The 72089-nt window shown below is 44.0% G+C and overlaps 1 protein-coding gene across 1 annotated transcript; it reads left to right on the plus strand.

Moving 5' to 3' along the window:
• The first annotated feature begins 20777 nt into the window (after nucleotides 1-20777).
• Nucleotides 20778-55280, plus strand: RNF125 (ring finger protein 125). The gene is given in 8 exon segments (XM_073679207.1): nucleotides 20778-20852; nucleotides 20854-20922; nucleotides 20924-21045; nucleotides 36277-36430; nucleotides 36593-36687; nucleotides 38196-38295; nucleotides 41578-41682; nucleotides 51520-55280. Coding segments are annotated over 8 exon segments (792 nt in total). The 5' UTR covers nucleotides 20778-20792; the 3' UTR covers nucleotides 51607-55280.
• Nucleotides 55281-72089: the final 16809 nt, after the last annotated feature.

Raw genomic sequence — 72089 nt, forward strand, 5'->3', positions numbered from 1 at the left:
CTGCCAGTTACCCGTGGTGTCTGCCAGTCCGTCTTCCCGGATCACCCGTCAGCCTGCCTGCTGTGCTCATCTGCTGAACCGGTCAGTCCCTGCCTTCTGACCCGAGGGAGTCACCTGCTCTCATACAAGGACTGGTCCAGAGTAGCACATGGTCCCTCTGCTCGGTCCTTCCCTGGTTCACGGAGTCGATTGAGCCGCCGTGCGATCTTGGTCAGTCCGAGTTGATACCTAGTTACGCCCCTCTGGTTCCTCCTTGCACCGCAGCACAGAGGTTCCACCACCCGGATCCGTAACATTATATGAGGCATTTGGGTTTATTATTCTGTATGGAGCATTATATAGGGCCCATTATTTTGTATGGATCATTATATGGGGCCCATTCTGTATGGAGCATTATATGGGGCCTATTATTCAGCACTGAGCATTATATGGGGCCCATTATTCTATATGGAGCATTATATGGGGCCCATTATTCTGTATGGAGCATTATATGGGGCACATTATTTTGTATGGAGCATTATATGGAGCTTATTATTCTGTATGGAGCAATATACGGGGTCCATTATTCTGTATGGAGCATTATATGGAGTTCATTATTTTGTATGAAGCATAATACGGGGTCCATTATTCTGTATGGAGCATTATATGGGACCCATTACTCTGTATGGAGCAATATATGGGGCCCATTATACTGTATGGAGGACTATATTGTCCGGTCTAAAATGAAAATGGTTGACCCCCACAGGGCATGCACTCTGCACTGTGAGGATTTGCCGGTTTCTGAGCTATTGTAGAATTTACAATAGATATCACTCATGTAATGGAAGAAGTAAGTGAAATCTTTGGCATTGCACTATACTTATATTTCTTATCTGTGCATCATGAATTGTGGTATGTATTAAAGGGGCCCACTGAGACTCTTTCGCCTGGAACACCTGGAGCCGACCCTGGTGCCTTTATTGCCGCACATGCTGTTTATTTTGTTTCTTCTTTGAAATTGCAACATGGAAGTTGAAAAACAATGTTTTATTGTTATATTACTTTGGGCCGCTAATTAAAAAATCCTGAGGATATAATTTTGGTACATTTCCATTTATTTCTGAAGATATTGTACAATCTATGAAAAAATGAAGTGGTGCCAATGGTGAGCAGCACAGTATGTCATGTTTCAAACAAAGGTTCTTTGCTTTTAAGGCTACATTCCCATAATGAGCTTTTGGTGCGTTTTTGACGCTGCAGAATTTCTGCACCTATTATTTAAATTACGTTACCATACTTGCATTTTTCCATGGTGTTTTTGTGTGCAGTTTTTTTTTACATGCGTTTTTGTTGCTTGTCTCTTCTTGGTGTGTCATGTTTTTAAAAAAACTGCTTTGTTTTCGATGCTTCCTGTTGTTTTTCTGCTTTGACAAAACGTTATTGATATACTTAAGTGCAGATTATATGCGTTTTTGATTCTTTTCCGTTGCAGAAAAGGACTAGAAAGCATTTGTATTTTTTACGTGTGGATTTACAGCAGCAAATGCAAGTCTGTGGGGTAAATCCACACGGAAAATTCAGTGTGCCCGCAAGAGAAATTGACATGTTGCGGATTTGAAACACGCACTGCAGGTCAGTTTACGCCAGCCCAGCGCACCACAACAATGATGTTTAATTTAATGGAGAGCCTGGTCTTCTGGCAGATATGGTGTCATAAAGATCACAGGCTCATGGTCTGGTGCCCACGACTATGGTCTTGCTAATCTTTTTGACCAACTCTATTCAGCACCATAGTTAAACGGGTTGTCCAGTGAATACAGGTTATCACCTAGGCATAGAATAGGTGATACCATACTGGACAGTGTATGTCTTACCAATTAGACCCGCAATGATTGGCAGAACAGGGGGACTTTTACCCCTGACAACCGCTTCCTTCATTCTCTATGGGGCTGCTGGAAAAAGTCAAGATAATGAATGGAGCAGTGGTCCAGCATGCTCATTGCCATTTCATTCTTACGGAGATGAAAGTTCCTTGTTCTGCCAATCAGTGCAGATCCCAGTGGGTGGTTCCCCACCAATGTTCAAGTTATCACCTATACTCTGTATTGTAAATAAATCCAAACTTGTCTCAGTGTCCTGTCAGAAGGCTAAGAAGCCTTTTGGCCACAAGACAGAGATTAACATCTGGATCTTCTTCCTGCACCCTTACACATTAGTTTGTTCTGTATAGAAAAGTTTCTACCATGACAAGCAAGTTGTGCCAACTTTATTATATCATGTGTGAGGAATTAAGGCACAATTCAACATTTTTGCATATTTTTACATTCATACATCTTCCAACACTATGCATAAATCTCTCAGATCATCTGAATCTAAGGATGAGTGTGAACTTGCGTAGTAGTGCTTGTCATCTCTGCTCCACCCTAGTTTTCCAGCACAGGGTTAAAGACGCATCGACTCCATATTTGGCTTCATGGTTTGGTCTTAGATGTTGGATCCTAATTTCCCAGAATATCCCACCAACTCAAGATTGTGAAAGAAACGCACAAAACACTTATATTGGATGTTAAATAGACCAAATTTTATTACAAATCACATTATTATTTCATTCAGTGTCTGAAATTTAGAATCAGCCAATTGCTATGAAAAAGACACTGAAAATGGCAAACCTCCGACTCACGAAGAATCATCCTTCAGCACTCAGGAGAGGAAAACCCCCTGTGGAGGAAACCTCTAGAGAACCATGGCTGGAGGGCTGCCCTTCCCTTGGGCTTAGAAGGTTAATGCCAACATGTAAAAGCAAATTGTATCAGAATTTGTACATTGTATCATAGTTACAGTGAAACATAATATGCATCCACTATAAATATGATGGCAGTGACATCACATAGTCACACAGGTTACACATTACATCAGCAGAAAACAGACAATAATGGAGAAGGTCAAAGCAGGTGCCCTGTGCAAGCGCCATATGGATAAGCCTAATGCGGCATCTCTAGGCCGTACACATAAATGTGAAGGCGGCTAGTACCAGACGTGAGGGAGATCTGGCTGCAACATCTGTCACCCCATTGATCGCTAGGGTTAGTTTGATCTGGCTGGCTAGGTGGTATGGCTGATCTGGCTAGCTGGGCGATATGGCTGATCTGGCTGGCTAGGCGGTATGGCTGATCTGGCTGGCTAGTCAGATGTCCCCTTCCTCCCTCATAGATTGTGCAGTGATGAAGCTCCAGGTCTCCAGACACATCAAGTATGGCGCCTCATACGGCCGTCTGCTTATATGTTCCGGAATCTGTTTTTATATCATAGATGTATATGTTTATGACATCAGCATGGTTTCCGTAGTTACCACAGTTGTTTACTTCTGATGCTTCATTGGCTAGAGAGTCCCTCTCAATGTTCCAAAGTATTAACCCTTGAATGACTAGCATTGTGACTGTCTACAGGAGCTGGTAAAATAAACTTGTCTCTTGTTGGACCAGTATCATTTTTTTCATTTTAAAGATGCCCTAAAGATGCCTAAAGTCCACACTATCTAGCTAGTACAGTAATGAAGTGCCTTGATAGTATGGGCTCTTAGAAAGTCCTCCTTACAAACAATACAACTTCTTCAATTGTAAAAAAGAAAATTGACTGCTGCCTAGTGCAACCTTGTCTGTTTTTTTACTATAAGATAATGTGCGCACGATCAGGATTTGCTTGCAGAAATTTCTGCAGCGTTTCTGCAAGGTTTTGCGCCTCTTGGCAGCAAAAACACTATGGAAATTCTGCAGCGTTTTTGATCCATTTTCATGCGTTTTTGATGCATTTTGTCTGCTGATTTGCCATACATTTTTTCCAATGCATTGTATAGAAAAAACACAGGCAAAAACACACAAAGAATGGACATGCTGCTTCTTTTAACGCACATGACATTCTGTAAGGAAAAATCCTGATCATGTGCACAAGTCTTGCAAAATCTCATAGAAAATGCTGGGATAATGTTTGCAATGTATTTTTTGGGGCCAATTCCGCGTGGATATAACGCATCAAAAACGCATAAAAAAGCCCCGTGTGCACATACCCTAAGGCCACTGCCCCACTACCAGTATTTGGTCAGTATTCGGTCAGTATTTTTTTCGGTCAGTGGGGCCAAAACCAGGGGAGGAACAATCAGAGAAAAGGTATAATAAAAATATGATGACTGCAATATTTTAAGAGAATAAAAATGTTGATGGGACTGCTTCTTTAATCACTTAACAACCACCGATATGCATTAAAATGGCGGCCGCTAAGGGGCCTTATTCCCACATTGCCGTTTTAAAACAGCGATCTGGAATAAGAGTATAGCGCCCCTCAGAGTCGAAAAATCCACCGGGGGTACATGGGCGTACTCAGGATCAAAACTAGGGGGGGGCAAGCCATGGTCACAGATACCGAAGAGAAATATATATATAGTACAATGCAAAGATTTCACTTCTTACATTACATGAGATATATCTATTGTAAATTCCACAATAGCTCCGAAACCGGCGAATCGCTCCACACAGTATACTGGCCCCCATAAAATGCTCCAAACAGGATACTGGTCCCCATATAACGCTCCATACAGGATACTGACCCCCATATAACGCTCCATACAGAATACTGGCCCCCATATAACGCTCCATACAGAATACTGGCTCCCATATAACGCTCCATACAGGATACTGGTCCCCATATAATGCTCCATACAGAATACTGGCCCCCATATAACGCTCCATACAGGATACTGGCCCCCATATAATGCTCCATACAGAATACTGGCCCCCATAAAACGCTCCATACAGAATACTGGCCCCCATATAACGCTCCATACGGAATACTGGCCCCCATATAACACTGAATACAGGATACTGGCCCCCATATAACACTCCATACAGGATACTGGCCCCCATATAACGCTCCATACAGAATACTGGCCCCCATATAACACTCCATACAGGATACTGGCCCCCATATAACGCTCCATACACAATACTGGCCCCCATATAACGCTCCATGCAGGATACTGGCCCCCATATAACGCTCCATGCAGGATACTGGCCCCCACATAATGCCCCACGCAGGCTGTTCCCCCACATAATGCCCCACGCAGGCTGTTCCCCCCCACATAATGCCCCACGCAGGCTGTTCCCCCACATAATGCCCCACGCAGGCTTTTCCCCCCACATAATGCCCCATGCAGGCTGTTCCCCCCATATAATGCCCCATGTAGGATGTCACCCCCCTTATAATGCCCCATGCAGGATGACACCCCCCCCATTCCTTATAATGTCCCATGCAGGATGTCACACACCCCCTCCCTTATAATACCCCATGCAGGATGTCACCCCCCCTCCCTTATAATGCCCCATGCAGGATGTTTCCCCCCCCTCCCTTATAATGCCCTATGCAGGATGTCACCCCCCCTCCCTTATAATGCCCCTGCAGGATGTCACCCCCCCCGCCTTATAATGCCCCATGCAGGATGTCGCCCCCCTTATAATGCCCCATGCAGGATGTCACGCCCCCTTATAATGCCCCATGTAGGATGTCACACACCCCCACCTCACCCCCCTCCCTTATACTGACACAGGCCTCCATAAAAAAAATAAAATACTCACCTCACCTGCTGCCGCTGCTCCGGACTCCAGCGTCCCCGGCCTCATCCCGCTCTGCGCTGTGACTGCTCAGGAGAGAGCACGGTGTAAAGACGTAACCGCGCCCTCTGACCTGAGACGCCACAGTGCAGCAGCCGAGGAGGATGCAGGAGCTGCTGCGGAGGCACGGGGAGGGGTAAGTATTGTGCCGGGTGCCGGGGCCCTGAGCAAGCGGGGGGGGGGAGCGGGCGCTGACACCGCTGTCCTCCGCTCAAGGGTCCCATAGCGCGCCGGGTGCTGGCGCCGGCCCTGATGTGCGGCATGTGGCCCTGCTTCTAGGGGGGGGCCCCCTGCCCCATGGTGGGTACGCCCATGCGGGGGTAGCTGAGATCCTGGAGAACATGATCAGGGACGGTTTTTTGGGTCACCGATCACGTGATAGCCGTTATTCAATGAATAACAGCGATCACGAAAAAAAAAAGGTGTGACCTGCTATTAAAAATATTTCTCTCTCTTTTGACATGATATAACATGTCAAAGGAGAGATAAATGATGTCTTCAAGCTCCCCCTCGGTACCTCCGTCATCTACCGGCCCTCCGCCTCCTCTTAATGAACAAAAATGGTGGGCGCATGAGCAGTTCTCCCGTCAAGATCTGCCTGCCGTCACCCGGAGACAGCAGGAATTTTTCTTATTGGTTCCTGAGTTTTGATCACTGTGAGACCCTATCACAGTGATGAAAAGCCCAATAATAAGTAAATAATCCCCCACCGTGTCATCCCCTTAGTCAGATTCAATTTTTTTTATTTTATAATTTTTATTTCTTTCATTCTTTGCCATTAGGGTTAGGGTTGGGTTTAGGGTTGTTGTTTTTTTTTTTTCAAAAGTAAAAAAAAAAAATTATGAGGATATGACAACATATTCAATATGATGAACTAATGTTATCAAATTCTGTGTCGTACCTCTGGGTTCAAAATCCTCACTATACCCATGGATAAAATCCTTGAGGGGTGTAGTTTCCAAAATTGGGTTAGCTGTGGGGGGTTTCTGCTGTTTAGATACCTTAGAGACCCTGCAAATGCGACATGGTGCCCGCTATAAACAGGTGTTTCTCAAAAAATTAGAATATCATCAAAAAGTAAATTTATTTCAGTTCTTCAACACAAAAAGTGAAACTCATATATTATATAGAGTCATTACAAACAGAGTGATCTATTTCAAGTGTTTATTTCTGTTAATGTTTGAATTAATTCAAATATTGCTCCTTCTGCTCCGAGCCCGGCCATTTGTCCAAACAGAACTTTTTGACATGTGGGGGTTCGCTGCGCTCGAAAGAAAGTGGGTAACAAACTGTGGGGTCCACTTTTTGGTGTTACCTCTTGCAAAAGTAAAAAAAATTGTCAACATTTTTGAGGTAAAATTTACATTTATTTTTTTCATTCCACTTTGCATTAATTACTGCGTAGCACGTGAAGGGTTAAAAAATTTCCTGAAACAGCTAAGTATTTGAGGGGTGCCGTTTTTAAAATGGCCTCACTTTTAGGGAGTTTCCAATATATAGGCCCCTCAAAGTCCATTTAAACCTGACTGGGTCCTTAACCCCTTAATAACATCTGACGTACTAATACGCGTCTGTGCCCTGGGACTTAAGAGCCAGACCCGTATTAGTACGTCATCGCGATCGCGCGCGCACACAGGCTGTGCGGGCGCGATCGCCGCCGGGTGTCAGCTGATTGTCACAGCTGACACCCGGTACTATGTGCAGGGAGCGGTCACGCACCGCTCCCAGCACATTAACCCCCGCGATGCTGCGATCGAAGTCGATCGAAGTCGATCGCGGCATTGCGGGGGCAAGGGGAGGTGATCGGCGATACTCACCTCCTCTTCCGGCTTCCAGCGCAGTCTGCAAAGGCTTCCCGGGTGTTGCCATGACGACCCGATGTCGTCATGACAACATCCGGGTCACCAGAGAGCAGGAAGATTGCTTGGACATGCGCAGTGCATCTCCAAGCAATCTTCACACTGTGCATTTCTGACAGCCTTCATGGCATAGGGATGGTGCTCCATTCCTGTGCCATGCAGGCGATCAGAAAAAAAAAAGTGAAAGTCCCAGAGTGGGACAAAGTAATAAAGTGGATAAACTGTGTGAAAGTGGAAAAAAAAAAAAAAAAATGTGCAAAAATATTATAAAAAAATAAAAAAAATAATACACCAAAAATAAAAATATAATGTACCCATCAATAAATATTATTATAAAAAAAATAAAAAAAAAACAATAAAAGTACACATATTTGGTATCGCCGCGTCCGGAACAACCTGACCTATAAAACTGTCCCACTAGTTAACCCCTTCAGTGAACACGGTAAAAAAAAAAAAAAAAAAACCAAGCAAAAAACAATGCTTTATCACCATACCGCCAAACAAAAAGTGGAATAACACGCGATTAAAAAGACGCATATAAATAAAAATGATACCGCTGAAAACGTCATCTTGTCCCGCAAAAAACAAGCCGCCATATAGCTCCATCAGCCGAAAAATAAAAAAGTTATAGCTCTCAGAATAAAGCGATACTAAAAAATATTTTTTTCTATAAAATAGCTTTTATTGTGTATAAGCGCCAAAACATAGAAAAATGATACAAATGTGGTACCGCTGTAAACATACTGACCCGAAGAGTAAAGCTGCCTCATCAATTTTACCACACGCGGAACAGAATAAAAAAAAAAAAAAAAAAACAATTCCTGAATTGTTGGTTTTTGTTTATTCTGCCTCCCAAAAATCGGAATAGAAAGCGATCAAAAAATGTCACGTGCCTGAAAATGGCACCAATAACAACGTCAAGTCATCCCGCAAAAAACGAGCCGTCACATGACTGTCTGCCAAAATCTGGAAAAATTATAGCTCTCAAAATATGGCGATGCAAAAACTAGATTTTACAAAAAATGCGTCTTTTAGTGTGTGACAGCTGTCAGTCATAAAAACCCCATATGATTCTGGCATTGCTGTAATCACACCGACCCGAAGAATAAAGTCGTCTAATCACTTATACCGCACAAGGAACGGCGTCAAAAATAAACTCTTGGGTTAGGATTGGGCTAGGGATAGGGCTGGGTTTGGGGCTAGGGTTGTGCTGGGGCTAGGGTTGTGCTGGGGTTAGGGTTGTGCTAGGGTTAGGGCTGGGGTTGGGATTTTTTTCAAAAGTAAGAAAAAAAGATGACGATATGGCGACTAGTGTTGAGAGCAAGTGCTCGCTACTTGAGTTTGCATCGGGTGCTCTGGTATGCATTGAGTATCGTGGGTATTTGAGTGACATGCTTGAGTCTCTGCCCCATATGCTTCGCGGCCAAAAAACTTTACGGGGATTGCCTGCCATGCACGAGCGATCCCCGCATGTTTTTTTTTGGGTGTCTAATAACCGTGAAACATGCGGACCAGGGACTCGAGCATGTCACTCGAGCACACGCTGTACATGGTGCATACCTGAGTACCCGATGCAAACTCAAGTAGCGAGCACTTGCGCTCAAGAATAATGACAACTTATTCAATATGATGACCTAATGTAAACAAATAATGTGCCGTACCTCTGGGTTCAAAATGTTCACTATACACCTTAATAAAATCCTTGAGGGGTATAGTTTCCAAAATGGGGACACTTGTGGGGGAGCTCCACTGTTTAGGCACATCACGGGCTCTCCAAACGCGACATGGTGTCCGCTAACAAATTGAATGGAAAATCGGCTCAAATTGTTAGCGGACGCCATGTTGCGTTTGGAGAGCCCCTGTGTGCCCAAACATTGGAGCTCCCCCACAAGTGACCCCATTTTGGAAACTAGACCCCCCAAGGCACCTATCTAGATGCATAGTGAGCACTTAGAACCCCCAGGTGCTTCACAAATTGATTCGTAAAAATGAAAAAGTGAAAATAAAACACTTTTTCATTTTTATGAATCAATTTGTGAAGCACCTGGGGTTCCAAGTGCTCACTATGCATCTAGATAGGTGCCTTGGGGGGTCTAGTTTCCAAAATGGGGTCACTTGTGGGGGAGCTCCAATGTTTGGGCACACAGGGACTCTCTAAATGCAACATGGTGTCCTCTAACAAATTTAACGGAAAATCGGCTCAAATTGTTAGCGACACCATGTTGCGTTTGGAGAGCCGCTGTGTGCCCAAACATTGGAGCTCCCCCACAAGTGACCCCATTTTGGAAACTAGACCCCCCAAGGCACCTATCTAGATGCATTGTGAGCACTTGGAACCCTCAGGTGCTTCACAAATTGATTCATAAAAATGAAAAAGTGTTTTTTTTTTTTCACTTTTTCATTGTTACGAATCAATTTGTGAAGCACCTGGGGGTTCCAAGTGCTCACTATGCATCTAGAAAGGTGCCTTGGGGGGTCTAGTTTCCAAAATGGGGTCACTTGTGGGGGAGCTCCAAAGTTTGGGCACACATGGGCTCTCCAAACACAACATGGCGTCCGCTAATTATTCAAGCAAATTTTACAATCAAAAAGTCAAATGGCGCTCCTTCCCTTCCGAGCCCTGCCGTGCGCCCAAACAGTATTTTTTCCCCAAATATTGGGTATCTGCGTGCCCAGGGGAAATTGCACAACAAATTTTGGGGTCCATTTTTTCTTGTTACCCCTGTGAAAATAAAAAAAATTGGGTCTAAAGTAACATTTTTGTGAAAAAAGTTAAATGTTCATTTTTTTCTTCCACATTCAAAAAATTCCTGTGAAGCACCTGAAGGGTTAATAAAGTTCTTGAATGTGGTTTTGAGCACCATGAGGGGTGCAGTTTTTAGAATGATGTCACTTTTGGGTATTTTCTGTCATAAAGACCTCTCAAAGTGACTTCAAATGTGATGTGGTCCCTAAAAAAATGGTTTTGTAAATTTTGTTGGAAAAATGAGAAATCGCTCGTCAACTTTTAACCCTTATAGCTCCGTAACAAAAAAAAATTTTGGTTCCAAAATTGTGCTGATGTAAAGTAGACATGTGGGAAATGTTATTTATTAACTCTTTTGTGTGACATATCGCTCTGATTTCAGGGCTTAAAAATTCAAATTTTGAAAATTGCAAAATTTTCAAAATTTTCGCCAAATTTCCATTTTTTTTCACAAATAAACGCAAGTGATATCGAAGAAATTTTTCCTCAATCATGAAGTACAATATGTCACGAAAAAACAATCTCAGAATCAGGGGGATCCCTTGAAGCGTTCCAGAGTAATTACCTCATAAAGTGACAGTGGTCAGAATTGTAAAAATTGGCCCGGTCATTAACGTGCAAACCACCCGCGGGGCTTAAGGGGTTAAAGTAACAGGTTTTGTAAATTTGTTGAAAAAATGAGAAATGACTACTAAACTTTTAACCCCCCTAACATCCTAACAAAATACAATGATGTTTGACAAATGATGCAGATGTAAAGTAGAGATATGGGAAATGCTATTTATTAATTATTTTGTACAGCACGAGTAACTGGTTTAAGGCTATAAAGATTGAAAGTTTGAAAATTGCGATTTTTTTTTCCACAATTTTCTCCAATATTGCGATGTTTTTACAAATAAACGCAAGTCATATCGAACACATTTTACCACTATCATGAAGTACAATGTATCACGAAAAAAACAGTCTCAGAATCAGTGGGATCCGTTGAAGCGTTCCAGAGTTATTACCTCATAAAGTGACAGTGGTCTGAATTGAAAAATTTGGCCTGGTCATTAAAGTCAAAACTAGCTCGGTCACTAAGGGGTTAAATGGTCTGCAGTTGCTCTATCTGACTGTAGACTTGCGAATCCTCACAGCTTGCGCTTTCAGGATTCTCCGGTGCCGGCGATGAGATCAGACTGTCATTTAGCCACAAGTACAGGCTTGGACTGGCCCACAGGAGAACAGGAGAATCCTCCGGTGGGCCACCACCCTCTTATATGTGCAGTACTTGGCACAATATACTTGAATCAATATGTACAGACAAAGGCGGCATCTTATTCATGTAACAATCTACCCAGTTCATTGTTGTTCATACATTTGTGATTGAGGATAATGTCATATTTGCTATAAATTGAAAAGTTGGGCCCTGGAGTTGGTTACTGATGGGCCCTTGGCATCCCAGTCCGACACTGCACAAGTATGTGATGTGCACACTGAGTTTTTTTTTTTTAAGAAGTTGAAAACAGCAAGTTTTCTAGTGGAAGCCGCTTTAGGAAACGCTCCTTCTTTAAGAGAACGTTGTTTTCAGGCAGATTCCGCCTGTAAAAGCACCGGAAAAAAATAAACATAATGCACAGCAATGTAAAAATGACGTTGCTCTGCACATGTTCTATCTTGTCTCTTCTTTTAACCACTTCTGGTTCAAAAACCTTAAAGAAGTTGTCCTCTACTTTTTAAGAGACCTACATTGTATTAACCTACTGATTATAAGACGTTTTGTCCAATTCACTTTGCTGGCATCAGAAAACCCTCAGGTTTTTTACAAATCTGCACTCAGAAAACACAGCATAAACGCAGCGTGTGCACACAGCCTAACAGTTAAAAGAAGTAACACAGGGGTCTCAAACAAGCGGCCCCTCCGGCTGCTTCTTGCGGTCCGCAGGCACAGACCCCGTAACGATCGCGGCTCTCTGCAGCAGCCGCCGACATCAGCGCTGTAATGCAGTGTATTGCCGCGCAGAGACCGGCTCTCTGCACAGCAATACCAGTGTCAGCCGCCGGCCTATCAGAAGCCAGCAGCTGACATCTGCGTCCCAGCGCAGCAGGGTATTACATCACTGACACGTGCACATGTCAGCTGCTGGCTTCTGATAGGCCGGCGGCTGACACTGGTATTGCTGTGCAGAGAGCCGGTCTCTGCGCGGCAATACACTGCATTACAGCGCTGATGTTGGCGGCTGCTGGAGAGAGCCGCGATCGTTACGGGGTCTATGTGCCTGCTGGCCACAGGTGCAGAGAGGACGCCGAGGGAATGGAGGACAGGTGAGAATCTTTTTTTTTAAATACACCACCGAAGACCTGTGTTCTGTATGGTGGGGGCACTGTGCGCAGTATGGGGGACGGGGACCCTGAGCGCAGTATGGGGGAGACGGGGACCCTGAGCACAGTATGGGGGGGACGGGGACCCTGTGTGCAATATTGGGGGGGGGACCCTGTGCGCAGCAGTGGGGGGGGGGGCGGGGACCCTGTGCGCAGCAGTGGGGGGGGGGCGGGGACCCTGTGCGCAGTATTGGGGGGAGGACGGGGACCCTGTGCGCAGTATTGGGGGGGCCCTGTGCGCAGTATTGGGGGGGCCCTGTGCGCAGTATTGGGGGGGGACGGGGACCCTGTGCGCAGTATTGGGGAGACGGGGACCCTGTGCGCAGTATTGGGGGGCGCGGGGACCCTGTGCGCAGTATTGAGGGGGGATGGGAACCCTGTGCACAGTATTGGGGGGGACGGGGACCCTGTGCGCAGTACTGGGGGGGGCGGGGACGCTGTGCGCAGTATTGAGGGGGGACCTGTCTGCAAGATAAGGACCTGGATGGGGGACCATGTCTGCAATATGGGGGACCTGGATGGGAGACCATGTCTGCAATATGGGGGACCATGTCTGCAATATGGGGGACCTGGAGGGGAGACCATGTCTGCAATATGGGGGACCTGGAGGGGAGACCATGTCTGCAAGATGGGGGACCTGGAGGGGAGACCATGTCTGCAAGATGGGGGACCTGGAGGGGAGACCATGTCTGCAAGATGAGGACCAGTTCAAAAGGTGTATAGAAAATAAAATGGTATCACTAAAAATGTCACTTTGTCATGCAAATAATGCGGCCCCCCAAATTAAATGTTTTTCCGTGTGCGGCCTATATGCCCAGCTGACTTTGAGACCCTGAAGTAACATATTCATTCTTTATACTCCTAAGTACAGGGTAAAGACTGCGCCGCAAAAATGACTGAAAAGACGCCGGTGAAGACGATTCAGGAAAATGACCCCCAGCGTTTTCTGAAGCATTTTGACATTGAAAATGGGGGGTCATTGGGGGCTCGGGGGTGTGAACATACCCTAAGGCTATGTTTACACGTTGTGTTGTTGCTGTTTTTTATGCAAATTTTAAGCTGCATTTTACAGTACCAGCAAAAGCTAGGTAATCTCATGTACACGCATTGGGTATTTTCCTGACTCAATTGGAAAATTGCAGCGTGTCACTTCTTTCAGGGTTTTTGCAGATTTTTTTCACCCATAGAAAGCAATGAGTAAGGTCATGTTCACACATCATGGTTTTTCCAGCGTCAGAAAAACCTGATCTCTTGCCAGGAGGTTGTTCAGGATTTCTTTTGCTGTTTTCTTGCTTTTTTTTTTTGGTACGTTTTTTTCATTGTCCTTTTGTCTCTGCTATGCATGTATATAAAGTTCAGTGGAAAAAAAAAATCTCACTCTGGATTTGACACGAAAAACGCTGAAAAACTTGACACATTTTTGGTGCTTTTTCTTCACCGCCCATTACTTCCATTGGGTGAAAAAACGCTGAAAGTGACATGCTCTGTTTTGCAAAAAAAGCACAAAATCCTGAACAAAAAAAAACGAAGTGTGCATGAGATTTCTGGAATCTCATACACTTTGCTGCTACTGTAAAACACAGCTGAAAATTTGTATAAAGAAAACATCAAAAACCTCTGAAAAAAAAACATGATGTGTGAACATAGCCTTAGGGAGTTTTTGCATTCTTGCAGCCTTCTGATTGGACGATGTCTAGTTTGGAGTGAATTTCACAGGGATCTGCTATAGTGAAGTGCCATGACGATGCTGAAGTTGGTTTCTTATTCGTCCAGTTTCTTATTCGGGGCTGAAGTTGGTTTCTTATTTGGGGCTGACGTTGGTTTCTTATTCAGCAATTTATTTTTTTCTGTTTTTTACAGGTTTAATTACAAAAATAAAAAATGACAATAATAAAATACAATGCAGCAATGTGCCCTGATGGGAATAAGCTTAAAAGCAGCTACAAAAGTCATAAAACTAGCACAAAAATGGGCACCAAAGTGGGCACTGAAGGGCGTTATTGAAGGATTAAATGACTTTGGACCACTGATCTCACACTGCAAATACACAGACCAGGATGCCCCACATCTAACTCAAGTCACTCCAGCCTGGCCCAAATGGGTTCTGGGCATCACAAAGGGCATCAAGGTGGGCAGACAGAGGATTTTAATGAGCTGAATAAGTAACTGCTGTTTTTCAGGGATTAAATGGCCACTGATCTCACACCACCATTACATACATAGTGATGGCCCGCATAACATGCAGATCACTCCAGCCTGGCCCAAATGGGTTCTGGGCATCAGAACGGGCATCAAAGCGGACAAATAGCCACTTTTCACAGATTTTAATAAGTAACTGGTGTTTTTCAGGGGTTAAATGACTTTGGGCCACCGATATAATGCCACCATTACATACATAGTCCACATCAAATTCAGGTCACGCCAGCCTGGCCCAAACGGGTTATGGGCATCACAACAGGCATTAAAGTGGGCAGACAATCAATTTGGATGAGCTGAATAAGTAACTGGTGTTTTTCAGAGGTTAAATGACTTTGGGCCAATGACCTCACACCAGCATTACATACACAGTGATGGTGGCATCAAATTCAGGTCACTCCAGCCTGGCCCAAATGGGTTCTGGGCATCAAAGTGGGCAAATAGCCAATTTTCACAGATTTGAATAAGTAACTAGTGTTTTTCAGGGGTTAAATGACTTTGGGCCACTGATCTCACACCAGCACTACATACATAGTGATGGTCCGCATAAAATTGATGTGGGGCATCACTAGATATGACATACCGGTGTGAGATCAGTGGCCCAAAGTCATTTAACCCCTGAAAAACACCAGTTATTCAAATCTGTGAAAAGTGGCTATTTGCCCGATTTGATGCCGGTTCTGATGCCCAGAACCCATTTGGGCCAGGCTGGAGTGACCTGAATTTGATGCGGACTATCACTATGCATAAAATGTTGGTGTGAGATCAGTGGCCCAAAGTCATTTAACCCCTGAAAAACACCACTTATTCAAATCTGTGAAAATTGGCTATTTGCCTGCTTTGATGCTTGTTCTGATACCCAGAACCCTTTTGGGCCAGGCTGTAGTGACCTGAATTTGATGTGGACCATCACTATATATGTATTGGTTGCGTTTTATCAGTGACTCAAAATCATTTAACCTCTGAAAAACACCAGTTACTTATTCAAATTTGTGAAAATTTGCTATTTGCCCACTTTGATGCCCGTTCTGATGCCCAGAGCCTATTTGGGCCAGGCTGCAGTAACTTGAATTTGATGCAGGCCATCACTAAGTATGTAGTCGCAGTGTGAGATCAGAGGCCCAAATTCATTTAACCCCTGAAAAACAACAGTTACTTATTCAAATCTGTGAAAATTGGCTATTAGCCCGCTTTGATGCCTGTTCTGATGCGCAGAACCCATTTGGGCCAGGCTGGAGTGATCTGCATGTTATGCGGGCCATCACCATGTATGTAGTGGCAGTGTGAGATCAGAGGCCCAAAGTCATTTAATCCTGGAAAACAGCAGCTACTTACTCAGCTCATTAAAATCGTCTGCCCAGTTTGGTGCCCAGAACTCATTTGGGCCAGGCTGGAGTGACCTGAGTTAGATGTGGGGCATCCTGGTCTGTGTATTTGCAGTGTGAGATCAGTGGTCCAAAGTCATTTAACCGTTTCAATAACGCCCTTCAGTGCCCACTTTGATGCCCATTTTTGTGCCAGTTTTATGACTTTTGTAGCTGCTTTTAAGCTTATTCCCATCAGGGCACATTGCTGCATTGTATTTTATTATTGTCATTTTTTATTTTTGTAATTAAACCTGTAAAAAAACAGAAAAAAATAAATTGCCGAATAAGAAACCAACGTCAGCCGCGAATAAGAAACCAACATCAGCCCCGAATAAGAAACTGGACGAATATGAAACCAACGTCAGCCCCGAATAAGAAACTGGACGAATATGAAACCAACGTCAGCCCCGAATAAGAAACTGGACGAATATGAAACCAACGTTAGCCCCGAATAAGAAACTGGACAAATATGAAACCAACGTCAGCCCCGAATAAGAAACTGGACGAGTATGAAACCAACGTTAGCCCCGAATAAGAAACTGGATGAATATGAAACCAACGTTAGCCCCGAATAAGAAACTGGACGAATATGAAACCAACGTCAGCCCCGAATAAGAAACTGGACGAATATGAAACCAACGTCAGCCCCGAATAAGAAACTGGACGAATATGAAACCAACGTCAGCCCCGAATAAGAAACTGGACGAATATGAAACCAAGGTCAGCCCCGAATAAGAAACTGGACGAATATGACACCAACTTCAGCCCCGAATAAGAAACTGGACGAATATGAAACCAACGTCTGCCCCGAATAAGAAACTGGACGAATATGAAACCAAGGTCAGCCCCGAATAAGAAACTGGAAGAATATGAAACCAACGTCAGCCCCGAATAAGAAACTGGAAGAATATGAAACCAACGTCAGCCCCGAATAAGAAACTGGACGAATATGAAACCAACTTCAGCCTCGAATAAGAAACTGGACGAATATGAAACCAACTTCAGCCTCGAATAAGAAACTGGACGAATATGAAACCAACTTCAGCCCCGAATAAGAAACTGGACGAATATGAAACCAACTTCAGCCCGAAAAAGAAACTGGACGAATATTAAACCAACGTCAGCCCCGAATAAGAAACTAGACGAATATGAAACCAACGTCAGCCCCGAATAAGAAACTTGACGAATATGAAACCAACGTCAGCCCCGAATAAGAAACTGGACGAATATGAAACCAACGTCAGCCCCGAATAAGAAACTTGACGAATATGAAACCAACGTCAGCCCCGAATAAGAAACTGGACGAATATGAAACCAACGTCAGCCCCGAATAAGAAACTGGACGAATATGAAACCAACGTCAGCCCCGAATAAGAAACTGGACGAATATGAAACCAACTTCAGCCCCGAATAAGAAACTGGACGAATATGAAACCAACGTCTGCCCCGAATAAGAAACTGGACGAATATGAAACCAAGGTCAGCCCCGAATAAGAAACTGGAAGAATATGAAACCAACGTCAGTCCCGAATAAGAAACTGGAAGAATATGAAACCAACGTCAGCCCCGAATAAGAAACTGGACGAATATGAAACCAACTTCAGCCTCGAATAAGAAACTGGACGAATATGAAACCAACTTCAGCCCCGAATAAGAAACTGGACGAATATGAAACCAACTTCAGCCCGAATAAGAAACTGGACGAATATTAAACCGTCAGCCCCGAATAAGAAACTGGACGAATATGAAACCAACGTCAGCCCCGAATAAGAAACTGGACGAATATGAAACCAACTTCAGCCCCGAATAAGAAACTGGACGAATATGAAACCAAGGTCAGCCCCGAATAAGAAACTGGACGAATATGAAACCAACGTCAGCCCCGAATAAGAAACTGGACGAATATGAAACCAACTTCAGCCTCGAATAAGAAACTGGACGAATATGAAACCAACGTCAGCCCCGAATAAGAAACTGGACGAATATGAAACCAAGGTCAGCCCCGAATAAGAAACTAGACGAATATGAAACCAAGGTCAGCCCCGAATAAGAAACTGGATGAATATGAAACCAACGTCAGCCCCGAATAAGAAACTGGACGAATATGAAACCAACTTCAGCCCCGAATAAGAAACTGGACGAATATGAAACCAACGTCAGCCCCGAATAAGAAACTGGACGAATATGAAACCAACGTCAGCCCCGAATAAGAAACTAGACGAATATGAAACCAAGGTCAGCCCCGAATAAGAAACTGGCTGAATATGAAACCAACGTCAGCCCCGAATAAGAAACTGGACGAATATGAAACCAACTTCAGCCCCGAATAAGAAACTGGACGAATATGAAACCAAGGTCAGCCCCGAATAAGAAACTGGACGAATATGAAACCAACGTCAGCCCCGAATAAGAAACTGGACGAATATGAAACCAACGTCAGCCCCGAATAAGAAACTGGACGAATATGAAACCAACGTCAGCCCCGAATAAGAAACTGGACGAATATGAAACCAACGTCAGCCCCGAATAAGAAAATGGACGAATATGAAACCAACGTCAGCCCCGAATAAGAAACTGGACGAATATGAAACCAACGTCAGCCCCGAATAAGAAACTGGACGAATATGAAACCAACTTCAGCCCCGAATAAGAAACTGGACGAATATGAAACCAACGTCAGCCCCGAATAAGAAACTGGACGAATATGAAACCAAGGTTAACCCCCGAATAAGAAACTGGACGAATATGAAACCAATGTCAGCCCCGAATAAGAAACTGGACGAATATGAAACCAAAGTCAGCACCGAATAAGAAACTGGACGAATATGAAACCAACTTCAGCCCCGAATAAGAAACTGGACGAATATGAAACCAACTTCAGCCCGAATAAGAAACTGGACGAATATGAAACCAACGTCAGCCCCGAATTAGAAACTGGACGAATATGAAACCAACGTCAGCCCCGAATAAGAAACTGGACGAATATGAAACCAACTTCAGCCCCGAATAAGAAACTGGACGAATATGAAACCAACTTCAGCCCCGAATAAGAAACTGGACGAATATGAAACCAAGGTCAGCCCCGAATAAGAAACTGGACGAATATGAAACCAACGTCAGCCCCGAATAAGAAACTGGATGAATATGAAACCAACTTCAGCCTCGAATAAGAAACTGGACGAATATGAAACCAAGGTCAGCCCCGAATAAGAAACTGGACGAATATGAAACCAAGGTCAGCCCCGAATAAGAAACTGGACGAATATGAAACCAACGTCAGCCCCGAATAAGAAACTGGACGAATATGAAACCAAAGTCAGCACCGAATAAGAAACTGGACGAATATGAAACCAACGTCAGCCCCGAATAAGAAACTGGACGAATATGAAACCAACGTCAGCCCCGAATAAGAAACTGGACGAATATGAAACCAAGGTCAGCCCCGAATAAGAAACTGGACGAATATGAAACCAAGGTCAGCCCCGAATAAGAAACTGGACGAATATGAAACCAAAGTCAGCACCGAATAAGAAACTGGACGAATATGAAACCAACGTCAGCCCCGAATAAGAAACTGGACGAATATGAAACCAACGTCAGCCCCGAATAAGAAACTGGACGAATATGAAACCAACGTCAGCCCCGAATAAGAAACTGGACGAATATGAAACCAACGTCAGCCCCGAATAAGAAACTGGACGAATATGAAACCAACGTCAGCCCCGAATATGAAACCAACTTCAGCATGGTAGTGACATGTCCTGTCTTTTTTTCCGCGGGGTGTTTTTCCAAATCCGATTTGAAAAAAATGCTTAAGGCTATGTGCCCACGTTGCAGAAATGAAGCAGAAAATTTCTGCAAGTCCTCTCCCGGAAAAATGCATGCGGAATTCCGCATGCGTTTATTGCGCGTTTATCGCACGTTTTCCACATGCGGAATTGCCTTGCGTTTTTAATACATTGCACAAGGCAATTCCGCTTGCGGAAATGCAAAATTAAATGACATGCTGCGGATTTTTGAACGCGGCATAAACGCTGCGGGAAAATCCGCAGCATGTGCATAGAACTTGCGGAATCCCTTTGGGGACCATGGGGGGCGGATTACCTAGCGTTTCACATGCGTTTACGCTGCGGAAATTCCGCAGCATATACGCATGAAATACGCTACGTGGGCACCCAGCCATGGAATTTATGTAAAAAAAAACCCCTATTCATTAAGCCTGGAAGCCGTAGTGCGCCTTTTATCAGTTATTAAATTGCTCATGTAATAACTGTACGCTACATGGATGTATAAAGCTAATGCTGAGGGCGGTATGTTAACGTAAAAATCGGAAATACGGACGTAAAAACGTCTATTTTTTCTGGAGTCATTTTCCATACACTTGTGTGACGGCCATGAGTGAGCGGCCCCTCAGTGCGGGGAGTCCCGGGACTGCGCACATGTGTCCGGGTAGGGGAGAGCGGCGGGCTGTGCTCGCCATGTGTCCGGCGTCCCCTTTGTTGCTGACAGGAGGTGACAATGTGCTGCGCCTGCAGCTCCATCACTGGTGCGGCCGGGAGGAGGAGGAGGAGGAGGAGGAGGAGGCCGCTGTGGTGGACGCGGCTGGAGCGCTGCCACCGAGCACATGCTGCTCCCAACAATAGCGGACGGCGCCCATTGGTCGGAGCGGTGTAACCCGAGCGGCCGCTGCCTCGCACCGCCTGTGCCCTCACAAAGGCTCCAGCCCGCGGCTCCTTCTCACTGCTCCAGCGCTCCGCAGACATGGGCTCCATACTGAGCAGCGACAGAGACCACAAAGAGGACCCCAACCCCAGCTACGACTGCGCCGTGTGCCTGGAGGTGCTGAACCGGCCGACGAGGACGCGATGCGGGCATGTGTGAGTGCTTAGCGGGTGTTGTGGTTGTTCTCTGCTGCTCACACTACCACTCCTAGTGTGTCCAGGATGCTGGGGGTTGTCCTGTAGCTACAGAATGGCTTTGGCCTCAGTCTCCTGCCAGTCCTGTGCTCCCCACTGTCTGCAGGAGATCTGGTCCTTGCTATAGTCCCGCTATTGTCTCTCTGATAGTCCTCACTACAGTCACTACTTTACATCAGTGCTCGGGATCTTTCTACACTTTTTACCTAAAATTGCAGGAGCAGCTGTCAGCAACACCTCGGTGTCTGTGGCCCTATTATTGCACAGGACATGTCTCCCCCCTGCACATCAGACGCCTTACTGCCTGACCATTATCTCCCAGTCACACCTGTTGGAAACGTCAGGAGGTCACCATATGGATGTAGATTTATTTATTTTACTTGTTTATATGGCGTCATTATTCCACAGTCCTTTATCACTGTCCCCATTGGGGCTCACAATCTACATTCCCTATCAGTATGTCTTCAGATCGTGGGAGGAAACCCACGCAAACATGGGGAAAACATACAGACTCCTTGCAGATATTGTCCTTGGTGGGATTTGAACCCAGGACTGCAAGGCTGCAGTGCTAACCACTGAGCCACCGTGTCAGCCAGAGCTGAGATCGTCTGGTTTGTCCACCCCAGGATCCTCAGAGTTGATGTTGATGGGGGGGCCGCACACCTTCCTGACATCTCTCTACAGCTGTGTATGAAGCAGCCAGACAACAGTACTATCTGTATAGAAGGCAGTGGGCACCAATGCAGTCATGTCCGGCTAGGGACAGACTGCGTATCTGGCCAGCACCCTCAGGAGGTATATGCATAGTGATCCATTGTAAAATAGGGTATCCCGCTCTGTACGTGTTTTGCGGGGGCTCTCTGTATATGTTTATGCAGTCTACAGCTCTTCCCTATGTAGTTAAACAGTATGCAGATGGAGGACAAAAGGACACACTGGTGAATGGAGGCCTAAGTATACATCTGTGAAAGCTCCTGACCGACGTATACTGTAGGATGAGTGCAGAGATGCAGCGTGCGCTGAGTCTTACCCACTTTTGGGAGTTAAGTCACATGACTGGGGGGAGTCTGGCACCACTGACTTTTCGGGATTATGGTATGGCACTGGTAGTCATGGAGGCATAAAGTGGAGCTTCTGTAAAATCCGTATCAGCGCCCACCTTCCATGCACCATTTAGGATAGTGGTGACTTTATGTAGCACAGACGAGCAGGGCATGGGTTTCCTCTGCACCCATAAAGCTGTGCCCCTAGTGGGGTCTACTGCTGTACCAGACGTATACATGGCCCACGCTCAGGAAAAAATCCTGAGCATTTCTGCATCGTGGGCACATAGCCTTAGCCCTTGGGCTGATCTTGGATCTCTTTAGTTTTAGGATTAATCAAAGTGACAGCAGGCTGTTTGTGGTCACGTTCCATGGAGTCGCCAGTGGCACACTGACTGGTGGCACACTGACTGGTGGCGATGCAGCATGGGGAACAGCAGTGCCCTTTGTTCTTTCTGCTGTCTTACAGTATGGTGCACTGTGGTGGATCAGTATTCACAGCTCTGACCTACATTCCCTGAGAAAATCTCACATTGTTCTTTGTCCTGCCCTGCAGCTAAGTAAAGAAAGCTTACACATAGTTCTGCTGCCTTCATCAGGGACCTCACGGCCCAGGCAGCGGATTGTTTCTGGTGTTATGGAACTCTTCATATGTGCACAATTATACTTTAATTATAACTAATCTGTTACTCTTCTTGGTGGCTCATGGTTTATTTAATATGTGTATCACCCTCTGTGGATTTTGGTGATTCGCTAGGCCTTGATCTGATCACTTTTATGACCTCCATACATGCTGAGGCATAAATGTAGAGTGGACAAGTAATTTGACTGGTGTAGTGTAGTGTACTTAGCTTTTACATACCAATTTTTTTACTAATGTATACCAAACAGACAGAGGACAAACATAATGTGAACTTAGCCTAAGGCCGGTTTCACACACTGAGCTTTCACAGTCCAAATACAGACTACGATATCCAGACCGGCCACTGGTCTCCTGACCCCATATATTATATATACCTTATATATACCTTGCGGTCCGTGCTCGGATTGTGAATGTGGGTTGTATGAGACCTCCTTTGTATGCATGGTGGCCCCGGACTGTGTCCAGAAGGCAGTTGTCTTGTTTATGGTGAGCTTGTATGAGCTTCTTAGGTAGCCGGCTGATTTCAGGTCACATTCACATGAAACAATCCTAATAGCCAGGTAGCCAATTTGTCTCTGTGATGCAACTTTCTTTGGCTTTTAGATCCACTGATGTGACTGCTTGTGCCCAAAAGCCAGTGGGGTGTTCCTGGCAATCTCCTGGGCTCATTCGCCTGCACTCGTGGGCATGGTCAGCCCCACACGGTAGCTGCTCAGTAGGACCATACTCATCAGATCTTTAGAAAAAGTAATAACCAGCCAGAAAATAATTAATATTGACTTCCAGACAACGCAAGTCAATAACTGTCTTCTAAATGGAAACATTTAATTTCCGTTTATGATTTTTTTTGATTGATTTTTATTGATGTCCATGGAAGTTTATATTTCCTGGCTACTAATAATCACTCTAGAAAATATGTGACTTTCTACGTTTCATATTCATACATACACGTGAACTGAGGGTCGTATAAATAAATCTGTCATCTCCTGCATGTACCTTGTCATTATAGATACAGATCTGCACTCCTCTTACCTCCTTAGATTGGCCATAAACATTTACTGATTGTCCCTCTTACACTAAGCAATTACCGGTAGCAAGAATCACTTACAGGGTATATAGACTGTCCCGTTCATTACATCTGTTTGCTCATTGGGGTTTTCCCACCTTCCAAAGTGATAGCATATGGCTGGGATATGCCATCATGGTATGTTCGGTGGGATAGGGCCTCTGGGAACCGACACATTGGAGCCTGCCTGATTCATCATGGAACGTCTCCAGCAATCTCACAGTTTCAGTATTTATCTGTGACTCTGTAGTCTAATTCTATTAGTTAGGGCTACTGTAGCTGTGCCCTGGGCAAAGAGTCTCCTTCCTTTTAGGGCTTGTGTAGACAAGCTAATAATTGTGAACTGATAATTGTTTCCCGATTATCGGCCTGACTAAACAACCAGCATCCCACAACCATTGTCTGGAGCACAACATTATGTGTAAACAGGACCTGAGTGGCCAAGAACAGGATCTTTACTTTCACAGAACGGTCGTATTAACAATTGTTCTGTGCGTTTGGCAGTGTGGTTGGTCTGTCTAAACTGGTCAATAAACGATCACCAGTCGGATCGCGTTTAGTTGACTTGCGGTTGCATAGTGGCTGTGATTTGGCAGTGTAAAGGGGCCATCATCCACATAACTTTCCCTTGTGGCTGAGCAGAATGCTCACGTTTATGACCTCCAGGTGATCACCGATGGCCGACTTTAGTGAGTATAGTGATGCAAGGAAACGCATAAGAGGTCATACACAGGTTCACATCCATGTTTAAATATGGACAGTGCTTGCTGAATTAGACATCTACAGTATTTTAGTTTCTATCTTATTTTGCTGGTTCAGCAAAACTTTGGCCGATCAGGCAAATAAGTGTTTTGTAAAGCGAGGCGAGTAAGCAGGACCGTCATGTAAAGCAGCTGCTTTGTCCATCCTGTTGACATGTTCCATAGGGCTCAAGTTGCAAATGACTTGTATTTGTTATACTGTAGTTCACTTACACAGAAGCTTTACTGTCGATTCAAGGAAATGACATCATATGAAGAAAAACACAGGCCGCATCCTGAAACAATACAATGAGTGGGAGAACAGCAAGACTAAGGATGATGCCAGAGACATGACTGTGAATATTTCTGGAAGCAACAATGCACAAAGAACGTTATGTCCCTCATATCGGAGTCACATCTTGGCATGCCTTACTACAAGACATGATAAAAAAGCCTAAAGTAGAGCGTGCAGTTCAACCTGTTAGAGATGTAACCTAAAGTATCTGACCCCGTGCAAAGCAGTTACCAGCCCCCCAACTATCATGTGCCATTCACAGTCCTGCTGTCCTATGTTTTTTAGGGACAGGTCTGATCCTTTGTTCCTGCGGAAGATGAGCTAGTGCCAGAGGTGTGTGCCAGCGACTCGCTGGCAATTAACGTTAGCTTAAGGGATTGTCCTATTTTGGGAATATGTTTTACAGAATATATCACAAAAGTACGACAGGTCTGGTATCATTGCTGGGTTTGTAAGCCATTGCGCACTGTAAGGAACGGAGAGTTGTCTGCTCATGTGCAGCTCTCTTCATTTATAGGAGACCTCCTAAAATTGCCGAGTGTGCGCTCTATTAGGGAGAATGAATGGTCACTGCTCCCCACGCACTCAGTCCCGGCGTGTTGAGCAGTGACTATTCCGGCAGCAGAGCGGGACGCAGCGCTGGAGGAGAGAGGAGGTGAGTATGATTGTTTATTTTTTTTCTGTGCAGCGTGACGGGGATCAGGGGGGTGGCAAGCATACCAGGATGAGGGTCCCTTACATACTGGGATAAAGGGTCCCATACATACCGGGATGAGGGGGGCCATACACACAGGGATGAAGGGTGCCATACACACAGGGATGAAGGGTGCCATACATACCAGGAGCCGCGCTGCAGGCACAGTGTGTCGGTTATTAAGGAGAATGAACACAGACACAGTATTTATGTATATCGGACTATAAGACGAAACCCCCACTTTCCTCCAAAATTTTGGAGGAAAAAAGTGCGTCTTATAGTCTGAAAAATATGGTACTTGTATCTGGAAAGCATGTGTGAACAGTCGTATATGACCTTGTTGTGTGCATGATGCCTACTGCAAAAGCTAAGACGCAAGTTAAGGGGTTGTAGGTGCAATGTGAGCAATCTTCCTAATGGGCAAATGGCCTTGTTTTGAGACAATAAGTAGTGGCAGTTTAAGTTAGAGGTTGTCCACAACTTTTGCTGATCGGTTGGGGTCCGACACCCAGCATCCCCACCAATCAGCTGTGATCGGTGTCGGCAGCTGCTTTCACCGGCCGGAAGTATTCACTTGTGGAGCTGATTGCCTTCTGATAGTGGCCGCCGCAGGGTACTATACATCTGCCTTCTATTGATTTGAATAGGAGGCGGATGTGTAGTACCAAGCCTTGTCCACTATCAGAAGGCGGCCAGCTCTGCAAGTGGGTACTTCTGGCTGGCTGCCGTTGCCACTGACAGCAGCTGATCGGCGGAGGTCCCTGGTGTCGGACCCCGACAAATCAAACATTGATGTGTTTTTTCAGTCTCTGTCTAACCAGTTTGCATCTGCATACATTTGTTTTATTGTATAGGAAAGGGCAGCAGACTGCACTTTCCTATTGCGGGCTTCACTGCAAAGAAAGGTATACCATGCAGTATACTTATTTTTACGCTAGGTCTTTATGGTGAATGGATGCCTAAGTATCCACCCTGATGGTGACCAGTGTCGGGTGCACACACCTCTTGAGCCTATGAGCCTGACTGAGGTCAAACATGTAGGTGCACACCATGCTAGGATCCTATACGATAATGCCTCAGGGCTGACACAGGTTCCCATGCATTGCCCATTGTTCATCCTTTGTGCCATGTTTAGTTGTCTATTAGTGTAGGTTTTAATCTAAGTGATTTCCTTTTGACATGATCTATCCCCCGGTGACCTCTTCCTCTTCTGAGTTCAGTTGAACTTTGATTTGCTCTTCTTATTTGTTTAGTGATGTGGCTGATGCTTTTAGACCAAGCTCAGAATATAAGATTGTCCATTAGGATATTAACCAAACACAGCTGCTATTTTTATCTACGTATCTTATTTCCTCAAGTGTTTTCTTCCAGATGGCTATTTGTTCGCACACTTGGCCAGTTCAAACATATTGATCCGAGGTGCAGCTTGAGGTTACTGGGCTCCACTGCAGACACTGTCCCTGGATCTATACCTTGTCTTGTATACCGTAGTGAGCCAATATATACTCTATAAATTATGCTCGTCCCAACTTGTCTTGGGGCATTTGTCATAGGAAAATGTTCTGTGGATTTTCTAGTTGACTCATGAGAAATCTGCTACTGAAACAGTTTCTGTAGTGGCTTGGACAGAGGATCCAGGCACATATTGATGGAAATATTCCAAGACCTTTCTGCATAGAATCTGCAGCAATTATAAAACTTACTGTGGATTTTAAAATCTCCAGCATGTTCATGTTGAATAAACAGTAGCCAGGACCTTCATGGGTTTTTATTAATTTAAAGCAACAGTTTTATGTTAAATTTGGTAAGACGGATGGAACTACAGTATCAGACTACACACAGGACTTGTCTGTAGCTGTGTATGTACAGAGCTTTTCATAGGAGCTGAAGACACAAACGGTAAAGATACTTTTAGGGTATGTGCACACGATGCAGAAATGAAGCAGAAAATTTCTGCATCATTTCTGCATCTCCCTGGCAGAAAAAACGCATGCAGATTGTGCATGCGTTTTTCCTGCAGAATACATGCGGATCCACATGCAGATTCACATGCGTTTCCGCATGCAGATTGACAAGCGCTTTCCAGGCGATGTTAGCATCACCTGGAAAGTGCTTGATAACTAGGTCACACTATATAAATCCATGCAAACAGCATGGATTTATACAGTGTGAACCGAGAGAGTGTATATACTTACCTCCGATGGCCCGCGCTGTCCTGCTCACTCCGTTCTCCCGGCTGCCGGCAACTTTGAATTGAAAGACCTGCCGACGTCAGCGTCACGTGACCCGTCACATGACTCTGACGTCACCGCAGGTCCTACAACTCACTGCAAGTGCCGGGAACCAAGCGGGAGCGCTGCGCGGGCCGACAGATGGTAAGAATACATTTATTTTTTATTTTATTCTTCTTTTACAGCTTTTTTAATGGTACCTGGGTGTGGATGAGACTCTCCTCTCCTCCACACCCGGGTACCATCCGCACATTAGAACGCACCAATTACGCAAGTACAAATGCTGTCTTGCGGAATTGGCGCGTTCTAATGCAAGTCAATGGCGGCGAAATCGCCGCGTTTCCGCAAAATTAATTGACATGCTGCGGATTTTTGACCGCAGCGTTAACGCTGCGGAAAAATCCGCATCATGGGCACAGCACATGCGGATTTCCATTGGGGAACATTGCTGCCCTTCTACCATGCGTTTTTCATGCGTTTCCGCAACTGCAAAAACGCCGCGGAAACGCATGAAATACGCATCGTGTGAACACAGCCTTAAGGCACAGCACATGCGGATTTCCATTGGGGAACATTGCTTCCCTTCTACCATGCGTTTTTCATGCGTTTCCGCGGCGTTTACGCAACTGCAAAAACGCCGCGGAAACGCATGAAATACGCATCGTGTGAACACAGCCTTAAGGCACAGCACATGCGGATTTCCATTGGGGAACATTGCTTCCCTTCTACCATGCGTTTTTCATGCGTTTCCGCGGCGTTTACGCAACTGCAAAAACGCCGCGGAAACGCATGAAATACGCATCGTGTGAACTGCAAAAACGCCGCGGAAACGCATGAAATACGCATCGTGTGAACAGGCTGTGTTCACACGATGCGTATTTCATGCGTTTCCGCGGCGTTTTTGCAGTTGCGTAAACGCCGCGGAAACGCATGAAAAACGCATGGTAGAAGGGAAGCAATGTTCCCCAATGGAAATCCGCATGTGCTGTGCCCATGATGCGGATTTTTCCGCAGCGTTAACGCTGCGGTCAAAAATCCGCAGCATGTCAATTAATTTTGCGGAAACGCGGCGATTTCGCCGCCATTGACTTGCATTAGAACGCGCCAATTCCGCAAGACAGCATTTGTACTTGCGTAATTGGTGCGTTCTAATGTGCGGATGGTACCCGGGTGTGGAGGAGAGGAGAGTCTCATCCACACCCAGGTACCATTAAAAAAGCTGTAAAAGAAGAATAAAATAAAAAATAAATGTATTCTTACCATCTGTCGGCCCGCGCAGCGCTCCCGCTTGGTTCCCGGCACTTGCAGTGAGTTGTAGGACCTGCGGTGACGTCAGAGTCATGTGACGGGTCACGTGACGCTGACGTCGGCAGGTCTTTCAATTCAAAGTTGCCGGCAGCCGGGAGAACGGAGTGAGCAGGACAGCGCGGGCCATCGGAGGTAAGTATATACACTCTCTCGGTTCACACTGTATAAATCCATGCTGTTTGCATGGATTTATATAGTGTGACCTAGTTATCAAGCACTTTCCAGGTGATGCTAACATCGCCTGGAAAGCGCTTGTCAATCTGCATGCGGAAACGCATGTGAATCTGCATGTGGATCCGCATGTATTCTGCAGGAAAAACGCATGCACAATCTGCATGCGTTTTTTCTGCCAGGGAGATGCAGAAATGATGCAGAAATTTTCTGCTTCATTTCTGCATCGTGTGCACATACCCTAAAGGGGTTTTCCATGAATCATTTTTACATCACTATCAGCTTGCTCCAGTTAAAAATAAAGTTACCTTCACCCTGCATTGCACCAGTGATGTCTCTCTGTATAAGCTCCCTTTAATTGTTGACAGGCTGCAGCAGTGATATGATGACTACAGTGCATGTGACCACTGCAGTCAGTCACTGGGCTCAGCAGTAGGGATGAGCCGACCCGTGGAAGTTCAGGTTCTGGTACACGACTCAAACTTTATTCCAAAGTTCATTTCGGGTACCAGAACTGTACTCGCACTTGAACCCGACCTCCATTGAAAACAATGGGGACCCAAACTTTTGACGAGGAAAATATCTTTCATTCCTTCTCGCTTTTTCTCTATCTTTCTTTTTCTCTGTTTCTTGTTTTTTTTTCTCTCTCTCTCTTACTCTGAACATTGCACCAGACTTCCGGGTGAAGTCCGTGTTCGGCGTTTAGCACCGGATACTAACTGTCCTTTTAAGTTCGGGTTCGCTCATCTCTACTTAGCAGTCTATCTTCAACTACATTGCCCCAGTGATTGGCTACGGCAGACACGTGCATTGTAGTCGTGACTACCGCTGCAGTCTGTCAGCAAAGAACAGGAGCAGCTTAAGCCCCCGTCTCACATAGTGAGATCGCTAGCGAGATCACTGCTGTGTCACGGTTTTCATAGAATCATAGAATGGTAGAGTTGGAAGGGACCTCCTGGGTCATCTGGTCCAACCCCCTGCTCAAAGCAGGATTCACTAGATCATCTCAGACAGATGTCTGTCCAGCCTCTGTTTGAAGACGTCCATTGAAGGGGAACTCACCACCTCTCGTGGCCGCCTGTTCCACTCATTAATCACCCTAACTGTCAAAAAGTTTTTTCTAATATCTAATCTGTGTCTCCTCCCATTTAGTTTCATCCCATTGCTTCTAGTCTTTCCTTGTGCAAATGAGACGCAACAGCGACCTCACCAGCGATGTCACTATGTGTGACACTTTGCAGCGATCAGGCCCCTGCTGTGAGGTCGCTGATCGCTGCAAAGTGTCCTGGACCATTGTTTGGTCTTTGCCCTCCCGCTGGTCAGCACACATCGCTGTGTGTGACCAGCTGGAGCAGCGATCAGGCTGGTAACCATGATAAACATCGGGTTACTAGGGGCACACGCGCACTTCGTAACCCGCTGTTTATCATGGTTACCACTCTGCTACGGTGAGCGGTAACCTCCCGCTCACCGTAGCAGAGTGGTAACCATGATAAACAGCGGGTTACTAGGTGCGCGTGTGCCCCTAATAACCCGCTGTTTATCATGGTTACCAGCCTGCTCCTGCTTCAGCAGGCTGGTAACCAGGAGCAGGACATCGTGGAAAGATTCTTTCCACGATGTCGCTGCTCCCCTGATCGTTGGTGAGCCTGCCTGTTTGACAGCTCACCAGCGACCACATAGCGACGCAGCAACGATCCCTGACAGGTCGTATCGTTGTCGGGATCGCTGTAGCGTCGCTAAGTGTGTCGGGGCCTTTAGGAAAGGCAGCCCTGGAGCAGGGGAGGATGAGTGACGCTGATTTTATTAATTTTAATTATTTGCAAAAAAAAAAAAAAACCCTGGAAGCAAAACTATTGTGATATCTTGTTATCATAACCTGTCATTACATATGGCGCTTGTTCGATTTTGTAAGGAAACCAAAATCAAAGCCAAATGATAAAGAAAACTTAAGGAGAGATGCGGTCTTGCAAGATATCACTGATTTGCTGATCTAAACCTTAGCAATTGTCACAAATCTATGCTTGTCATTTTGACTATTAAATGAATGACTGGATTTATTTCCATATTGTGAGGATCCTGATCGATGTTCACAATTATTGAATAAAATGTGGAGACGCACATATTCCCACATTGTATAACGCCCCCTACTCATTTACTGTAATGTGAAGTGACATTGGAAAAAAGTGTTCAGACGTTTCGCTTGTTTTGACTATAGGCGGCTGTTTTATGAGCCAGATTTCCAGCATTTTACACAGTCATGTGGGGAAATTCCAGCCTGGGAATCAATAATGATACTTAGCACAGGTTGGAAAATGGTGACTTTTTAAACTGTGCTTGTGTTTTTCATACTCCCTGTCTTTTCTGGCTTCTGCCCAAAATGATATAATTTGGATTCTGTATGCCCATGAGTATTTTTAAAGGGGAAGCATGAAAGAACAAAAACATTCCTGTGATCATGAGGGCATATCCTCCGCTCTGTGAGAAGGGGATTCCACACCACAAGTCTAATTGTAAAAGACGTGAACTGGGAAGTAAGAAACCAGGTCATTATGGAAGTGCTTGGCTATGCAGTCTGGATGTAGATGCATATAGTCACCAAAGTGCAATTGCGTACACTACACTGGATGAGGACAGGCTTGTGTCCTAGAACTATTTAACAAGTCTGTGTTACATAAATCGTTGTCTTTCTCAGTCCCCGGACTCACAGTACAATCCAAAGCATTGCGATACTGCAGACACCTAAAGCAGAGGTATACCTCCTTTTTTTTTTCTGTCTGAGTGACAAATTTTGTGATTATATCACTCCAATGGCTGCATAACATTTATTTGAAGTGGTTATATGTGCCATAATCTACTAAGTGATAGTTTAATTTCTGGAACTTTATTTATTTTACTCACTTATATAGCGCCATTAATTCCGCAGCGCTTTACAGACATAGTCATCACTGTCCCCATTGGGGCTCACAATCTACATTCCCTATCACTATGTCTTCGGATCATGGGAGAAAACACGGGGAGAACATACAAACTCCTTGCAGACGTTGTCGTTGGTGTGATTTGAACCCAGGAGGACCCCAGTGCAGCAAAGCAACAGTGCTAACCACTGAGCCACCAACTTCCATTATATACATATAAAGCGGGGCCTCACGATCCTTCTGACTTTTTGGGTTTTAAGCAGGTGTCAGAAAAGTTACCACAGGGATAACTGGCTTGTGGTGGCCAAGCATTCATAGCGACGTCGCTTTTTGATCCTTCGATGTCGGCTCTTTCTACCATTGTGAAGCAGAATTCACCAAGCGTTGGATTGTTCACCAACTAATGGATGAAATTTGGTCCTTAGCAGCTATCTGTACTGATCTTGACAATGTGACGTCACGAATGCTCCGAGTCTCTATCAGCTTTTTTTCGTGGAAGATCTGTACATTCCTTGATGACGTTTTTAGGACACACAGCTAATCTTTATCCGCATGGACACTAGGAAATAACCATTTAATCAAGTCCTCAACTGTCTATAGTATTTTGGTTTTATTAAGCGCGAAATTACATATTTATATTTCTGATTAGTCAAATGGTGGTATTTGTCCCTATTTGCTGCTAATTGGTAGCTCTTAATACGAGCGCCGCTGTAAACCTCTTTTTATAACTTCCGTTATTGTCTACAAAGAGGGTCCTCTGCTCCTCTAGATGCTCTCCAGATGACCATACAATGAGCCAGCGATCCCCTTAGTTTGAGAGTTACTGAACACAGAGGAGTCAGGCTTGTGTGGGGGCCGCACAGAATGGCATCACGGGCCGCATGATGCCCCTGGGCTACAGGTTGTGCATTCCTGACCTAACACACAATAAATTAAAGTCAGCCAAAGTTGCCAATCTGATGGGACCGTTTTTCACGCCTTCAATCTGCTAATATTTGGTGTAGAACGTAAAATGGTTTGGCTAGAGGTCCATTTGTAGACTATTTTATATGTATGTGACTTATGCTTTATTTCCTATATGAGAAGAAAGAGACATATTTCCATATTTATAAATGGAGAAATAGGGTTATGTGTCCAAAATTGCTATCCAATGTATCCCAAGTGTTAGACTATTTGTGGTTATTTCAGGCTTTATTCCTTCTAGGGTAGAGAATTAGAGCCTTACAATTGCTTTTTTGATACATCAGAAAATGTCCTTTTTAATAAAATGTGTGGATTTGTAAATGATCATTTCCGAGCAGTGGGCGGGAAGAGACTTTTTCTCTTTTTCTGTATGTTTGTGCGATTTCAGCTCTACAGAGATTGGCAGTTCTTTATTATCTATTTAATCAGAATTATGGATGTAACAGGATGTTCTCACTTCTGTCTATTGAAATGTAGGGTTTGATCCGCTGTCTATTAAATGGTTCTCCTGGAAGTTTGGAAAAATATGGACACCGTTTCTCATAGGTATAACAACTGATCCTTAGGGCAGGTGCTGAAGACCGTATGTTCTCCCATCTGAGAAAATCTTCCCTATTATGCTGATCACGCTCTGATCACAGTTAGGTCTGACTTTCTCCCAGGTGGACAGAAAAAAAGAATCTCCATTCAGTCTGTCTGAGCAAATGGGACTGCACTCGGATGTTATCCAAGTGCAGACCGATGTCTTCTACGGCCCCATAGAAATGAATGGGCGATGTGATCTGATTATTAGAGGCAAATCATGCATGCAAGGTGCGTTTTGTTTTGTTTTCTTCCTCGGTCCGAGGAATAAGTCTGACATATACATGGCCTCGTTGAATGATATTGGGCCAAGTGTGATCCAGTGTTTTGATGGACTGAAACTGTGATCCTCTTCACCTGCCCTTAGGGTTCCAGTAGCAGAACAGAAGGAGTTTGTTTGGTTGATCAAATACTTTACCATTTTTTGGGGCTTACATTGAAATATTATAGTATTGAATACCACAATCCAGATATACTAGTACTATTGTAAATGCTGCAATCACTAGCAGTGATACATGGGGTAACGTCATTTACAGGCCTTATACTGTCGAATACTGATGATGAACTCGCAAGAATTTTATTTTTCACACTTCTAGAATCGATTGTGTTAAGATTGACTCTAATATATTGGGAAAATATAGAATAACTAGATGGTGGCCCGATTCTAACGCATCGGGTATTCTACAATATGTATGAGGCCGACCGGGCGCGACTAATCAGCAAAGCAGTGTTTAAATGGGTTGTGCACTACTTTAAATTAACCCCCCAATGTATCCCCCCCGAGGCCCCTAATGAATTTTGTAATTACGTCATGTTGTCAATACTGCTTGTGACAACATCGCTGACCACGCACAGCCAGCACGTAATTCCCCCGGCTGCAGCCGGCTCTTGCTTCTGCAGCGTTGTTTTAAATTTGGCGCCAATATCGCTGATTGGTGGCGGCCGCGACCAATCAGCGAACCGTGTTAGTGAGTGAGCTGCATCGCCGCTGACCTCCATGCGGCTACCGTCGGAAGATCAGCGGCTAGGGCTGCTGATCTCTCGACGGCAAGTGTGAAGGGAGGACCGGGGAGCGGCGCCGCCTAGGCCGCCGGTCGGGGTACTTCTGTTGCGAGCAGCCGGTCACCTCCCAGCTGCATCACCGCTGACCTCCGTGCGGCAGATGAGCCGCTAACGGCCGCCATCTTGTTCTGAAATCCCGCGTCGCTGATTGGCCGCGGCCGGACCAATCAGCGGCGCGGGATTTCCTGGACGGACAGACAGACGGGATAAGCCGATTATATAGTAGATTTTCTAACTAGACATTTATACACGTGTTCTACGTCATCTCCATATATTTATATTCACGTGGGTTCACTGGAGGTGAATGTTTGCTATAAAAAGGCTGTATCATCGCCATACAGGGCCACTGACAATCTGGACCAGAAAACTGCAGAACAGTACCTAGAGATATTCTTATCAGGAGGTCACAGCTGTTTTCAGTCATTGTTCAGTTTGACAGGACATTTGTCAGGAAATTAGCAGGAACGGGATTTGGTGAAGAAAATCTGCTCTGAACAATGTGATCCAGTCAATGTCTTGCTCAGAAATATTGTAGTATTTAATCCTTATAACTCCATATTTTATTCTTTATTTATTTGAGAATACTAGCAGTACTAGCATCCTGGTGGAAATGAAGTTGTGGTATTAGATCTCATCATATCCATTATCTATAATTTATCTCCTATCCATTCTTATTGTAAGTTTCTAGTTTTCATTTTTCCCACTATTGCATGTAGTAGAGCCAGGGTTGAATGAGTCTCAAATCTGGGTAGAAGCTATATTCTTATATAGTAACTATTAATTAACTTATATTTTCTTATTGTACAATCCACTGTCGCACTGTAAGTCAAACCACAATTCCTGTAATAAATAGTGCTGGACCCCCCCAAAAATTCATTCTTTATTACTTCCATTTAAAAAAAAATAAATAAAAATCAACGGATATATTTCATGTAATAAAACTACACATAAGTGGACAGTGAGTATGAGACTACCTGGTCTGAGGACCCCTGATACTATTGGAAAAAGGTGCAAAGCACAAAGGTAAAGGAGACAACAGTAAATCAAAGGCAAAGTTTGTAATAATGCAAAAGATATGTCAAGTATACCATGAAGTCCAGACAGCCATCATCACCCACGTTTCGCATATATGCTTCGTCTTGGGGCCAGAGGTTCTCTCAACAGGTTCACTCCCATACTGGTTTCCCATGTATGTGTAGATTTATTACGTGCAAATATATGTTAATTTTTCGTAAATGGAAATGATAAAAAATTGTTTTTATTTGATACATTTGCCCTGCACTGTTTTTATAGGAATTGTACTGATTCATGTAAAATGCTTTCCTTTGACAATCATGGAAACCTGTCTCCTGGTACCGAACACAATACCGAGCTGATAATGCTTATTGCACCAGTCCATTACTCACTATAGCTAGGTTCCCATGTGTTATCCCATACACTGTAGTCATTCCCGTTGTTTCCTCTTGTGCCTTTTAGGTTTTGTAACTCTTGTATAAAAGCTAGTCTAAGGAATAACGCCTATGCGTGTCCCTATTGTCGAGCTCACCTATCGTCAGAAGGAACGCTTGCTGTGGACATCATGAAGAAGATGAAAACTGTCTTTCAGAATTGTGAGGAATGTGAAGAGAAGGTAAGGCTGAAGATATTGGGCCCGGACTACTGACCCTTACTATATGTAATATAGCATATGCCTGATTTTGGTTTTCCATATGTGGCTGACAATGTAAATATAATATAGAAGAAGAATCCAAGTTTCCATAAGTTTTATTGGTATTATGTGCTGTTTCTTCAGATATGCTTGAGTGAAATGAGAGCACACCTAAATATGTGTCAGCCATATATTTCAAAGTATGGACCTCTAGAAGAGCTAGGGAAGACAACATGCAGGTATGTTCACTGTGATGATATGTGTCATGGTATTTGATTTGAGTTGTAACTTGGTACTTCATAAACTAAAAAAAAAAACCTTAAAAATACTTTGTTTTTCAAGTTCAAAATTGTAACACAGCAAATTTGCAGTAAATAGATTTCCATGTAGCATGTTTGGAAGCCTTAAGAATAGTTGGCGGTCATTCAGATGCCTCAGTAATTTCCATTGTTTACTTGTATTTCATCCTAAGGCCATGTGCACACATTGAGTATTTGGTCAGTATCTTACATCAGTATTGATGTAGTGGGTGATAAATACAGAAGTGGTGATGTGTTTCTATTATACTTTTCCTCTGATTGTTCCATTCCTGGTTTTGGCTTACAATTACTGATGTAAAAAACTGACCAAATACTGAACGTGTGCACCTGGCCTTATTGTCTTGCCATGTACCCAAAAGCTGTCACCGCACAGCGTTGCTGTAATGCAACTTATTTTTTCTTCATAGTCCTAAATTTCTTCCTTCATCAGTCTCTGAAGTTAGATAACAACACTGGAGAAGATGACATCACGAATAAACTGCATTCCACAAATCTAGAACGGTTATGCTGAATGCTACATACAGTAGGGGCATTGAAAATAAAATGTAGTCAAACGGAGCACAAATTCTGATTATGTCCACGGCTGTGCCACCATATGCTTCAGTATAACTCACGTGTGACTTGTGTATCTAATTTGACTGTTTATCTTACAGCCCAATTACAGCTGTAATATAGCCGTGTGACCGCAGGTAACAGACTAGTCACACAAATGTTGTGTAGCCCAAGACTAAAGCCCCCGTCTCACATAGCGAGATCGCTAGCGAGATTGCTGCTGTGTCACGGTTTTGGTGACGCAACCGCGACCTCACCAGCGATGTCGCTATGTGTGACACTTTGCAGCGATCAGGCCCCTGCTGTGAGGTCGCTGATCGCTGCAGAATGTCCTGGACCTTTTTTTGGTCGTTGCCCTCCCGCTGGTCAGCACACATTGCTGTGTGTGACCAGCGGGAGCAGCGATCAGGCTGGTAACCATTATAAACAGCGCGTTACTAGGGGCACATGCGCACCTAGTAACCCGCTGTTTATCATGGTTACGAGCTTGCTAAAGTGAGCGGTAACCTCCCGCTCACCGTAGCAGAGTGGTAACCATGATAAACAGCGGGTTACTAGGTGCGCATGTGCCCCTAGTAACCCGCTGTTTATCATGGTTACCAGCCTGCTCCTGCTTCAGCAGGCTGGTAACTGGAGCAGGACATCGTGGAAAGATTCTTTCCACGATGTCGCTGCTCCCCTGATCGTTGGTGAGCCTGCCTGTTTGACAGCTCACCAGCGACCACATAGCGACGCAGCAACGATCCCTGACAGGTCGTATCGTTGTCGGGATCGTTGCAGCGTCGCTAAGTGTGACGGGGCCTTAAAGGATATGAGGCGTGAATCACTGCTTTATTATGTAAATAACTAAGTCTCACTGATCTTTTGCTTTTCAGAGAAGAGACATATATTTGTCCTTTCTGTCCAGTAGAACTAGATGAAGATAATCTTGTACAGCATTGCTTTATCTACCACACTTCAGAGAGCCGTTTGGTGGTAAGAGATGTTATTACATAGGAAAAATGTATATTACCTTTTACTTTGGATTAAAGGGCTGTATTATAGATGTAGTACCATATCTGTGTGTGTGTGTGTAGATAGATAGATAGATATACAGGGTGGTCCAAAAGTAGGTGGATGGAAAGTGTAATAAGGTTATGAAGGGGGAGATTTATCAGACATGGTATAAAGTGAAACTGGCTCAGTTGCCCTTAGCAACCAATCAGATTCCACTTTTCATTCCTCACAGACTCTTTGGAAAATGAAAGGTGGAATATGATTGGTTGCTAAGGGCAACTGAGCCAGTTTCACAGGTCTAGTTTTCACAGATAGATCTCCCCCAAATCTGTTTTCTTTTCAGATAATTCAGATAACACATAATGGCAAATAATTTAAATACAGATCAAAGAAAATGGATTTTAACAGAGTATTGGAAATCTCAAAATGCTGAAACCGTTAGAGCAAATTGGGTTGAAACATTTGGTACTCAAGCCCCGAAGAGACAAACCATTTACCGCATTCGTGACAAATTCAATGCCACTGGCTCAATCCTTAATGCTCCAAAAACTGGTCGACCCAAAACAGTCTGTACAGAAGATAATAAACAACTTGTTGCTGAAACATTTGTTCAGAGTCCAAAAAAGTCCACCAGAAGAGCCTCTTTGGAATTGGGAATTTCACGAGCTTCTATCATGCGAATCCTGAAATCTATTGGGTGGAAAGCTTATCGTCCACGTCTAATTCATGGTTTATTGGAGGATGATGCAGACAGGCGGCTGCAATTTAGTGTTTGATAAATCTCCCCCTTCATAACCTTATTACACTTTCTGTCCACCTACTTTTGGACCACCCTGTGTGTGTATATATATATATATATATATGTATGTTATTATAATCAAAGCCGCACCAAAATCACTGAATATCGGGTGCCAAGCCTCCAAGATCCACTCTCAAACTGTCAGAGTATATAAGTAGAAAAAAGTTGACGGAACTGTTTCTACGTGTGTGTATGTGTATATATGTATACACAGTGGGGGAACTAAGTATTTGATCCCTTGCTGTTTTTGTAAGTTTGCCCACTGACAGACATGAACAGTCTATAATTTTAAGAGTAGGTTCATTTTAAAATTGAGAGAGAGAATATCCCCAAAAAATCAAGAAAATCACATTGTATAAATTAGATACATTTTTATGCATTTTGCAGTGAGAAATAAGTATTTGATTCCTCTGGCAAACAACACTTAATACTTGGTGGCAAAACCCTTGTTGGCAAGCACAGCAGTCAGACGTTTTTTGCAGTTGATGATGAGGTTTGTGCACATGTCAGGAGGAATTTTGGTCCACTCCTCTTTGCAGATCATCTCTAAATAATTCAGATTTTGAGGCTGTCGCTTGGCAACTCAGAGCTTCAACTCCCTCCATAAGTTTTCTATGGGATTAAGGTCTGGAGACTGGCTAGGCCACTCCATGACCTTACTGTGCTTCTTTTTCAGCCACTCCTTTGTTGCCTTGGCTGTATGTTTTGGGTCATTGTCTTGCTGGAAGACCCAGCCACGACCCATCTTCAATGCTCTTACTGAGGGAAGGAGGTTGTTAGCCAAAATCTCGTGATACATGGCCCCATCCATCTTCCGTTCAGTATGGTTCAGTCGTCATGTCCCCTTTGCAGTAAAGCACAAAGTATGATGTTTCCCCCCACCATGCTTCACGGTTGGGACGATGTTCTTAGGGTTGTACTAATCCTTATTCTTGCTCCAAACAGGGTGAGTTAATGCCAAAGAGCTCAATTTTTGTCTCATCTGACCACAGCACCTTCTCCCAATAACTCACAGAATCATCCAGGTGTTCATTGGCAAACTTCAGACAGGCCTGCACATGTGCCTTCTTGAGCAGAGGGACCTTGCAGGCACTGCAGGATTTTAAACCTTTAAGGCGTAATATGTTACTAATGGTTTTCTTGGTGACTGTGGTCCCAGCTGCCTTGAGATCATTAACAAATTCCCCCCGTGTAGTTTTAGGCTGATCTCTCACCTTCCTCATGATCAAGGATACCCCACAAGTTGAGATTTTGCATCGTGCCCCAGATCGATGTCGATTCACAGTCATTTTGTATTTCTTCCATTTTCTTACTATTGCACCAACAGTTGTCTCCTTCTCACCCAGTGTCTTACTTATGGTTTTGTAGCCCATTCCAGCTTTGTGCAGGTCTATGATCTTGTCCCTGACATCCTTAGAAAGCTCTTTGGTCTTGCCCATGTTGTAGAGGTTAGAGTCTGACTGATTAATTGAGTCTGTGGACAGGAGTCTTTTATACAGGTGACTATGTAAGACAGCTCTTTAATGCAGGTAATAAGTTGATTAGGGGCGTCTAACTGGTCTGTAGGAGCCAGAACTCATGATGGTTTGTAGGGGATCAAATACTTATTTCTCACTGCAAAATGCAAAATAAATTATCTAATTTATACAATGTGATTTTCTTGATTTTTTTTTTTTCGATATTCTATCTCTCAATGTTAAAATTAACCTACCCTTAAAATTATAGACTGTTCATGTCTTTGTCAGACATGAAACTTACAAAAACAGCAAGGGATCAAATACTTATTTCCCCCACTGTAATCTATGTCATAGTGTAATAAGTAGCCAAACTGTGGATTGAATAGGGTGTATAAATCTCATGGAAAAAAATGGAATTAAAGCACCACTCTTGCATTTTGATTTCTTATTTCAGCTCTGGACTGATGTCACTCATGTACGTTCCCTGCCTCTAGTAAAATACGTACCAGCCCCCGACTTCATCTTTTCTCAGCGACGCTCCGGTCGTCTTTTGCAGTTTGTGACCTGTTGGATCTCTCCAGCATTTGCTGGGCAATCCAGAGGTCACCACACAATGTAAGTCTATGAGAGACAGAATGAGGCCCTCATACACTTACATTGAGATCTTGTGACCGTTATCTCTGACTTCCGGTCAGTCAGAAGTTGCGGTCAGAAGATGGCAGTGCGAGACCAGAGCGGCACTGGGAAGAGCTGAAGACTGTGGCTGGTAAGTATAATACAGGGAACTTACATTAGTGGCACCACTCCAGCGCTGAAATAAAAAACAGAATGCTGGAGTGGTGCTTTTAGAGATTAGAGAGAAGTAATAGATTCTTATAGGGATTACATATACATCAAAGGAGACATTGAATGATTAGTATGCATGTATATTTAATCAGACTATGTCTGATAGAAATTTGAATAGATGCTGATTTGTATTGCGTCTCATCTTTTATTTTTTTTTAGACGTGTCCAATTTGTCGCCTGATACCGGGAGGAGACTCCAGTTATAACTCAAGTTTCCTTAAGCATCTCCAGGCCAGACACTCGATATACTATGAAAACTACATTGTGAGTAAAATTCGTTTTTCTAATGTCTGCTCATTGTTCGGCTTATGTTATATCACATGTTGGCATTAGTTGCCCGCTTATGACCACCTGTATTTCTAGATTAGTGATTGTAGCTGATAAAGGGTGAAGTATTACTGACCGGACCAGTACATAAAGATTCTTTTCAATTACAGGACATGTTAACAGAATCTATCCAAGTGATGGATTGTAATGTCATGCACGTGAAAGATTAAAAAACCACAGAGAAAAGGAAACTTCATCTGAAGTCAGCTATTCAGGGGTCCTAGAAAGTAATATTTACCAGGCTAAGGATGGAAGCTGGGCCAGAAACCTGTTATGGGTAGAATTTCAACTTTAATCTGTAGATACCCTTTAAAATTGACCCCTGTACTTTTCTCATAAAATTCTTTTATCTGCTATATCATTATTTAAGGCCCCATACACATGAGATATAAATTGGCCGCCAATGTGTGTTGGAGTCTCCTGACTGTTTCTAGACAGATTTCGGGGACATAGGGATTGGGTGTTTGGAATTGAATCGCCTGATCCTTTTGTTTGGCGGGGGCATAAGACGCTCGCTGACAGATGATTCTAGCAGCAGCTCTCTCATAGAGAACACAAGACCGCTTGGCCGAGCCGAACGTTCCTGTGTATGGGGAAGCTGAAACCGAACAGTAGATCAGCTGCCAGCTAATGTGTAGGGGAAGCTTTGGGAAAGCCATAATATTTATAATACCAAACCAGTGCTTGGTAAGGTTTGTCAGTAAAGAAAATACTTGTTTAGTCTATAGGATTAAAGGGGTTTATGCTCAGCCTGGAAAACCCCAGTTGGTAATAGATCTGGGATCCTTCCCTGGAACTTCCAAAACATTCTGATACTTGCTACACATGCTAAAAAGTAGTAATATATTATTATTATAACACCATTTATTCCATGGCGCTTTACATGTGAAAAAGGGGTATACATAGCAAAAACAATTACAATAATCTTGAATAAAACGTGAAGGCGACTGGTACAGGAGGAGCGAGGACCCTACCTGCGAGGACTCACAGTTAGTGTTGAGCATTCCGATACTGAAATATCGGGTATCGGCCGATATTCACTGTATCTGAATTCCGATACTTAATTCCGATACTTTTATAATATCGAATACCGGAATCGGAAGTTCCCATAATGCCTGCGCTCTGCAGTGTCTGTGAAGGATGACAAGCTGGGTGGCAGCGCTCAGCTGCGATCCAGCCTGTCATCAGAATGCCATCCCAGCGTGGGAGAATTCTCCTGATTGTTTAAAAGCCGGCGGGCGGTAAAAAGCCGCCGGCTTTTAAACAATCACACAGCCCCATACTGCTTCCCCGCAGCCTTCCACCCCGATCCTCCGCTCCCCTCGCCACCTCCCATCCCGATCGTAAATTAGGACCGGGCGGGGAGCGCAGCACCAAGGAGTGAAGGACCCGGGCGGGGAAGCCGGCAGTGAAAAGACTTCACCGCCGGCTTTCCCGTTCTGTGCTGCGCTTTCCCGCCGGTTATTTCAAATGAACAGCTGAGGTATCAGGTGATGCCGATCAGCTGTTCATTTGAAGTCGCCGCGGTGCCCTCAGAGGGTTCATGTGAGTTCATGCTTGACTGCATGAACTCACATGAACTTTCCCACGGCCGCACAGGTCAGCCTCACCTCCCGGACCCGTCATGATTAGTGTGCGTGCGGGGTGTGTGCGTGCGGGGTGTGTGCGTGCGGGGTGTGTGCGTGCGGGGTGTGTGCGTGCGGGGTGTGTGCGTGCGGGGTGTGTGCGTGCGGGGTGTGTGCGCGCGGGGTGTGTGCGCGCGGGGTGTGTGCGCGCGGGGTGTGTGCGCGCGGGGTGTGTGCGCGCGGGGTGTGTGCGCGCGGGGTGTGTGTGCGCGGGGTGTCTGTGCGATGTGTCTGTGCGTGCAGGCAGACATAGGCCGATGTGACACTACTACTCCCATCGGCCTATGTCTGTCCCCCGTCCACTCGTGCCAGCAGGATCAGCTCGATGGGAGCAGTAGTTCCCATCAGCCTGATCCTGCTATTTAAATTGCCCTACTGTGTCCCCAATAAATGTTAAATACATGTCATTGGTGGCCAGTGGTTACCTAAAAGAAATTAGTTCATACATTACCTGTCCCCGCCGATCGCCACCTAAAATAAAGTAAAAAATAAAAAACTACACCTATACTCACCTAGACACCTAATTCCCCGAAGCCATCGATCTCCTGTAATAAAATATAAAATAATAAACCACAACCTTATCCTTACCCCTCCGTAGTAGTCCATGAGTGTCCCACGAAGATCTCCAGTTCAGAGCAGCCACATAGAATGTGACCGCTCTGAACCGCTGCCGCCGCTAGAATGACGGGGCCGTAAGGGTTCACCGGAGTTCAGGCAGCGCTGCTCCGGTTAGCTCCTTTTCGGCACTGCTGTATCGTGAGAAATTCCCACGGTACAGCAGTGCCGTAAAGGAGGTCTCCGGAGCTGCGCTGCCTGAATGCACTCCGGTGACCTCAGTCAGTGGCTCCCGCTGCCGGGAGCGGACGTATTCCCGGCAGCGTGAGCTTACAGCAGCCATGCACAGCTGTCACCTTCTCCAGATGTGACAGCTGTGCATGGGAGATCAGCGCAGGAACGTGGACAGGTAACTATTTTTTTTTAGTAAACTAAGAATTAAATAAAATGGTGTGTTTTATTTCAAATAAATTATTTTTTTCTGGGTGTAGTGTGTTTTTTCTTTTTAACACTTTGTAGGTTAGTAATGGGGGTGTCATATAGACGGCCATCATTACTAACCTGGGCTTCATGGCAGCTGGCGCTGACATGAACCCCACCACTATTACCCCCTGCCACTGCACCAGGGCAGCGTGGAAGAGCGAGGCTAAGTGCCAGAATTGGCGCATCCTATGGATGCGCCATTTCTGGGGCGGCTGACGGCTGGTGTTTCTAGCCTGGGAGGGGGCCAATATTCATGGCACCCTTCCTGAGCTATTAATATCAGCCCCCAGCTGTCTGCCCAGCCTTTGCTAGCTATTAAAATAGGGGGGACCCCACGTCATTTTTTTGGGGGGGGTCCCCCATTTTAATAGCTAGTAAAGGCTAGGTATTCAGCTGGGGGCTGATATTAGTAGCCTGGGAAGCTCCGTGGGTTTTACCCCCTTCCCAGGCTTCAAACATCTGCCCCAGCCGTCTGCTTAACCTCCGCTAGAGACTAAAATTATGGGGGATCCCACGCCATTTTTTTTTAAAATAAATCCTTTATTTTAACACTAAATGACATTTGAGGAGTTAATAAAGATGCAGTCCCTAAATTATTATTTATTTTTTAATTAATTTTTCCCAAAACTTTTGACGTGGGCTTCGCCATATTTTTGTATGCCAGCCAGGTACAGCATCCAGCTTCTATGAACGCGCCATTTTCCGGGGCGGCCGCGGACTGCAATTTTCAGCGGGGGGGGGGGCAGAAAGCTTGGGCCTCCCTGCGCTGCAGATTCCAGCCCCCAGCTGCCTAGTTGTACCTGGCTGGACACAAAAATAGGGAAAAGCTCCACGTTTTTTTTTTTTTAATTATTTCATGAAATTCATGGAATAATTTAAGAAAAAAAGGGCTTCCCTATATTGTTGTGTCTGGCCAGGTACAAATAGGCAGCTGGTGGTTGGGGGCAGCCCGTTCCTGCCTGCTGTACCTGGCTGGACACAAATATAGTGTGAAGCCCCACGTCAATTTTTTTTTAATTATTTCAGGAAATTCATGAAATAATTAAAAAAAAATTATGTGGGGCTTCGCCCTATATTTGTGTCCAGCCAGGTACAGCAGGCAGGAACGGGCTGCCCCCAACCACCAGCTGCCTATTTGTACCTAGCCGGACACAACAATATAGGGAAGCCCTTTTTTTCTTAATTATTCCATGAATTTCATGAAATAATTAAAAAAAAAAATGTGTGGCGCTTCGCCCTATTTTTGTGTCCAGCCAGGTACAACTAGGCAGCTGGGGGCTGGAATCTGCAGCGCAGGGAGGCCCAAGCTTTCTGGGCCCCACCCGCTGCAAATTGCAGTCCGCAGCCGCCCCGGAAAATGGCGCGTTCATAGAAGCGCCATCTTCTGGCGCTGTACCCAACTCATCCAGGGCCCTGGTGCGGTGGCTCACTGGGTAATAAAGGGGTTAAGGCCAGCTTGGCATTATCAGCTGGCCCTAAGCCCGAAATTCATGGGGTCACGCCAATATTAGACATGACCGCCATGAATTTCTAGTAAAGTATTTAAAAAAAACACAAACACCCAGAAAAAAGTCCTTTAATTGAAATAAACACACAATTCTTTATTGTTCTAAATTAAACCATACTTACCATCACGCCCATTCCAGCTGAAGCCAACGATCTCCTGCAATAAAAGTAAAATAATAAACCAACCTCATCCTTACCTTTCCATGGTTCCCACGACAGCTTCAGCTCTGCTACATCGAGATGACAGGCTGGACCGTAGCAGAACGCTGCCATCCAGCCTGTCATCCCGCAGACACTGAGAAGCGCAGGCATGTTTGCGCTCCTCAGTGTCTGGCTGTGACGGCATCCAGATGAGCCGAGGTCATGTCCAATGAACTCAGCTCACCTCATGCACGTCACTGACAGCGTGGGAAAATTCTCCTGCACTCAGCGCTTCAGCGTGAGACTTCTCCCACGCTGTCAGTGACATACATGAGGTGAGGTCATGTCCAATGAACTCGGCTCACCTCATGCACGTCACTGACAGCGTGGGAAAATTCTCCTGCACTCAGCGCTTCAGCGTGAGAATTTTCCCACGCTGTCAGTGACGTGCATGAGGTGCGCCGAGTTCATTGGACATGACCTCGGCTCATCTGGATGCCGTCACAGCCAGACACTGAGGAGCGCAAGCATGCCTGCGCTTATCAGTGTCTGCGGGATGATAGGCTGGATGGCAGCGTTCTGCTGCGGTCCAGCCAGTCATCTCGATGTAGCAGAGCTGGAGCCGTCGTGGGAGCCATGGAAAGGTAAGGATGAGGTTGCTTTATTATTTTACTTTTATTGCAGGAGATCGTTGGCTTCAGCTGGAATGGGCGTGACTGTAAGTATGGTTTAATTTAGAACAATAAAGAATTGTGTGTTTATTTCAATTAAAGGACTTTTTTCTGGGTGTTTGTGTTTTTTTTAAATACTTTACTAGAAATTCATGGTGTTCATGTCTAATATTGGCGTGACCCCATGAATTTCGGGCTTAGGGCCAGCTGATAATGCCAAGCTGGCCTTAACCCCTTTATTACCCAGTGAGCCACCGCACCAGGGCCCTGGATGAGTTGGGTACAGCGCCAGAAGATGGCGCTTCTATGAACGCGCCATTTTCCGGGGTGGCTGCGGACTGCAATTTGCAGCGGGTGGGGCCCAGAAAGCTTGGGCCTCCCTGCGCTGCGGATTCCAGCCCCCAACTGCCTAGTTGTACCTGGCTGGACACAAAAACAGAGCGAAGCCCCACGTCAATTTTTTTTTAATTATTTCATGAAATAATTTTTTTAAAAAAGGGCTTCCCTATATTGTTGTGTCCGGCCAGGTACAAATAGGCAGCTGGTGGTTGGGGGCAGCCCGTTCCTGCCTGCTGTACCTGACTGGACACAAATATAGGGCGAAGCCCCACATCAATTTTTTTTAATTATTTCATGAATTTCCTGAAATGATTTAAAAAAAATTGACGTGGGGCTTCGCCCTATATTTGTGTCCAGCCAGGTACAGCAGGCAGGAACGGGCTGCCCCCATCCACCAGCTGCCTATTTGTACCTGGTTGGACACAACAATATAGGGAAGCCCTTTTTTCTTAATTATTTCATGAATTTCATGAAATAATTAAAAAAAAAAAATACGTGAAGCTTCTCTCTATTTTTGTGTCCAGCCAGGTACAACTAGACAGCTGGGGGATGGAATCTGCAGCGCAGGGAGGCCCAAGCTTTCTGCCCCCCCCCCCCCTTGAAAATTGCAGTCCACAGCCACCCCGGAAAATGACGCGTTCATAGAAGCTGGATGCTGTACCTGGCTGGCATACAAAAATATGGCGAAGCCCACGTCAAAAGTTTTGGGAAAAATTAATTAAAAAATAAATAATAATTTAGGGACTGCATCTTTATTAACTCCTCAAATGTCATTTAGTGTTAAAATAAAGGATTTATTTAAAAAAAAATTGATGTGGGGCTTCGCCCTATATTTGTGTCCAGCCAGGTACAGCAGGCAGGAACAGGCTGCCCCCAACCACCAGCTGCCTCTTTGTACCTGGTTGGACACAACAATATAGGGAAGCCCTTTTTTTCTTAATTATTCCATGAATTTCATGAAATAATTAAAAAAAAAAATGCGGGGGGCTTCGCCCTATTTTTGTGTCCAGCCAGGTACAACTAGGCAGCTGGGGGCTGGAATCCGCAGCGCAGGGAGACCCAAGCTTTCTGGGCCACCCCCGCTGCAAATTGCAGTCCGCAGCCGCCCCAGAAAATGGCGCGTTCATAGAAGCGCCATCTTCTGGCGCTGTACCCAACTCATCCAGGGCCCTGGTGCGGTGGCTCACTGGGTAATAAAGGGGTTAAGGCCAGCTTGGCATTATCAGCTGGCCCTAAGCCCGAAATTCATGGGGTCACGCCAATATTAGACATGACCACCATGAATTTCTATTAAAGTATTTAAAAAAACACAAACACCCAGAATAAAGTCCTTTAATTGAAATAAACACACAATTCTTTATTGTTCTAAATTAAACCATACTTACCATCACGCCCATTCCAGCTGAAGCCAACGATCTCCTGCAATAAAAGTAAAATAATAAAGCAACCTCATCCTTACCTTTCCATGGCTCCCACGACAGCTTCAGCTCTGCTACATCGAGATGACAGGCTGGACCGCAGTAGAACGCTGCCATCCAGCCTGTCATCCCGCAGACACTGAGAAGCGCAGGCATGCTTGTGCTCCTCAGTGTCTCGCTGTGACGGCATCCAGATGAGCCGAGGTCATGTCCAATGAACTCAGCTCACCTCATGCACGTCACTGACAGCGTGGGAAAATTCTCCTGCACTCAGCACTTCAGCGTGAGAATTTTCCCACGCTGTCAGTGACGTGCATGAGGTGAGCTGAGTTCATTGGACATGAACTCGGCTCATCTGGATGACGTCACAGAGAGACACTGAGGAGCGCAAGCATGCCTGCGCTTCTCAGTGTCTGCGGGATGACAGGCTGGATGGCAGCGTTCTGCTGCGGTCCAGCCTGTCATCTCGATGTAGCAGAGCTGAAGCTGTCGTGGGAACCATGGAAAGGTAAGGATGAGGTTGCTTTATTATTTTTCTTTTATTGCAGGAGATCGTTGGCTTCAGCTGGAATGGGCGTGATGGTAAGTATGGTTTAATTTAGAACAATAAAGAATTGTGTCTTTATTTCAATTAAAGGACTTTATTCTGGGTGTTTGTGTTTTTTTTTTTAACTTTGACTATGGGGTTATTAATGGGGGTGTCTTATAGACGCCTCTCCATTACTAACCTGGGCTTGATGTCAGCTGGCATTATAAGCTGACATCAACCCCAACCCTATTACCCCCTGCCACCGCACCAGGGCAGCGTGGAAGAGCGAGGCTAAGTGCCAGAATTAGCGCATCCTATGGATGCGCCATTTCTGGGGCGGCTGACGGCTGGTGTTTCTAGCCTGGGAGGGGGCCAATATTCATGACACCCTTCCTGGGCTATTAAAATCAGCCCCCAGCTGTCTGCCTAGCCTTTGCTAGCTATTAAATTAGGGGCGACCCCACGTTATTTTTTTGGGGGGGTTCCCCCATTTTAATAGCTAGTAAAGGCTAGGTATTCAGCTGGGGGCTGATATTAGTAGCCTGGGAAGCTCCGTGGGTATTACCCCCTTCCCAGGCTTCAAACATTTGCCCCAGCTGTCTGCTTAACCTCCGCTAGAGCCTAAAATTAAGGGGAACCCAACGCCAATTTTTTTTTAAATAAATCCTTTATTTTAACACTAAATGACAAGTACAGTAATCAACACTGTCACAGTACTTCATATATATGTGACTGACATGTTTCTATCTATCTAATCTATGTATGATTCTCTATTCTTTCTGTTATAAATTGTCGGGTACCGCTGCTGAATTGCCGGCCGGCTTTTTTAAAGAGACGGTGCACGAAAACACTAATATTTTTTAAAATAAATCCTTTACACTAAATGACAAGTACAGTAAGCAACACTGTCACTGTACTTCATATATATGTGACCGACATGTTTCTATCTATCTAATCTATGTGTGAAGCTCTATTCTTTCTGTTGTAAATTGTCGGGTACCGGTGTATGCGCTTATGAATTGCCGGCTTTTCATGTCATTCTACATTATTCTTAGTTGTTTTACTTCATGTAGAATTAACCTACAAGGAAAGAAAGGGTTTATTTTCATTCCGATATTTGTGTCCCATTGACTTGCATTGGTTTCCGGTATCGGAATCGGCGATATCCGATACTTTTTGGGTATCGGCCCGATCCATTCCGATACGATATTTCCTGATATCGGAAGGTATCGCTCAACACTACTCACAGTCTACAAGGGATGGGTGAGGATACAGTAGGTGAGGGTAGAATATAATATTTCCATAGCCTTAGGATGTGACATGTACTCGGAACTCTATATATGTATTAGCCTTTTACATCTAATCTTATTGCATTTAATATTTTTACCACCAGGTGTCAATTTAATATATTGCATGGCCCTGGAGTTTTGTGCTCTTTTGTGGGCATATTTCCCATCAACTTAACTATGGTACTTATGTTATAATTTGATTTTTGTAGCATGAACACAAAATTACACCCGGCATGTAAGATCTCTGTACAGATATAAGCAGTCCATATGTAGTGTTTGCATTTCTATATGCGCAATATGGATGACACAATGTCACTAGGCGTACAGAATATGCAGGCCTGAAGAGTACTGCTAGCGAAGGACAAAACATAATACATCATTGTTATTTCCTTTTTACCATTTAGGTGAAATGCACAAATCCTTGAACAGTTACTTTGGCAATTTATGGGGGTCCATGGGTACTGACCTCACCAATAACATGTCAGATTTTATAGCAGAATATAAAAAAAATGTAATATTCTATGAATTGAACAAGGCATATGCAGAACATAAAGGTGACAGAATTAGCAAAGTTGTCTTTAGGGTGGATTTCTCTCTAGAAACCTGGGGTGTACATGCTTACAGTTGCCACTCAGTGCCACCTCTAAAGTACAAATCAGAGGTGCCGTCATCATACGGCATCGCCAATATAAGGAAATGGAGGAGAAGCAAAAAAACCTTGAACTGCTCGCCTGACGGTGTCGTACTAAGTGCAGGGTAAATGTAGAGGCATGGGGTGTCGTATTCTGTGGTCCCATTAGAAACCATGGAGAATGGAGAAGAAATAGACACTTTCGGACTACGTTTGTTGAATAATATAATATACATTTATTTATTTTACTCACTTATATAGCGACATTAATTCCACAGACATTATCTGCACTGTCCCCATTGGGGATCACAATCCACATTCCCTATCAGTATGTCTTTGGAGTGTGGAAGGAAACCGGAGAACCCGGGGGAAACCCACGCAAACACGGGGAGAACATACAAACTCCTTGCAGATGTTGTCCTTGGTGGGATTTGAACCCAGGACCCCAGCGCTGCAAGGCTTCACTACATTGAACTTATGTGCTTGGATCTTTTCTGGCACTTATAGTACATACATATGCACACTACTGAAAGTCCTGATGTATTGTTGTAACACGATCTCACAATCTTTTCTGTTTTCCCTTCTAGGATATAAACATAGTGGAAGAGGCGCTTATTGAAAGAGTACTAGATCTGTCTTTGATTCACTACATGAGGCATTCAGACACCTCTTAAGTGTCCTCGGGGCAGAAGATCATCAGTATGGAGTGTAGGAGAGTTGCTGATGTATTTTTTGGTTTACAGATGAAGACTACTTTTCTTATTCAAGACCTGATGTGGTTGAAAGAGCATAAAATAACTTTTATTCTAGGTAATTCTGCTGGGCGGACTATTACTTGTTGTCCTGGAACTATTATGTGACTGCTACTTTGCAGTCGGTGAATGTAGTTCACCAAATTTTCAAGTGTCCTTGGCTGTTTTGGCATGCTGCGACTTGTAGTTGCACCTGAAGAATTGCGGTTTTCCAGTTTGGAGTAATACTTTGTTCACATGCTGCATGTTCATCAGATAAATGCGCTGTTAGTAAGCTGTAGTGTGGCTGACAATTGTCAGGCAGAAGATGGATGTACAGAATGATCAGTAGAAGTGTGTGCAGCTGGAAGAACAAGATGGAAGGTGTCACGTAGGGTCATCCAGTACAGTGAAAACTAAAGCCATAAAGAATGTAAAGATCTTTTAGGGTCTGATCTAATAGAATGTTTTCTAAAATGTTGGAATATGCTAGGCCAGCTATATGTGATCACATTGTAAGAAATATTGCCGTCCCTTAGGAATTGAAGGAGAGTCAAACAATCCGGGGAAATGTCAAAACAATCTGCAAACAAAAATATGGATTTTTTTTTCTACTGCAGGCCATGTAACAAGAAACCATAAAACCATAAACCAAGGCCAGCTAGCCTGGTGGAGAGAGCTCACAATGAATGGATTGCGTATGGCAGGACCACTACAATTCCTATATAGGATTGGTATCATGACTATGATAAAAAATATCATTAGAAAGGGTCACAAAATCTAAAGAGAATTTTGTCCAGCTGCTGTGCTGTTTGTGAATGTGTATGCTGTGCAGAATAATACAAGTCCATTATAAAAAACTGTCCATCCACATAGCTTTATTCTAACCATATAATAGCAATGCTTCACAGGACATGCCCTCCTCCCACCATCAGTACGTTATCCTACATGTATCTGTGTGTGTGGAAACATATTAGTAAGACTTTTAAGAAGATAAACTTGTGTTCTTTAGGTTTAGTTTTACTTTAAATGGACAGCAGTAATATAATTATTTAGTGTCTTGTTTTTTGATTTTGTGCTGATGTTTGTATTTTTTTTGTTATGGGATTGGATGTTTTTTTTCTGAATTTATTGCTTCATTTTTTAAAGGTTTTTTTTTTTTTTTTTTTCAGGAGTTCACCACTCCTCTGCTTTTGCACCTTTCCATAGCAAATTGGCTGATTATTGCAATACTTGTATTGTGGATAAGATTTTTACAAAAATTTCAATCACGGGCAGCAGATTTTTCATTCCATTTGCTGTGGTTTTTCACTACTGATTCCTGCAGAAAATCTGCCACAAAATTCACACACATCCACACTACCCTAATAGATTGTTGGAAATTTATTATATGGACTTGCATATCACTCTTTCATCTGATACCTACCGATTGTCTTATCGTGTTCGGACAGTATACTGGTTTTTGTCTGCTTGACATTGTATCAGTTTACCAGTACATGCGATTAGTACTCATCTATCATTATTTTCGCCTACACTAGTGTTGGAAGGAGCCATTATGAGAAGGTAACTTGCATTACTTTTTCTATGGAGTTGTTTGAGCACTAGGGGATAGGTACTTCTCTCAAATGCAAAAAAGGTTCATTATTATGTATGGGTAGTAATACAGGTGTAATGAGTGCGTGCTAACCCTCCCTTTACTATTATTATGTTTGAATCTGATGGACCTGTAAAAAAAATAAAATAAAAAAATACATTCCAGTTGTTAAATCACAAATAATCCACAAAGTCCATAGTGCTTTCCGTAGAGTCTATGGCCTAGTCTAGGCAGAGCAATACAATACTGCCTCCATGTAATTCACACTATCAGTCTGCAGAATAACAATGACTATAAAGGTCCATTACTGTGAACTATGGTGTATATAGGTGTGTGTGTATGTATGTATGTATGTATATATATATATATATATATATATATATATATATATATATATATATATATATATATATACTCCCTGACAGAAGTTATGTCGCTTATCCATGTTATGTTGTTGTCCAGAAATTTGGACTCCTTGACATTTTCCATGGAGTAAGCATGTGAGTAACCTCTTAAAGTATAGACTATTCACTATTCTGTGCCTGCGCCGAAGCCTTTACCAAAGTGCCATACCTTAAATCATTGAAATGTTGGAAGTTGGGTATTAGTTAAGGTTAGGGTTAAACAGGATGTTCAACTTTTTTCCCCAAATTTTCCAAATGTCAGGATTGGTCATGAAATGATAATATCGGGCATACCCACACACTATTACCTCCATGGATCCAGCGCTGGTCGCTCCGGTGGGCTGCATAAAAACGATGATTCCCCATTCTTTGGTCACCTGTCCATTGAAGATTGCATCCACTCTGATTGGCTGCAGTGGTCATGTAACTAGAAAAGGGCCTCTCATATTTATAAGATTGAATACATTTTGTAAGATTTTTGTAGAATTTGGACAAACCCCCCTACTTTCCTGACAGATCCTCTTTCACTTCTCAGACTATTAAGTATTTTTTGGGGGATAAATATGACTAAATATAAGCAGAGTGCCTTTTTTGAGCTGCAGACGTTCAGTAGATTTGATTCATGTCTACAGATGTTATAAGAGAACATTTAGCTATATAATGGTGATGAAACATACAAGCAACTGTTCAAGACATGGACCGGTAGTTCTCTCTTCTTGTGGGGCTCAGGTTTATTACGAAGTATGTGTGCCTTTAGTAATAATATAATAATACTAAGACGAGACCTTTATTCAGTGGTCACGTTAGCTCTTTTACAGATGTAAGCTCATTCTTTGTCTCTTATATACCATGAGGCACCACGGCCATCTTTATACACATCCAGGTTGAAGCTGGTGGTAAGTTGTCACAAGCATCGGTCTTGGTATCAACTGAAAATGAAGCAGAATTTTCCATGTAATTCTGTCTAGTCCGGTAATCACTGCTTTGTTTCTTCTGGTCAGTTTAGTGCTTTCCACTTCGTCCCATAGGTGGCGCTGCCTGCATTCACTTTTCATATTACTCTTCCATTCATTGGTTCTCTGCATAGAAAATACTGTTCTGTTGCTTAAGGAGAAGGGACATTTTACAAAATTAGGCAAGGGCTGGGCAGCGATATATTTTGCAGGTTTAAAACGTCACAGACCGGATGAGTAAACTTTTTTGGTCACTTAACTTTACTGATATTGTGATGTCCCGCTGTATCCCTCGGCCGACTGAGCAGGGTGCGATCTGCTTGCTCTTAGATTTTTACCTTAATAAAGGTACATTTCATTACAAGAATATATCACAAGACTATGTTGCCTATGACTCTACTTCAAGCCCTGTGACTGGGATTTGTAAAGACAGCATTAGAGACAGTTCAAGGCAGACATTTTTATTTTTCATATAGTAAATGTGCACATTATAAATTTGGTCACATCTTGGGTTTTATAAGCCATTTCATACAGTAAGTTCAAAATGATACCTATAATATGCCTTCTAATTTCCACTATCATTAAAAGTACTGTATTTTGTATTATATTTGTTTTTATATAGTCTATTAATTCACATTTCTTATAATAAAGATGTTTTGAAAAATGTGGCGTTTTGATTGTAATTACTTTCATTTTACTCTCCGGGAATTTGAGTCATTCAACAAAAAATTTGGATAGCCTTCAGCCTCAAGGAGTTAACTGCACGGTATTTATGTGCAGCATTTACAGAAGTATGGGACAATCAACTCATTGGGAATGATTAAGAATTCATTATTAAAAAATGCATGATTAAAAATCCTAAAAAGGTTCCAGAAACATCTTAACAACACCAATGCATTTTGAACCATAAGTTCTCATTCACATCGTGCTGGGTACAAGGTCTTATAGTGTGAATCACGTTGGTGTTGTACACACGTGTCTGGAACCTTTTTATCATTTTTAATCCTGCATCAATGAAGGAGGAACATTTCAACTACAAGTGGTGGACAATCGATGCTTGAATTCTGCGAATGCTGCAACCTCAACCCGTGCATTTAGACCACTAGCTTTCGAGTCTGTGCAATTACTTTACTCCTCTAGTGATAAGAACATATACTTTCTCTATTTTTACCGTATACAGATGTACATTATTGTGCAAATGTTTTAGGCAGGTGTGGGAAAAAATGTTGCAAAGTAAGAATGCTTTTAAAAATAGAAGTGTTAATAGTTTATTTTTTTATCAAATAACAAAATTCAAGTGAATGAATAAATGTTTGGGACAGTTAGAGGACCTGACTAGTTCCTTTTAGAGTCATATTTCACACCTCTGTTCTCGGATTACCCGGGGCCAGGGGCTCCTTCCCTGTTCATAATGCTAGGGGCGCCCAAGCTATCCCTGTTCCCCAGATTACTTCTGATGGTGAAGATACCAGGGCCAAGTACCCTGCTGAACTCGAATCAGCCCTTATTTGTCCCCTCCCCCATCCAGGGAAATGGGGAGGAATAGTGTATGTAAATACACAAACTCGACAAACAAGGAAGGACTTACAGAGATAAATGAAAATATCAATCATACAAAATATGCACTTACAGACAACAGACCGGAACATCGAGGAGATAAGAAAGGCAAACAAAATAAGAGAGGATGAGGAATTTTGCACACAGCTGAAAACCCAAGAATAAGTCACAGAACAATACTCCAAACGCCTCTACCAACAACCGACTCCTCCACACAAGACAGTACAAAACTTAACACTGGGAATCCAGATCGCCAGAGGCAAGGATATATGGAGAGGGGAGTGGCCAATACTGAACAGCTGAGATCATTCAAGCAGAAAAGCTTCAGAGACTCAAAGCTGAACAGTGTTACCCTCACTGCTGACAGATACCTGCACCGTTTAATATGAGGGAGAAGTGTTTCTAATCAGTGCAGGACTAGGACAAATCAGATGCTACTATCTTCTGGCCCCTCTCTGTCGTGAACCCATGAAACATTCTATGCTTTGGCATACTAATACAGTATTGTACAAAATTTTTAGAAAAATGTGGAAAAACTCCAACAAAGTAATGCTAAAAATAGAAGTGTGAAAAAATGAAGTGAATGAACAAAAGGAAATTTAAATCAAAATAAACCCTTTCCCTTCAAAACAGCATCAATTCTTCTAGGTATACTTGCACACAGCAGGGAGGTTGTTCCAAACATCTTGCAGGATTAACCACAGATCTTCTGTGGATGAAAGTTTGTGGGTAAAATTTTTCGATCTTTTCATTATAATCCAAGTCAGACTCAATGTTGAGATCAGGGCTCTGTGGAACAATATTATCACTAAGGCTATGTGCCCACGATGCAGAAATGCTCAGGATTTTTTCCTGAGCGTTTCTGCATCTCACTGGCAGAAAAAAACTCATGCGGATTGTACATGCAGATTGTACATGCGTTTTCCTGCCAGGGACATGCGGAAATGAAGCGTTCTTCACTTGCATTTCCGCATGCGGGTTGACAAGCGCTTTCCAAGCGATTTTAGCATCACTTGGAAAGTGCTTGACAACTTGGTCACACTATATAAATCCATGCAAACAGCATGGATTTATATAGTGTGACCCGAGAGAATGTCAAAAAATAAAAAAATAAATGTATACTTGCCCTCTGATGGCCCCCGGTGTCTTGCTTCACTCCTTTCTCCCTTGCCGGCAGTTGTAACTGAAGGACCTGTCGACGTCAGCGTCGCGTGACCCGTCACATGACTCTGACGTCAACGCAGGTCCTTCATTCCATCGTGAAGTGCTGGGAAGCAAGGAGGAGCGTAGCGCGGGCCTCCAGAAGGTACGTATATATATATATATATATATATATATATATATATATATATATATATATATATATATATATATATATATATATATATATATATATATATATATATATATATATATATATATATTTTTTTACAGCTTTTTACCTGTGGATGAGACTCTCCTCTCTTCCACACCCGGGTACCATCCGCACATTAGAATGCGCCAATTACGCAAGTACAGATGCAGTCTTGCGGAATTGGCGCTTTCTAATGCAAGTCAATGGCTGCGAAAACGCAGCGCTTCCGCAAAATAATTGGTAGTGCTGCGCTTTTTCCGCAGCGGAAATTTCCGCAGCATGTGCACAGCACATGTGGATTATCATTGGGGGACATGGCAGGCCTTCTACCATGCGTTTTTTAAGCATTTCTGCAGCCTTTTTGCCGCTGCGGAAACGCTTAAAAAACGCATCGTGGTCACACAGCCTTATAGTACTCCTTGTACTACTTTACACTGAAGATGGTTATTAGGGAAACAAACAGAAGAAAATTGCGTATTAAACTAATCCCATGAGCCTGCAGCTAATTATGTGGTAATTACAATGATGTTTATAGCTAAATTATGTGTGTAGTGGTTTTGCTATCGCTATAAAGTAAAAACATGCCTGCATGAGTGGAAAACCGCTACTATAAGTCATTGGGGCAGTACGGTATACTCGCTCAGTCATGGCTTAAAGTGTCTTTTTCGTTTGATCGCTCCAGGCAGGTTTCTCAGCACAGACGTGATCCGGGCTCTGGACGCCTCATGCGCAGTGAGCATCGTGAAGCCGAGGTGTTTGGTCATTGTAATTATCACGTAATTGCTTGCAGGAGCATGGGATTAACTTAATGGGCAATTTTCTGATGTCCGTTTCGCTTTAATGACATTGGCTTTTTGGGATTGTTGTCCTGATACAGAGTAAATTTGGAGACCGACGCCTCCCTGATCATATTGCATGATGGATAAGTATATGCTTGTTTTCTCAGTATTGAGGACATCATTAATCCTGATCAAATCTCAAACTCCATTTTCTGATTTGCAGCCTCAAACTGCAAGGAACAGCTTACAAAAAATTAACTCTCTAAAATGTAACATTTATTAACTGATTAAAAACCAAAATGTATATGAAAATATGACTAGATACTACAATATATCTTATATAAATACTATAACAAATATTACTACAGAAAAACAAATAGCAAAATTATACCCTAATAATAAAAACTATCTCTCCCTAGATAGCCCTAGACTACTGCCCTACCTATCCGCAGAGCTTGGCACCCTATAATCAACACAAATGGCGCCCCTGCTCAGTGACGGCTGACCCTATTAGGTGCTACTACTTGCTAACTGTAATTGATACTATTCAAGCAGGATAATCTAGAAGCCCAAAAATGTAATGTAATATATAAGGGCCTTTTGTGTGGGGCTCACATCAGATGAAACATACCAGTATAAAAGGGCTTAAATAAAATAGCAAGAAATCTAACTAATTCACTCTTCTGTCTCTCTCGCTGTATGTAACTCAACGCGTTTCACCTAGTTTATGTTGTTCCTCAGGAGGCTCCAGGAAAGTGTGGCACAACAAAAATGACGTCCATAATGTACTGTAGCCAAGTTTCAGGTCTCCCAGTGATATCCCTTATCCCATTTAAATATCCTTCCCCAACTAAAATAATGTACCTACCAGATAAATATAGGGGGAAGGAGACCATAGTGTGCTCTATACCATAAGTGTCTGCGACATGTGTAATGTGCATGTCTAAATAAAGTGGGCCAGATTTCTCATTGAGACACTGGACTCACCCCCATTATCTGTCACCCCCAATATCTGAATGCAAGGAAGAGGGTGAACTTGTGCTAATTGTGCAGTAACACTTTGTCATGTCTGCTCCGTCATGTCTTCCAGCACAGGGTTAAAAATGCTCCGACTCGACATCTGGCTTCATGCCTTGATCATAGATGCTGGATACTGAACCCTAACAAAATTCCACCAAACCAAGATTGTAAAAGAAACGCACAAAACACGTTTATTAGATGTTAAATTGACCAAAATTTATTAGATATCAATTATTATTTCATTCAGTGACTGAAATTTAGAATCAGCCCAATTACTATGAAAAAGATACTGAAAATGGCAAACCTCCGAGTCACGAAGAGTAATGATGAGCGAGTGTATTTGTTACTATTCGCTATTCGCACGGATAGTACGGTATTCGGGTTACTCATATTGCGAGTATTTGTGTAGTCGCCTCGCTATATTGCATGACCCACCCTGCACTTTTGGCGCCTCCTTTGCAGCCACTAAAGATGCTGGGCTACTTAACCAATCACAGTAATGCCGCAGACATCTTGGTTGTGGCATTACTGTGATTGGCTGGCCGCCCAGCGTCATAGGGTCTATTTAAGCCCTGCCGCTGCCATTTTGTGCACATTGCATCCGGAGCCTGCGTTCTACAAGCATAGGGAGAGATCGTTGAGCTGCAAGAGAGAGTGTTTAGGCCTCTTGATAAAACAAAAGCCCTTTTAAGGGCTACCTGCAGTGTATACTAGGTTAGTGTTTAAAGGAGCCGCTCACTAGCTCCATAATACCACCAAAAAATAGCTCTTTTCAGAGCTGAAGACACACAACAAAGTCAGAGTACAGGGAGGGAGAGATTGTGTGTTAGGGAGAGGTTAAAGTGTTCTTCCAGTGTCCATCTTAAAACAGCTCTTGTCAAAGGCAAAGCAATATTTTTCCAGCACACAGAGTAGTAGCATTTTGTGCTGCCTTTTTTTTTGAAAAGCACCGGTCTATTTTCCCAGCTGTCTTAGGGGTCAGAGCTTGGCGTCTGCTGTCCACATTAGTCCACATAAAAAAAGCAGTTAGTGTCCAACGCAAAGCAGTAGTCCAAACATTTCCTACTGCCTGCTACCAAGCACGCACCAGGCCATTTTACCCACTATTTTGGCTGTGACAGCTAGCTTGGCTTGTGTCATCAACATCTAAAAATCTATCAACAAAACCCAAAATGCCAAAAAGCCTGTTGTTAAGGGACGAGGACGTGATGTTGTCAGTGGTGCACGAGAAGGCACTCAGTCTGTGTCAGGTCAGAAGAAGCTTGATGCGTCCGCTATGTTCCTGGAAAAATTTCCCGGTCTGGAACGTAAACGTGTGTGGAAACCAGAAGAGAGAGCAGATTCTGTCTTGGATAGCAGACAAGGCCTCTGCACATTTGCCAAGCAGCAACAAATCTTCCACGACCACACAATCTACTGTCGATACACAGAAGGCTGGCCCATCCAATCCTGAAGCTTGTTCTCCTTCCTGGTGCCATTATCCATCACAGGAGACATATTACCCCAAGCTTAGCCACTCCGAGGATCTGCTAAGCCAGAGCCAATCAAAGGATACATACCAATCATCGTGCAACATTGAAGAGGACAAGAGGAGGTGGCGTGCGTTGATGCTCAAGTATTTGAGGACCTACGGCCAGAAGAAAGCCACTTGGAGGAACATCATTTACTGTCTCCAAAGGTGGAGGCTGATTATGATGAGACACAGTTGCCATCAGGTCAGCCTACAATGTCAATTGGGAAGAAGGATGAGATTGAAGACGAGGTGGTCGATGATGAGTCCACTGAACCGATCTGGACCGTTGGCATGCATAGCCATGACAGCAACACAGAAGAAGATGGATATGTAGCACCAACACAGGCACCAAGGGGTTGTGGTTTGTCCAGAGTGAGAACTGGGTCAACTTTTCCCAAGAGCACCCCCACTGTGCGCCAAGTCAAAGCAAGGGGGCGTTCAGCTGCTGTGTGGAATTTTTTTACTGAAAGTCCTTAAGAGAAAAAAATTGTAGTCTGTAGCATCTGCCATACTAAGTTGAGCAGAGGCCAGGGCAAAGGCAACCTGAGCACCACCAGTATGCGAAACCACATGGCACCCCAGTAGGTGGGCGGAACACCAGGGTACCAAATCTGCGTCTGCGGGTCAAACCAATGCCATGTCGCCTGGGCTATGTCCTTCAGAATCTGCTGTTCAGGAAGCAGCCCCTCATACCTCCTGCCCACAAGCTGCGGTTGCTCACACACAACAAACATCAACCACATCCACTTTCTTGTCCAAGAGAAGCGCCCAATTGTCCGTGCCTGAGAGCTTGGAAAGAAAGCGTAAATACCCAGCCACGCACCCACAGGCACAAATACTAAACTCGCACATTGCCATATTGCTAGCTGTAGAGATGTTGCCGTTTAGGGTTGTGGGAACACAGTCTTTCCATGATCTCTTGGCTGTGGCTGCCCCACGATAGTGTTCCCAGCCGCCACTATTTTGCCCGTCCCTGCATTATACAAGCACGTGTTAAACAATCTGAACCATGCTCTCACAATGCCGGGAATAACCGGGAAGGTCCACCTAACAACAAACACCGGGACACATTTCTGTCACAACACTCGGGGTGAACCTGGTGGTGGGTGGGACAAAGGCGCAAACTGGAACATCACACATCCTACCCACGCCAAGAATAGCGGGTCCAACTTCGGTCAGGGCTTCCGCCTCTTCATATTCCACTTTCTCTCTCCCCTCCTCCTGCTCCTCATCTTCTGCTGAATTACCCTCCCCATCACTACCAAGCTGCGACCTGTGCAGCAGCATATCGGCAAAGCGGCAACACGGTCTGCTGAATCTGATCTGTTTAGGTCAGAAAGCACACACTGCAGCAGAGCTGTGACAAGCTCAACAGACCGATCAGTGGCTCTCCCCGGTGCACCTCCAACCCGTTCTGGTCGTCTGTGATAATGGGCGTAACCTGGTGGCGGCTTTAAAGTTCGGCAAGCTGGTACACTTTCCATGCATGGCTCACATGCTGAACCTAGTTGTTCAGAAATTTCTGAAAACTTAACATGACTTGCCGTACCTAATTGAGAAGGTGCGATGTATTAGCGCCCATTTTCGCCATTCCTTTACCGCTTTGGCTACTCTTACAGCGCTGCAAAAGCACTTGAATTTGCCAAGTCACCGACTTTTGTGTCCTGCAACAGAGGGCAGTAGCTAAATACTAGCTTCAACATGCCCGTCAGACTGAGAGTCAGCCACCACACATAACAACTGTCGAATGGGTATGTATCGATGACATTTGTGAGGTTCTTGAGAACTTTGAGAACTGCACCAACCTCGTGAGCGGTGATCAGGCTATTATCAGCGTAACCATCCCGCTGCTGTGTCTCTTGAAACAATCACTGCATAATCTCAAAGAGAAAGCTTTGAGTTCCCAGCATGTTGGTATGGTGCTAGTTTTCCAATGGGTGATATTACCCAGCCCAGCCAATATTCTGAGGCAACATTGGGTGATGAGGAGGGAGAGGACTTGTTTTTCTGTGCTACCGAGGGGACTCGTAATGCTACAGGGGACTCCCAACCCAAGCTTCATGTCTGTCCAGCCTGGGTGGGCTGGACAGGAGGAGGTGGATGCGAGTCAGCATGAGGAGAGGATGGGTACTGTTTCTACTGTTGGGGACACAGAACATTTGCCTTTTTGCAGCTTGGCCAACATGGCACAGTTCATATGTAAGTGTCTGTAGCAAGACTCTAGTGTGATGCACATTTTATCCAACAACTTTTACTGGTTGGCCATCTTTCTCAATCCACGGTAATAGGAGAAATTTCCTTCTCTCCTTTTGGAGTCACCAAAGAGTTTTACAATGGAATCGTTCAAGAGGACCGTTGTAGATCAGTTGCTAAAAACATCACCCTCAGACAATGCTGGTGGCAGAGGTATCGGCTCTTTTCAACACCAAGGATTAATTGGGAGAGACACGAACACCAGCTCCAACAGAGGTGGGGGGAAAATGTGCACAAATTGGGCAATTTTCAATAAACCAGCACAACAGCAAGGGCTATCTGTGTCTGTAACAATGCCAAGGAGGGATAAGTTGCAGAACACGGTCAAGGGTTACCTAAGTATCCATATGTGCGTCCTTTCTGACGCTTCAGTTCCCTTTAATTATTGGGTGTCTAAGCTGAACACTTGGCCCGACCTCTCCTTAGATGCCTTGGAGGTGCTGGCCTGCCCGGCTGCTAGTGTGGTGTCAGAGCGTGTTTTCAGTTCCGCTGGGGCAATAATCAGTGATAGGCACACGCCACTCCACGGAAAATGCAGACAGACTTACTATGATTAAATTCAACAAGGATTGGATATCTCCACAGTTTGTAATCACTCCAGCAAGCCAACCTAAATTCACCAAAAATGCAGATTCATGCTACTGCTGTTAACGTCACCCCCTTAACATAAAAACCCGTTTCCTTCCTTCGTCAACCATGACTCAGCCCATAGGGCTAATTTTTACAAACCCTATGCACATTATGCAGTGGACAAACCAGGACAGTATTCCTACTCCAGCCTAACTACTATTTGTGATTGAGGCCCTTGGGATGGTGGCTTCCTGTGTCAACCATGACTCAGCCCATAGGGATAATTTTTACAAACTCTATGCACATTGTGCAGTGGACAAATCTGGAATGTACAGTGGTCCTACTAAACTAATATTTGTCATTGGAGGCCCTTGTCACAGGTTGTGCTACATTGTGACCAAGATTTGGGATACATATTCAATAGAAATGTACTGTCAGTCACCCTATTTGGCAAAAAAACATTCCTGGCTTGTGCCACATTGTGACTGAGATAGGGGATACATATTCAATAGAAATTTACACTGACTGTTGATGACCGACTGATAGCCCTCTGAAAGCTTGAATTGAGGGCCACAACTACTACAGTACTCCTTCGTAGATAATGTTTATCAAGGGAGGCCCTTGTCATGGAATCTAACTGCACCTATGACACAGCCCCCAGGAGTAATTTTTGGAAATACGATGCACATTCTGCACTGGACCAAGTAGTACAGTATCAAGAAGTCTTCTCTTGCTATATAATCTGGGGAATATTGACAATCAAAATATCTGAGCCATCCTGGAGGGGGGGCACCATATATCCGTGGTCCATTGACTTGCACAAGTGATATATTTGAGCTTGTCATCCAGTTGACTAGTGCAGCTTTTTTTTCCGGCTCACAGAGTTCAGCCATACCTGAGCATCGCAGGCCGCACTCACTGCTACCTTCTAGTACTCCATGTCTTTTGGCCTTTTTCTCTGTAGTCTCTGCCCTTAAATTAGTTAAATAATAGAGTGAGGGCCCTACAATATGAATAAGTGAGGGCACTCTCAAATGTCCACAAGAGGGACCTCCAAAATTTCTAGAGGAGGGCACTTCAAATATGTTACATGGCCACACAAGGGCTCTCACAAAACTCCGCTTTCCTGCCTACTGCAGGCCCTCTGAACATTTGAATTTAGAGCTGCAGTATCACATGGTGGTGGAGGATGAGAAGGAGGAGGGTCAAGCCCAATACTATAATGGGCACATTGTAAACTGCTATTGAATATGTATTCCACTATCTGAGTGTCAATGATGGAGGGACCACCCAAATGTCTAAGTAACAGCTGTCTCTCCAAAACTCATGTTACAGAGCCACCTGAACCCTCTCAGGCCAAAGATCAACATACCTACTGGTGCGTTCTAGCTGTGCTTGTAAAGTGCTGGGGAATAGCAAACTAAAAATGATGTATGACAGAGGGACCTTCAAAATGTATAAGTCAGGGCCCTCCCAATTCTAAAAGGCGAAAAAAAGCCACAACAGTATGTGTGAACAAACGCTAAAAGGGATATTTTTTTGGTTTCTCTGGTTTATTTAGCCTTATGTACACGTGATTATGCAGGAAAAACTGTTTCTTAACCTTTCTGGCCTGTCAAATGCAATTTAGGTTAGGTTTGGTAGTTGTTCTTATGTGTCTGTAAAAGTGGCGTAATACTGTGACAAACTTATTCCCAGAAACCATATGTGAGTCAGAAATGCATGCAGGCATATTCTCCAGGCTCTTCCATTCTGTTTCATCACTTTCCCATCCATTTCAGCCTTTTCCTAAGGCCCCCAGATCCCGTTATAGGGTCCAGCAGAAACTTACTCATTTCTCATTGACTTACATTGTACTCGCTATTCGGAACGAATACGCGATTATTACAAAGTACTCTTTACGAGTATAGCGATTACGAATATTATGGTACTCGCTCATCACTAACGAAGAAGAGTCATCCTCCAGCACTCAGAAGAGGAAAACCCCCTGTGGAGGAAACCTCTAAGGAACCATGGCTCGAGGACTGCCCTTCCCTTGGGCTTAGAAGATTAATACCAACACGTAACAGAATTTGTACATTGTATCATATTTTCAGTGAGACATAATATACATCCACTATAGATATGACATCACATAGTCACACTTGTTACACATTACATCAGCAGATAACAGACAGTAATGGAGAAGGCCAAAGCAGGTGCCCTGTGCGAACGCCATATGGAGAAGCCTAATGCGACCTCTCCAGGCCATACACATAAAGGTGAAGATGGATAGTACCGGACATGAGGGAGATCTGGTTGCAACATCTGTCACCCCATTGATCGCTAGGGTTAGTTTGATCTGGCTGGCTAGGCGGGATGGCTGAGCTGGCTAGCTAAGTGGTACGGCTGAGCTGGCTGGCTAGGCGGTATGGCTGAGCTGGCTGGCTAAGCGGTATGGCTGAGCTGGCTGGCTAGGCGGTATTGCTGATCTGGATGGCTAGGCAGATGTCCCCTTCCTTCCTTATAGATTGTGGAGTGATGAAGCTCCAGGTCTCCAGACACATAAAATACAGCACCTCATTTGGCCGTCTGCCCATATGTTCTGAAATCTTCCTTTATATCATAGATGTATGTGTTTATGACATCAGCACAGTTACCGTAGTTACCACAGGTATTTATTACTGATGCTTCATTGGCTAGAAAGTCCCTCTCAGTGTTCCAGAGAATTAATCCTTGAATGACTGGCATTGTGCCTTTCTCCAGAAGTCTGTAAAATAATCATGTCACTAGGTTGGACCATTATCATTATTATATTTTAAAGTTGCCCCAACCAAAGTCTAATTAATGAGCACATCTACAGATTCGATGTGTAACAAGCACAATAATTCCCTTAAGCCCTACTAAATGCATAAATGCACAATATGAGTACAAAGCAATCCCGTAAAGAATAAATGATACAGAGGTCAATGCAGTTAGATAAAGAAGTAGAAAGCCAAACCGGGGTGAGTTTTTCCCATGACACAATACAGCGTACACTGCAGAGGAATGGCATTCGTGGGTGTCGCCCACAAAGGAAGCCACTCCTAAAGCCCATGCACAAAAAAAGTCTACAGGGACTCTATACTCTGGAGTAATGAGACCAAAGTAAATGTTCTTTGAAATGATGGCTTCAAAACTGGCGTCACAAAGGTGAAGTGAAAAAGGAAAAATACATGCTGCCTACAGTGAAACATGGTGATGGCAGTGTCCTTATGTGGGGTTGCAAGAGTACTGCGGGTATCGGGGCGCTACAGTACATTTCATTGATGGTGTCATGAATTCACAGATGTACTGCTCTATATTGAAAGAGAAGATGCTACCATCACTCTGCGCCCTTGGTAGACATGCCCTTTTCCAACACAATGATCCAAGATATAATCTAAGGCCACTGTTGCATCGCTGAAGAACAAAGTGAAAGTGATTCAGTGGCCAAGTATGTCTCCTGATTTGAACCCAATGGAACACCTATGGGGAATTCTGAAGAGACAAGTTGAGCTTCACTTTCCATCCAGGATCCAGGCTCCAAAAGAGGTCGTTCTTGAAGAATGGAAAAAGATAGATGTTGCAATATGTCACCAATTTGTTTATTTCAGGGCTAGAAGACTTGGTGCTGTCCTTAAAAATCATGAAGTTCATACAAAATACTAAACGTAGTAGTTTTTGATGTGGAATGTATTCATTTTTGAGGAAATCTCAAGGTTTTGTAAGGAAAGTTATATGCACAGAAGACGTCATTAGATGAAAACTTTAGAGGATGATTATTCAACAACCACAGATCGGATTCCTTCACAGCAGGTATCACATTAATTAGCATCACAGTTCTCTCTGGAGAACAGCTGAGCCAACATCATTGGTATGGTGCCATTGCAGGAGGTGATTAAACAGGAGTGGTCCAGGTGTTGACAAACCCTTTACTCTGTTTATCCTCCTGGAAATGTTTGAATAGGACAGGTCTCCAAGGAGACATTTATTTTGACTCAGACTTTTGAAGCTGGCCTTGCATATTTAAGTGGGTGTGAGTGATGAGGGGCATGAGTAAGTAGAGCAAAATTTGCTCTAGCTAATTTTCCTTGATAGAAGAAAGTGTTAAGCAATATTATATGTGGGCTGCTGATGTTTGTGTGCCAGGGCTGTATTTTAATCCCAGTCTGGCTTTGCACTGTAGGTTAACAGAAACGCTAACCCGCGCATGGTCCATTGCTGTTTTCGGTCCATGTCATATGATACAGTGCCATGGGCTGTGCAGGCGCCCTGTGCTGTTCAATCAGTGCGGAACTGCACATGCCTCCCCATTTAGTTTGATGACGCGATTCCTGTTGTGTAATGAAGATGACCTGGGCCGTTATTTGTTTTTCTGTGGTAATGTGTATTATAGTATTTATCTAAGATACAGTACAGACCAAAAGTTTGGACACACCTTCTCATTTAAAGATTTTTCTGTATTTTCATGACTATGAAAATTGTACATTCACACTGAAGGCATCAAAACTATGAATTAACACATGTGGAATTATATACTTAACAAAAAAGTGTGAAACAACTGAAAATATGTCTTAAATTCTAGGTTCTTCAAAGTAGCCACCTTTTGCTTTGATGACTGCTTTGCACACTCTTGGCATTCTCTTGATGAGCTTCAAGAGGTAGTCACCGGAAATGGTCTTCCAACAATCTTGAAGGAGTTCCCAGAGATGCTTAGCACTTGTTGGCCCTTTTGCCTTCATTCTGCGGTCCAGCTCACCCCAAGCCATCTTGATTGGGTTCAGGTCTGGTGACTGTGGAGGCCAGGCCATCTGGTGTAGCACCCCATCACCATCCTTCTTGGTCAAATAGCCCTTACACAGCCTGGAGGTGTGTTTGGGGTCATTGTCCTGTTGAAAAATAAATGATGGTCCAACTAAACGCAAACCGGATGGAATAGCATGCCGCTGCAACATGCTGTGGTAGCCATGCTGGTTCAGTATGCCATCAATTTTGAATAAATCCACAACAGTGTCACCAGCAAAGCACTCCCACACCATCACACCTCCTCCTCCATGCTTCACGGTGAGAACCAGGCATGTAGAGTCCATCCGTTCACCTTTTCTGCGTCGCACAAAGACACGGTGGTTGGAACCAAAGATCTCAAATTTTGACTCATCAGACCAAAGCACAGATTTCCACTGGTCTAATGTCCATTCCTTGTGTTCTTTAGCCCAAACAAGTCTCTTCTGCTTGTTTCCTGTCCTTAGCAGTGGTTTCCTAGCAGGTATTTTACCATGAAGGCCTGCTGCACAAAGTCTCCTCCTAACAGTTGTTGAAGAGAAGTGTCTGCTGCTAGAACTCTGTGTGGCATTGACTTGGTCTCTAATCTGAGCTGCTGTTAACCTGCGATTTCTGAGGCTGGTGACTCGGATAAACTTATCCTCAGAAGCAGAGGTGTTTCTTGGTCTTCCTTTCCTGGGGCGGTCCTCATATGAGCCAGTTTCTTTGTAGCGCTTGATGGTTTTTGCAACTGCAGTTGGGGACACTTTCAAAGTTTTCCCAATTTTTCAGACTGACTGACCTTCATTTCTTAAAGTAATGATGGCCACTCATTTTTCTTTACTTAGCTGCTTTTTTCTTGCCATAATAAAAATTCTAACAGTCTATTCAGTAGGACTATCAGCTGTGTATCCACCAGACTTCTGCACAACACAACTGATGGTCCCAACCTAATTTATAAGGCAAGAAATCCCACTTATTAAACCTGACAGGGCACACCTGTGAAGTGAAAACCATTTCCGGTGACTACCTCTTGAAGCTCATCAAGAGAATGCCAAGAGTGTGTAAAGCAGTCATCAAAGCAAAAGGTGGCTACTTTGAAGAACTTAGAATATAAGACATATTTTCAGTTGTTTCACACTTTTTGTTAAGTATATAATTCCACATGTGTTAATTCATAGTTTTGATGCCTTCAGTGTGAATGTACAATTTTCATAGTCATGAAAATACAGAAAAATCTTTAAATGAGAAGGTGTGTCCAAACTTTTGGTCTGTACTGGATATCATAGCATCTAGGTTACATTTTAGAGGCTTGATTTTTTGTAAGCTGTTATTTACTAGCAGATACAGAGGCAACTTCAGCTCACGATCCTCCATGCACGGAACCTTGCAGTGCATCAAGAGATAATTAGGGAAGAAAAGAAAAAATACAGCAGGATCTCCTTCCTTTGCTGGATTTTTTCTTCCTTTTCTGGTATTTACCACCCTTACATTTTTGTGATCACCAAAATGCAAGGAACCTCCACCATGATTCACTGTTGTCTGCAGACACACATTATTGTACTGCTTTCCAGCCTTTTGAAGAACGAACTGCCCTCTGTTCAAGCCAAATATTTCACATTTTGACTCATCAGTCCAAAGCACCTGCTGCTATTTTTCTGCTGTACCCTAGTTCCAATGTTTTTATGCATACTTAAGTCATTTGGCCTCGTTTCCATGTCAAAGGTGTCTTTTTGGTCCCAATTCTTCCATGAACACCACTTCTGGCCAGACGTCTCTGAATGATTCGAAGCATATTACAAACCACTAGTGGAATAATGGTATAATGGCCAACACGCAGCTCCATGCTATTACAAACATGATCAACGCTTGTAAGACAAATGCAGGGTGTAAAATACAACCTTTCACTGGCATGTATAAATGAACAACTCAAATGCTGTAGCCTTCGTCGGGCATAGCCCTGACATTTATTGAAGAAAAGCCAAGAAGTGTAACTAAAATCAACCACTGCAATGCGGAGGCTACATGGTGTTCACAGGACTCGATCTTTCAGGACTTAACCTTTCATATCCCCTTCCTCATGTGTTACTGCCTTTGGCTTTTCTTTAACAATTGTCAGGACTGTCAGATGAAGGCTGCAGCATGCGAGTGATTCATAAAAGCCAGCGAAAGGTTGCCTTTTAAACCCTGCATTTGTCTTACAGTGACGGGTAACAATGTTTTCAACATTTCACTTTCAGGCTCCATATCTCACCATCCACAACTGCTTTGAACGTGAGACTACCATAATTTTATAGACAATCAACTTGGATATCTCATACACAAATTTGACTTGCAACTATTTAGCATATGATTAGTTATGCAGATTCTTGTCATGTCACTATATTGTTACTGTTTTGCTCCTGGTGGTGGAAAAATCGTTTTCTTCCTGTATACTACAAAATGCAATGTGTTCTCACATTCCTCAATAGCTCAGTCTGTTATTAGGTTGATTCCCAAGCGAAAGGTCACTGCTTCAAATCGAGGAACAGCCATGCAGAAGATTTCCTAAGAAAAGAGAAACAGCATCATCCAGCTCATCGATAGCAGTCTTTCGGCCAAGAAAATAGCCAAATTGCATCATGTGAGTGCCATGACAGTTGGAATAATACAAAATGAAGTCTGTCCATCCATTCAAAAGCCAAGATGTGAATGTCCAGGCAAAATATTGGAGTCAACAAGTCGGCTCATCACAATGTCTATCCGTTCTGGCGTGATAAACACTGCAGTGGAGGTGGCTCATATGCTTTGAAATACTGTAGTAAGATCACAGATGTCCATGCAAGCACTATGCGACGCGTGTCACACAAGTCTGGAATGGTGGCCCGCAAAAAGGTGAAGAAGCCTCGACTTCAATATCGTCATAAGCGTAGGCTCAAGTTTGTCAAAAAGTACAAAAAGTGGACAGTAGACCATTGGAAACGGTGATTTGGAGTGATGAGATGAAAGTCAATAGACTAGGCTCTGATGAGTGCAAATGGGTCTGGAAGAAACAAGGGAAAAAGGGACTAATGGATCGAGATATTGAAGGAAATGTCAAGTTCAGTGGAGGAAGCCTGATGATTTGGGGTTGTTTCACAGCCAAATGCATTGGATACTTTACCAGAATCTATGATGGTCTCAATGCTGAGCTATATGTGAGTATCCTACAAGACAAGTTACTTCACACACTCGAGTACTATGAGTTTGAAAAGGATGACATAGGGTTCTAGCAGGACAACGACCTGAAGCATACGTCGAGACTGGCGAAGAAATAGTTCAATCAGGGGCGTACATTGGAATCATGAGGCCCCATAGCAGAAGCTCTACTTGGGCCCCCCCTCCCAAAAGAAAATGTAAATAATAATTGGGGTCACCAAAGATCAGAGCTCACAACTTTCCATCCTTTACATAGTAATTTTTCTCCTGCTGAAGTCCTAGATCTCTCTTTCATTGCCCCATAAAGTGTGATACCAATAAAAGGGCCCCCCAAACACAGTATGATACCCCCATGGTGAATTCCTCAACCTACGCAGTATAATGACCCTACTATACCTCACCTCAACTCCCAGGGCAAAGTATCAGGGGCGTACATAGGAATCATGGGGCCCCATAGCAGAAGCTCTAATTGGGCCCCCCCCCAAAAGAAA

The sequence above is a fragment of the Phyllobates terribilis genome, unplaced genomic scaffold, assembly GCF_046119375.1.
Source record: "Phyllobates terribilis strain yellow unplaced genomic scaffold, ASM4611937v1 Scaffold_4__5_contigs__length_816908805, whole genome shotgun sequence".
Classification (NCBI taxonomy): Eukaryota; Metazoa; Chordata; class Amphibia; order Anura; family Dendrobatidae; genus Phyllobates; species Phyllobates terribilis.